Raw genomic sequence first — 72,089 nt, forward strand, 5'->3', positions numbered from 1 at the left:
TTTGGGCTCTGCAGCCAGACTGAGGCTTCTCTCTGAGAGGGAGGCCAGGATGCAGTTTGTTTTCCTCTAAAACAACAAAAACCATCAAAAGCGGTCAAGGTGAGAGAAAAAAAAAAGTGAACAAACATAAAAACCGCCAGAGAACAAAAGCCTGAAAAAAAACAGTTTCCTCAGAGCCCACCCCCTTGAGGGGGGCGGAGGGACTTAACTCAGGGAACATCATTGACTGAAAACCCACGTGGCAGGCCCCTCCCCCAGAAAACCAACCAAGAAAGAAGGAAAAAAAAAAGACTACAAGAGAACAACCACCACTACTTCATAGGAAAACATTTATTTTTTTACTCGTTCCCACTATTCTGGTACTTTATATATATATAGATAGATTTTTTTAATTTTTTATTTTTTATAAACATATAATATATTTTTATCCCCTGAGGTACAGGTATGTGAATCACCAGGTTTATATACTTCACAGCACTCACCATAGCACATACCCTCCCCAATGTCCATAACCCCATCCCCCTTCCCCCAACCCCTCTCCCCGCAGCAGCCCTCATTTTGTTTTGTGAGATTAGGAGTCACTTATGGTTTGTCTCCCTCCCAATCCCATCTTGTTTCATTTATTCTTCTCCTACCCTCTTAACCCCCCATGTTGCATCTCCACTTCCTCATATCAAGGAGATCATACGATAGTTGTCTTTCTCCGCTTGGCTTATTTCGCTAACCCTAACCCTAACCCTAACCCTAAGCATGATACCCTCTAGTTCCATCCACGTCATTGCTAATGGCAAGATTTCATTTCATGGCTGCATAGTATTCCATTGTGTATATATACCACATCTTCTTTATCCATTCATCTGTTGATGGACATCTAGGTTCTTTCCATAGTTTAGCTATTGTAGACATTGCTGCTATAAACATTCGGGTGTATGTGCCCCTTCGTATCACTACGTTTGTATATTTAGGGTAAATACCTAGTAGTGCTATTGCTGGGTCATAGGGTAGTTCTATTTTCAACATTTTGAGGAACCTCCATGTTGTTTTCCAGAGAGGTAGCACCAGCTTGCATTCCCATCAACAGTGTAGGAGGGTTTCCCTTTCTCTGAATCCTCGCCAGCATCTGTCTGTTAATTATAGCCATTCTGACTGGTGTGAGGTGATATCTCATTGTGGTTTTGATTTGTATTTCCCTGATGCCGAGTGATATGGAGCACTTTTTCATGTGTCTGTTGGCCATCTGGATGTCTTCTTTGCAGAAACGTCTGTTCATGTCTTCTGCCCATTTCTTTTTTTTTTAAGATTTTATGTATTTATTTGACAGAGAAAAATCACAAGTAGATGGAAAGGCAGGCAGAGAGAGAGGGAAGCAGGCTCCCCGCTGAGCAGAGAGCCCGATGCGGGACTCGATCCCAGAACCCTGAGATCATGACCCTAGCTGAAGGCAGCGGCCTAACCCACTGAGCCACCCAGGCACCCCTCTTCTGCCCATTTCTTGATTGGATTATTTGTTCTTTGGGTGTTGAGTTTGCTAAGTTCTTTATAGATTTTGGACACTAGCCCTTTATCTGATATGTCGTTTGCAAATATCTTCTCCCATTCTATCAGTTGTCTTTTGGTTTTGTTCACTGTTTCCTTTGCTGTGCAAAAGCCTTTGATTTTGATAAAATCCCAATAGTTCATTTTTGCCCTTGATTCCCTTGCCTTTGGCGATGTTCCTAGGAAGATGTTGCTGGTGCTGATGTCGAAGAGGTTGCTGCCTGTGTTCTCCCCAAGGATTTTGATGGATTCCTTTCTCACGTTGAGGTCCTTCATCCATTTTGAGTCTATTTTCGTGTGTGGTGTAAAGAAATGGTGAAATTTCATTTTTCTGCATGTGGCTGTCCAATTTTCCCAACCCCATTTATTGAAAAGGCTGTCTTTTTTCCACTGGAATTCTTTCCTGCTTTGTCGAAGATTAGTTGACCATAGAGTTGATGGTCTATTTCTGGGCTCTCTATTCTGTTCCATTGATCTATGTGTCTCTTTTTGTGCCAGTTATATATAGATAATTTTTTAACCTATTAACCATCACAGTGAGATGTCCAGAACATCAAATTCCATAAAAACCTTCTAACCTGAACTTTTTGATACATACACCAGTGTTTTTCTTTTGGATTTCTATTTTTTTGAATTTTTTTAATTTTAGTTTAGTTTAGTCTAGTTTATTCCTTTTTATTTTAATTTTCTAATATTGATATAGAGTTAAACTTCAAAGTAATCCCCTTTCCCCAACCAATACTACCCCTATAGGTAAATCAATTCTAAATCCCCCTTCATCCTAGGTAAGTTTAGTCATTTAACAAAGATATCAAGATACATCTAGGAGGAATCAAAACAACCTTCCTCACCCACACTGAGAACTTAAAACCACTCTCCCATCTTTTTCTTCCACCATTGTTTCTGTGTTTTTGTGTTGGTCCTGATACTATATAAATCTTACACTTGTGGATCTTTTTGATGGGGTTCTTCCTTTACTTGCATATATATTTTTTCCTATTGTCATATACTTTTATCAGTCTTTGTGTTTGTCTGTCTTTCTTTATATACTTCATAAATCTTACCTTGGGGTCCATTTGGGCTGAACCTTCTCTTTCATCTTCCCTTTCTATTCCCTCTCTCTCTCTCTCTCTCTCTCTTTCTTTTTTCTTTTTCTTTTCTTTTGTCTTTCATATGGGACGGGAATCCTGATTGCTCAGAAGTGTTCCAGGGTGCACCTTGACTGCACCACGGTCAATATATCCAACTACATCTGTTCAGTCATCTCTCACCAAAATGATTAGGAGGAGAAATGCCCAACAGAAAAAAATCACAGCGGATGGACCTTCTGCAAAAGAGCTAACAGCTATCAACATAGACAATATGTCGGAAAGAGAATTCAGGCTAACAATTATCCAGGCAATAGCTAGGTTGGAGAAAGCCATGGATGACCAAATGGAATTGATTAGGGCCAAACTGAAAGCGACCAGACAGGATGTTCACAATCTTAGGGCTGAACTGAAAGCTACCATGAATAGGTTGACAATGCTCTCAATGAGTTCCAATCTAATCTAAATTCTCTCAAAGCTAGGGTAATTGAGACAGAAGATAGAATTAGTGATCTGGAAGACAAACAGAGAGGAAGCATCAGGAGGAAGTCTGGAACAAACAGCTTAGAACCACGAAAACAGAATTGGGGTAATAAATGATGCATTGAAACGTTACGACTTCAGAATTATTGGAATCCCTGAAGGGGAGGAGAAAGAAAAAAGTCTAGAAGCTAGAGTGGAACAAGATCTTCATGAAAATTTTCCCAAACTCGCCACTGGAATCAGTGTTCATGTGCTAGAGGCTGAACTGTCTCCACCCAAGATTATACATTCCAAAAAAACATCACGACACCTGATAGTCAAATTGAGGAATTATAATAGTAGGTATAATCTCTTGAAAGCCGCTAGGATAAAGAGGCTCCTTATATACAGAGGAAAGCCCATCAGAATAACAGCAGACCTGTCCACAGAGGCCTGTCAAGATATATTCAGGGCACTAAATGAGAACATGCATCCACAAATACTTTATCCAGCAAGACTGATATTCAAAATGGATGGAGAAATAAAGAGTTTCCAAGACTGGCAAGGCTTAAAAGACTATGCAACCACCAAGACGACACTGCAGGAAATATTAAGGGTGGGTTCTATAAAAGAGGAAAAATCCAAAGAATAGCATTGAACAAAAATATAGAGACAATATACAGAAAGAAAGACTTCAAAGGTAACACGATGTCCATACAAATGTACCTATCAATAATCACTCTCAATGTGAATGGCCTAAATGCACCCATAAAATGGCACAGGGTTGCATACTGGATAAAATGACAGGACCCATCCATATTTTGTCTACAAGAGACCCATTTTGAATCTAAAGATACACCCAGACTGAAAGTGCAGGGATGGAGAAGCATCTTTCATACCAATGGGCCTCAAAAGAAGGCTGGGGTAGCAATTCCCATGTCAGATAAATTAGATTTTAAACTAAAGACCATAGTCAGAGATAAAGAAGGACACTACATCATTCTTAAAGGGACTATCCACCAAGATGATCTAACAATTGTAAATATCTCTGCACCCAATATGGGAGTAGCCAATTACATAATAAAACTGTTACTCAAGATAAAGAATTATATTGATATGAATACATTAATAGTAGGAGATCTTAACACGCCTCTCTCAGATATAGACAGATCATCAAAGCAGAAAATCAATAAAGAAACAACAGCATTGGGGCGCCTGGGTGGCTCAGTGGGTTAAGCCTCTGCCTTCAGCTCAGGACATGATCCCAGGGTCCTGGGATCGAGCCACGCATTAGGCTCTCTGCTAAGCAGGGAGCCTGCTTCCCCCTCTCTCTACCTGCTTCGTTGCCTGCTTGTGATCTCCCTCTCCCTCTGTCAAATAAATAAATAAAATCTTTAAAAAAAAGAAAGAAACAAGAGCATTGACACATCTGGTCCATGACATATTGGAACAGATGTACCTCATACACATAAACAGAACATTCCACCCTAAAACAACAGAATACTCATTCTTCTCAAGTGCACATGGAACCTTCTCAAGAATAGACCACATACTGGGTCACAAATCAGGACTCACCGATACCAAAAGACTCAGATGATTCTCTGCATATTCTCAGATCACAATGCGTTGAAACTGGAGCTCAATCACAAGGAAAAGTTCATAAGGAACTCAAACACATGGAGGCTAAAGACCACCTTGCTTAAGAATGCTTGGATCAGAGTGGGACAAGATGGCGGGGTACTAGGAAGAGGCGTCTTTTCAGCTAGTACCCCAAAGTGAGCTGATTACCTACCAAAGAACTCTGATCACCCATGAAATCAGCCTGAGATCAGAATTATACACGTCTGGATCTCTACAGGGGCAGAAGACGCCAGTGAGCAGGTAAAGCGGAATGGGAACAGCAGACTGATATCGGAAGATAAACAAAAGGGGGAGGGAGCCACCAGAGGCGACCGGTGCAAAAGTAATACCCCGATACGAGCGAGAGTGCCCTGCGTCTGGGGACCAGCATTAACTTGGAGACTGGTTGAAAGCACTCCAAAAGAGCAAAGGATCGCAGGGGCAAATTGTGGGAATCGGGGCGGCTAGGGACAGGGGCTTAAGTCCCCGGTCCCAGACGGCCTCCCCGGTGCGGAGGCAGAGAGAGTGCGGCGGAGAAACCGGCTCCTGGTCCCTAAGCCGCCAGCGCACCCCAGAGCGTGGGGGTTCCAGCTCCTGTGAGGGGATGGGAGCTGCGCCTGTCTGCAGAACGCACACTAGCCCTACCACAAAGCGTGAGATGCCCGCGCACGTCCCTCCAGCTCTCCTGGGTTTCTAAGGCCCAGGGGCACTTCTTGACCCGCGCCATTGTTTCAAAGTCTAAGCCGCGCGCGCGCGCCAAACTCTTCCCCGGACAGAGGCACGCAAAAGCCCAGCCTGCGGCTTACAGACCAGCATCCCGTTCTCAGTGCCCCAGACGCGCGCCCGAACCACATCCGCCTCTGAAAAGAGGTGCGCACAAGCCGGGCACTCCCAGCCCGGGCCGGCGGCAAAATCTCAGTGTGCGATCGCTGCTTGGAACCTCTCTGGTGGTCAAGAGCTCCCAGACAGCCGCCACTGCCTTGGCTTTGGGGACGAGCAAAAGATCCTGCGCCCCCAGGGTCTGCAACTTGGAACCTGCACTGCCAGCGGCCAAGGGGGAATTTATTCAGCTTCTGCACCCAGACTGAGGCTTCTCTCTGAGACGGAGATCAGGAAGTGTTCCAGGGTGCACCTTGACTGCACCAGAGTTGATACATCCAGCTACATCTGTTCAGTCTTCTCCCAACAAAATGACTAGGAGGAGGAATGCCCAACAGAAGAAAAATACAGAGGATGGACCTTCTGCAATAGAGCTAACGGCTATCAACATAGACAATATGTCAGAAAGAGAATTCAGGCTAACAATTATCCAGGCAATAGCTAGGTTGGAGAAAGCCATGGATGACCAAACAGAAATGATTAGGGCCGAACTGAAAGAGACCAGACAGGATGTTCACAATGTTAGGGCGGAGCTTAAAGCTACCAGGGAGGAGGTCCACAATGCTCTCAATGAGTTCCAATCCAATCTAAACTCTCCCGAAGCTAGGGTAACTGAGACAGAAGATAGAATTAGTGATCTGGAAGACAAACAGATAGAGAGAAAGGATCAGGAGGAAGCCTGGAACAAACAACTTAGATCCCACGAAAGCAGAATTAGGGAAATAACTGATGCCATGAAGCGTTCCAACGTCAGAATTATTGGAATTCCTGAAGGGGAGGAGAAAGAAAGAAGTCTAGAAGATATCGTGGAACAAGTCCTTCATGAAAACTTTCCGAATCTCGCGAATGAAACCAGCGTTCATGTACCAGAGGCTGAACGGTCTCCACCCAAGATTATACACGCCAAAAAAACATCACAACACCTGATAGTCAAATTGAGAAATTATAATTGTAGGTATAATCTCTTGAAAGCTGCCAGGGCAAAGAGGCTCCTTACTTACAGAGGGAAGCCCATCAGAATAACGTCAGACCTGTCCACAGAGACCTGGCAAGCGAGAAGAGGCTGGCAAGATATATTCAGGGCACTAAATGAGAAGAACATGCAGCCAAGAATACTTTATCCACCAAGACTGACATTCAAAATGGATGGAGAGATAGAGAGTTTCCAAGACCGGCAAGGCTTAAAAGACTATGCAACCACCAAGCCGATACTGCAGGAAATATTAAGGGGGGTGCTATAAAAGAGGAAAAATCCCAAGAATAGCATTGAACAGAAATATAGAGACAGTCTACAGAAAGAAAGACTTCAAAGGTAACTCGATGTCAATAAAAACGTATCTATCAATAATCACTCTCAATGTGAATGGCCTCAATGCACCCATAAAACGGCATAGGGTTGCAGATTGGATAAAACGACAGGACCCATCCATATGCTGTCTACAAGAGACCCATTTTGAACCTAAAGATACACGCAGACTGAAAGTGAAGGGGTGGAGAAGCATCTTTCATGCCAATGGGACTCAAAAGAAGGCTGGGGTAGCGATTCTCATATCAGATAAATTAGACTTCAAACTAAAGACTGTAGTCAGAGATACAGAAGGACACTACATAATCCTTAAAGGGACTATCCACCAAGATGATCTAACAATTGTAAATATCTATGCTCCCAATATGGGAGCAGCCAATTACTTAAGAAAACTGTTAATCAAGATAAAGAGTCATATTGATATGAATACACTAATCGTAGGTGATCTTAACACGCCTCTTTCAGAATTAGACAGATCATCGAAGCAGAAAATCAATAAAGAAACAAGAGCATTGAACGACACATTGGACCAGATGGACATCATAGATATATACAGAACATTCCACCCTAAAACAGCAGAATACTCATTCTTCTCAAGTGCACATGGAACCTTCTCCAGAATAGACCACATACTGGGTCACAAATCAGGACTCAGCCGATACCAAAAGACTGAGATTATTCCCTGCATATTCTCAGATCACAATGCTTTGAAACTGGAGCTCAATCACAAGGAAAAGTTCCGAAGGAACTCAAACACCTGGAAGCTAAAGACCACCTTGCTTAAGAATGCTTGGATCAACCAGGAGATCAAAGAAGAACTGAAACAATTCATGGAAACCAATGAGAATGAAGACACTTCGGTCCAAAACCTATGGGATACAGCAAAGGCGGTCCTAAGGGGAAAATATATAGCCATCCAAGCCTTGCTCAAAAAAATTGAAAAATCCAGAACACACCAGCTGTCTCTACACCTTAAAGAACTGGAGGATCAACAACAAATCAAACCAACTCCACACATAAGAAGGGAAATCATCAAGATTAGAGCTGAGATCAATGAGGGAGAAACCAGAGATACAGTAGAACGTATCAATGAAACTAGAAGCTGGTTTTTTGAAAGAATCAATAAGATCGATAAGCCACTGGCTACACTAATCCAAAAGAAAAGAGAGAAATCCCAAATTCATAAAATTATGAATGAAAGGGGAGAGATCACAACTAACACCAAGGAAGTAGAAACAATCATCAGAAGTTACTACGAACAGTTATATGCCAATAAGCTTAGCAACCTTGATGAAATGGATGCATTCCTGGAAAAATATAAACTACCAAAATTGAACCAGGAAGAAATCGACAACCTGAATAGACCGATATCTAATAACGAGATTGAAGCAGTGATCAAAAATCTCCCAAAAAACAAGAGCCCAGGACCTGACGGATTCCCTGGGGAATTCTACCAAACCTTTCAAGAAGAAATAACACCTATTCTCCTGAAGCTGTTTCAAAAAATTGAAGCAGAAGGAAAACTTCCAGACTCTTTCTATGAAGCCAGCATTACCCTGATCCCCAAACCAGGCAAGGACCATACCAAAAAGGAGAATTTCAGACCAATATCACTGATGAATATGGATGCTAAGATTCTCAACAAGATCCTAGCCAACAGGATCCAACAACACATTAAAAAGATTATCCACCATGATCAGGTGGGATTCATCCCTGGGCTACAAGGATGGTTCAACATTCGTAAATCAATCAATGTGATACAACAAATTAATATGAGAAGAGAGAAGAACCACATGGTCCTCTCAATTGATGCAGAAAAAGCATTTGACAAAATCCAACATCCATTCCTGATTAAAACGCTTCAAAGTATAGGGATAGAGGGAACATTCCTGAACCTCATCAAATCTATCTATGAAAGACCCACAGCAAATATCATCCTCAATGGGAAAAAGCTTGCAGCCTTCCCGTTGAGATCAGGAACAAGACAAGGATGCCCACTTTCACCACTCTTGTTCAACATAGTATTAGAAGTCCTAGCAACAGCAATCAGACAACAGAGAGAAATAAAAGGTATCCAAATTGGTAATGAAGAAGTCAAACTCTCTCTCTTCGCAGATGACATGATTCTTTATATGGAAAACCCAAAAGACTCCACCCCCAAACTACTAGAACTCATACAGCAATTCAGCAGCGTGGCAGGACACAAAGTCAATGTGCAGAAATCAGTGGCTTTCTTATACACTAACAATGAAAATACAGAAAGGGAAATTAGAGAATCGATTCCATTTACTATAGCACCAAGAACCATAAGATACCTGGGAATAAACCTAACTAAAGAGGTAAAGGATCTATACTTGAGGAACTATAGAACACTCATGAAAGAAATTGAAGAAGACACAAAAAGATGGAAGACCATTCCATGCTCTTGGATCGGAAGAATAAACATTGTTAAAATGTCTCTACTGCCTAGAGCAATCTATACTTTTAATGCCATTCCGATCAAAATTCCACCGGCATTCTTCAAAGAGCTGGAGCAAATAATCCTAAAATTTGTATGGAATCAGAAGAAACCCCGAATCGCTAAGGAAATGTTGAAAAACAAAAATAAAGCTGGCGGCATCACCTTACCTGATTTCAAGCTTTATTACAAAGCTGTGATCACCAAGACAGCATGGTACTGGCATAAAAACAGACACATAGACCAGTGGAACAGAGTAGAGAGCCCTGATATGGACCCTCAACTCTATGGTCAATTAATCTTCGACAAAACAGGAAAAAATATACAGTGGAAAAAAGATAGTCTCTTCAATAAATGGTGCTGGGAAAACTGGACAGCTATATGTAGAAGAATGAAACTCGACCATTCTCTTACACCGTACACAAAGATCAACTCAAAATGGATAAAAGACCTCAACGTGAGACAGGAATCTATCAGAATCTTAGAGGAGAACATAGGCAGTAATCTCTCCGATATCAGCCACAGCAACTTCTTTCAAGATACGTCTCCAAAGGCAAAGGAAACAAAAGCGAGAATAAACTTCTGGGACTTCATCAAAATCAAAAGCTTCTGCACAGCAAAGGAAACAGTCAAAAAAACAAAGAGGCAACCCACGGAATGGGAGAAGATATTTGCAAATGACAGTACAGACAAAAGGTTGATATCCAGGATCTATAATGAACTCCTCAAACCCAACCCACACGAAACAGACAAACACATCAAAAAATGGGCAGAAGATATGAACAGACACTTCTCCAATCAAGACATACAAATGGCTTTCAGACACATGAAAAAATGCTCATCATCATTAGCCCTCAGGGAGATTCAAATTAAAACCACATTGAGATATCACCTTACACCAGTTAGAATGGCCAAAATTAACAAAACAGGAAACAACATGTGTTGGAGAGGATGTGGAGAAAGGGGAACCCTCTTACACTGTTGGTGGGAATGCAAGTTGGTGCAGCCTCTTTGGAGAACAGTGTGGAGATTCCTCAAGAAATTAAAAATAGAGCTTCCCTACGACCCTGCAATTGCACTCCTGGGTATTTACCCCAAAGATACAGATGTCGTGAAAAGAAGGGCCATCTGTACCCCAATGTTTATAGCAGCAATGGCCACAGTCGCCAAACTATGGAAAGAACCAAGATGCCCTTCAACGGATGAATGGATAAGGAAGATGTGGTCCATATACACTGTTGAGTATTATGCCTCCATCAGAAAGGATGAATACCCAACTTTTGTAGCAATATGCACGGGACTGGAAGAGATTATGCTGAGTGAAATCAGTCAAGCAGAGAGAGTCAATTATCATATGGTTTCACTTATTTGTGGAGCATAACAAATAGCATGGAGGACAAGGGGCGTTAGAGAGGAGTAGGGAATTTGGGTAAATTGGAAGGGGAGGTGAACCATGAGAGACTATGGACTCTGAAAAACAATCTGAGGGGTTTGAAGTGGCGGGGGGGGTGGGAGGTTGGGGTGCCAGGTGGTGGGTATTATAGAGGGCACGGCTTGCATGGAGCACTGGGTGTGGTGAAAAAATAATGAATACTGTTTTTCTGAAAATAAATAAATTGAAAAAAAAAAAAAAGAAATAAGAGCATTGAATGACACATTGGACCAGATGGACATCATAGATATCTACAGAACATTCCACCCTAAAACAGCAGAATACTCATTCTTCTCAAGTGCACATGGAACCTTCTCCAGAATAGACCACATACTGGGTCACAAATCAGGACTCAACCGATACCAAAAGACTGAGATTATTCCCTGCATATTCTCAGATCACAATGTTTTAAAACTGGAGCTCAATCACAAGGACAAGATCCGAAGGAACTCAAACACCTGGAAGCTAAAGACCACCTTGCTTAAGAATGCTTGGATCAACCAGGAGATCAAAGAAGAACTGAAAAGATTCATGGAAACCAATGAGAATGAAGACACTTCGGTCCAAAACCTATGGGATACAGCAAAGGCGGTCCTAAGGGGAAAATATATAGCCATCCAAGCCTTGCTCAAAAAAATTGAAAAATCCAGAACACACCAGCTGTCTCTACACCTTAAAGAACTGGAGGATCAACAACAAATCAAACCAACTCCACACATAAGAAGGGAAATCATCAAGATTAGAGCTGAGATCAATGAGGGAGAAACCAGAGATACAGTAGAACGTATCAATGAAACTAGAAGCTGGTTTTTTGAAAGAATCAATAAGATCGATAAGCCATTGGTTACACTATTCCGAAAGAAAAGAGAGAAAGCCCAAATTCATAAAATTATGAATGAAAAGGGAGAGATCACAACTAACGCCAAGGAAGTAGAAACAATCATCAGAAGTTATTACGAACAGTTATATGCCAATAAGCTTAGCAACCTAGATGAAATGGATGCATTCCTGGAAAAATATAAACTACCAAAATTGAACCAGGAAGAAATCGACAAGCTGAATAGACCGATATCTAATAACGAGATTGAAGCAGTGATCAAAAATCTCCCAAAAAACAAGAGCCCAGGACCTGACGGATTCCCTGGGGAATTCTACCAAACCTTCCAAGAAGAAATAACACCTATTCTCCTGAAGCTGTTTCAAAAAATTGAAGCAGAAGGAAAACTTCCAGACTCTTTCTATGAAGCCAGCATTACCCTGATCCCCAAACCAGGCAAGGACCCTACCAAAAAGGAGAATTTCAGACCAATATCACTGATGAATATGGATGCTAAGATTCTCAACAAGATCCTAGCCAACAGGATCCAACAGCACATTAAAAAGATTATCCACCATGATCAGGTGGGATTCATCCCTGGGCTACAAGGATGGTTCAACATTCGCAAATCAATCAATGTGATACAACAAATTAATATGAGAAGAGAGAAGAACCACATGGTCCTCTCAATTGATGCAGAAAAAGCATTTGACAAAATCCAACATCCGTTCCTGATTAAAACGCTTCAAAGTATAGGGATAGAGGGAACATTCCTGAACCTCATCAAATCTATCTATGAAAGACCCACAGCAAATATCATCCTCAATGGGAATAAGCTTGCAGCCTTCCCATTGAGATCAGGAACAAGACAAGGATGCCCGCATTCTCCACTCTTGTTCAACATAGTATTAGAAGTCCTAGCAACAGCAATCAGACAACAGAGAGAAATAAAAGGTATCCAAATTGGTAATGAAGAAGTCAAACTCTCTCTCTTCGCAGATGACATGATTCTTTAGATGGAAAACCCAAAAGACTCCACCCCCAAACTACTAGAACTCATACAGCAATTCAGCAGCGTGGCAGGATACAAAGTCAATGTGCAGAAATCAGTGGCTTTCTTATACACTAACAATGAAAATACAGAAAGGGAAATTAAAGAATCGATTCCATTTACTATAGCACCAAGAACCATAAGATACCTGGGAATAAACCTAACTAAAGAGGTAAAGGATCTATACTTGAGGAACTATAGAACACTCATGAAAGAAATTGAAGAAGACACAAAAAGATGGAAGACCATTCCATGCTCTTGGATCGGAAGAATAAACATTGTTAAAATGTCTATACTGCCTAGAGCAATCTATACTTTTAACGCCATTCCGATCAAAATTCCACCGGCATTCTTCAAAGAGCTGGAGCAAATAATCCTAAAATTTGTATGGAATCAGAAGAGACCCCGAATCGCTAAGGAAATGTTGAAAAACAAAAATGAAGCTGGCGGCATCACCTTACCTGATTTCAATCTTTATTACAAAGCTGTGATCACCAAGACAGCATGGTACTGGCATAAAAACAGACACATAGACCAGTGGAAAAGAGTAGAGAGCCCTGATATGGACCCTCAACTCTATGGTCAATTAATCTTCGACAAAACAGGAAAAAATATACAGTGGAAAAAAGACAGTCTCTTCAATAAATGGTGCTGGGAAAACTGGACAGCTATATGTAGAAGAAGGAAACTCGACCATTCTCTTACACCGTACACAAAGATCAACTCAAAATGGATAAAAGACCTCAACGTGAGACAGGAATCCATCATAATCTTAGAGGAGAACATAGGCAGTAATCTCTTTGATATCAGCCACAGCAACTTCTTTCAAGATACGTCTCCAAAGGCAAAGGAAACAAAAGCGAAAATAAACTTCTGGGACTTCATCAAAATCAAAAGCTTCTGCACAGCAAAGGAAACAGTCAAAAAAACAAAGAGGCAACCCACGGAATGGGAGAAGATATTTGCAAATGACAGTACAGACAAAAGGTTGATATCCAGGATCTATAATGAGCTCCTGAAACTCAACCCACACGAAACAGACAAACACATCAAAAAATGGGCAGAAGATATGAACAGACACTTCTCCAATCAAGACATACAAATGGCTTTCAGACACATGAAAAAATGCTCATCATCATTAGCCCTCAGGGAGATTCAAATTAAAACCACATTGAGATATCACCTTACACCAGTTAGAATGGCCAAAATTAACAAAACAGGAAACAACATGTGTTGGAGAGGATGTGGAGAAAGGGGAACCCTCTTACACTGTTGGTGGGAATGCAAGTTGGTGCAGCCTCTTTGGAGAACAGTGTGGAGATTCCTCAAGAAATTAAAAATAGAGCTTCCCTACGACCCTGCAATTGCACTCCTGGGTATTTACCCCAAAGATACAGATGTCGTGAAAAGAAGGGCCATCTGTACCCCAATGTTTATAGCAGCAATGACCACGGTCGCCAAACTATGGAAAGAACCAAGATGCCCTTCAACGGATGAATGGATAAGGAAGATGTGGTCCATATACACTATGGAGTATGATGCCTCCATCAGAAAGGATGAATATCCAACTTTTGTAGCAACATGGACGGAACTGGAAGAGATTATGCTGAGTGAAATAAGTCAAGCAGAGAGAGTCAATTATCATATGGTTTCACTCATTTGTGGAGCATAACCAATAGCATGGAGGACAAGGGGCGTTAGAGAGGAGTAGGGAATTTGGGTAAATTGGAAGGGGAGGTGAACCATGAGAGACTATGGACTCTGAAAAACAGTCTGAGGGGTTTGAAGTGGCGGGGGGTGGGAGGTTGGGGTACCAGGTGGTGGGTATTATAGAGGGCACAGCTTGCATGGAGCACTGGGTGTGGTGAAAAAATAATGAATACTGTTTTTCTGAAAATAAATAAATTGGGAAAAAAAAAGTGAATGACTCAGTGACACAACACATTCACAACCCTGTGCAGCAACCACCTCTGTCTCCTGCCAAATGAAACCCCAACCTCTACACAGTTATCCTCCATTTCCCCTATCCTCACTGCCTGAACTCCACAAATCTGCTATCTGTCTTTCTGGATTTACCTCCTCTGCACATTTCATGGCAATGTTATCCTAGTATGTGAACCCCTATCTCCGGCCTTCCACACTGTCTTCCCTTTGCACCTCGGGAGTTTGTCCCCAATCAAGTCCCCACCCTGCCATTCAGGAATGTGGAAAATGTCCCCTGTAGTTCTCGCTACTTTGATAAAAGACTGTGGGCCATGCATGAGCTCATTCCCAGGAAAGAACCTTCTCCAGGTGAGCCCACCTTCCGGATTCATCTGTAAAACAGGCATCACCTATTTCCACTGTGGTTGGTGAATCCTGTGTCCCCTTCCAGATGTTACATCCCCAGTCCTCCATCCTGACTCAGAAGTAAATAGGAGTTGGGTTTTAGCCAAGGTCATTATCTGCTTAAAGCAATGCACAGGGAGATGAAAAAGTGGCAGGCATAATTCTGCATGTTTATATAGAAGAGGGAAACAGCATCAGCCCTTGTGTGGGCACTGACTTTGGGAAGGGAGGCACAAACTCCCTTCCATAACATTCTGCCAAATGAAATTAAACACCCCACCACCAAGAAGGCCATGCAGCTTTCCTTCTACCTCTGTTCTCACCAAAACTCTCCCAGAACATGTCTAGATTTGTGAGCCAAGAAGAGGGAAGAATGGGCAGGGTTTAGTCAAGTGTCTCACTCAGTGTTCCGAACCTGGCCAAAGGGAGCCCCCCAATGAGAACAGACTTCCATGGCCACAGAGATGAGGGGGAGGTTGCCTAAGTTCCCGCACAGGAGTCTCCAGTGGCAATGCCAGAAACTGGCCAACTTCAACCTGATCGAGAAACTTTACCAAAGAAAACAGCCCAGCCTGTTGAGGACTGGAGGTCTTTTGATAATGGAGCAATGTTATCTGAATCCTCCAGTTTCTGCCCTTGGCCCAGATCCTACCACTCGAGAGACATGTCTCCTCTTTGAGGCTCTTGGCTTTGGACTGACAACCATCCTTCCATGGACTGCCTTGTGTAGTCTCCTCTCCCCTTATCTCCTGAGACAGGGCCTTGTTACTCCCAGTTAGTGTGTTCAGTTCTGTTGACCACACCCTGTAGGAAGCACTTGGCCTATGTATTTTTTATTCCTGTTGCAACTGCTAAATAGGTTTGTTGCTATTTTGACAAAGAGAAATAGGAGAACTCTGCAGAAACTGGAAAATTCAGCTGCTCCTCTCTCCGAACACCACCAGAAGACTTTTTCTATGCCTCACTTGGAACTTACAGAGAATTAAATTGATTCCTGGGAAACCTAGAGCCAGACTTGGCCGGGTGAGTGTCTTCTATTTTAAGGGCTTTCATGTATATCTCTACTTTCTACACACTGTGCCTGCTTGTCAGTGACAGGGAGACTCCAGGGACTTTCACCAAAGAAAGACAAGCGTCCAACAGGATTAGAGTATCAACTAACACACCTCCTCATGCTTTATAAATGCCAAATCTTCAAAGCTCTGCTGGATGAAATCCCCCAGAACGGCAGATGAGTCTCAGATTATGGGTACTTGAAATTGAATTCACCATAAAAAAGTTTTGGTATGTCTTTGGCTCAGGCAATCACAGCCAAGGCACCCTGATGCTCATCTCCCCCACTTCATCTGCAGAGGTGTCTTTGGGAGCAACAGGGACAAGGGTCTTGAAGGGGTGGACATTTGTAGTTCTGACCATGGATTCACTGACTCAAAGGTGTGTTTCCTTCCCCAGCATGCCTCATGTTCATGTTTGAACAGAGAGAACTCAGGAAATACTCTTACACCAGTCAGTGGGGAGACGGAGCCCATTCACTGGAGGATGTGTCTGAGTCACTCTGTGGACAGATGAGGATAAGAGAAATTTTATCTGAGAATAGATTCTAAAAGGGCAGGTTGAGGCCGCTGTCTCTCCATCTGTAGGATGAATACCTTATGTGTGGGTGATAGGGGCCAAGAGAGTTAAAAGTGAGACCTTTCCCTCCCCCAGCCAAGTTTCTTTATCTCCCATTAGCCTGCTGGTGCTGCCTGTCCTCCCACCAAGACAAACAGACAAACAGAGAACTAGAAAGACAGATAGAGAGAGAGACTGGCAGAGACAGAAATTACCTCAGCCTCTGATGTGTAGGGCTCAGGCCTCTCTTTTCCCACAGGCATGGCAAACACACACGGTCGAGTCATCTTTCCACACAGCTGCTCCATCATCATCATCGTCCTGCAGCTCCTGTCCTGCAGCATCCCTGCAAACGGTAGGAGAGCTCCCCTCACCCCATGCTAGGAGGATGACCCCTTATGGAAAAGAATGCCAGAGGGAGCTGGCTGGCACCTACCCACAACACCTGTCAGCCAGGGATCCAAGCAGTCCTTCCCAGAGAACCCTAAGTCTGGGTGGGAGGGCCCTTGTCTCCTCAGACCCAGCCTAACTAGGGCTCTCTGATCTAATCTCATAAGGGAAAGCTGATTTCTCCATCATTGGACCTAAAATACCTGTTCTGGCAGTGCTGGGGGGAAATGTGGAGCTACCATGTCATCTGTCCCTCAATATCAGTGCTGAGGACATGGAGCTTCGGTGGTACAGGGATCAGCCATCCCAAGTCGTGCACCTGCACAAGAATGGGACAGACATGAAGGAAGAACAGATGAGAGAATACCAGGGAAGGACCACTTTCCTGAGTGCTGGGCTGGACCAGGGAAAAGCCACAGTGAAGATCCACAACGTGACAGTTTTTGATAATGGAACATTCCACTGCAACTTCAAAGATGGCAACATGTCTGCAGAGACCAGGCTGTGGCTGATGGTGGCAGGTAAGGGTGAGCTACTGGGGTTCATTGTCTCCCCGAGTCCCCTCCCCCAAACCTGATGCCCAATGCAGATCATCCCACTGTAGCCCAAGCCTGAACACTTCCCACAAAAGCACTAATATGTTTGCACCAGGGGCAGTGATTCCTGAGAAGTCCAGTTCAGGACACCCTTTTCTCTCCCTTTTCTAAGCCAATCCAGAAAGAGGGAAGCAGAGGTAGAGAGGGAAGGACAGAGGAAGAAGGAGGGATAGAGATACAGGGAGGAAAAAACACTAATTTTGCTGTATAGAAGGGTTTTTTACATTCTTGGTCCTTTTTTGTTTTATCCTGTGCATTCTGGGAACAAGGGTAACATACTGCATATAAATATTACACAGAGTAAGTAGTCTGTGAAAAAATCCCAATCTCTGCTGGAATTCTCAATATCTGTACTTTTCTGATGAAAGCACTGGTGGTTGTGTAGACTGCAACAGGCATCTCTTCCCACAGGTCTGGGCGGGATGCCCAGAATCCAAGTGCAGGCTGTCCAAGGTGAAATTGTCTGGGCACAGTGTACCTCAGAAGGCTGGTTCCCAGAGCCCCAGGCAGAATGGAGAAATTTCAGAGGACAGCCCCTACCTTCCATGACCCACCTCTCAGCCTCGCCAACAACAGGTCTCTTCATGGTGGTGTCCAATGTGACCATCCAGGATGGGGATGTTCAGAACTTCTCCTGCTGCATCTCCAGTCCCCTCCTCCAGAAGAAGATGGTCAGCTACCACTTGCTGCGTGAGTGTTCTGTTCTGTTCAGGCCTCAAAAGCTCTGAGCAGCCCAGACAATAAGTACTTAATATTGAAATCCTTGCACAGTAATGGGACGTTTTTCTTATGAGGAGAACGTTTATGATCTACTGTCTTACAGTTTCCAAGTATACAAAAATACAGTGCTCTTAACTATAGTTTCCATGCTGTTCATCAACTCCCCAGAACTCATTCATCTCATAACAAGGAGTTCATATCTTTTGCCCCTCTTCATCTATTACACCCAGTCCCATCTCCATCCTTTGGAAACCACCAATCTGCTCTCTGCATCTATGAGCTGGGCTTTCTGGTTTTCTGGGGATTGGTGGGTTTTTTTTCTTGTTTTGTTTCATTTTAGATTTCATATATACATGAGATCATACAGCATTTTTCCCTGATTACCTTCACTTACCAACATGTCCACAAGGTATCCATCCATCCATGTTTTTTGAAAATGGTCTGATGTCCTTCTTGTTTATAGAAAATACTATCCATTGTATAAATATATTTTTTTCTTTACCATTCATCCATCAATGGACACTTGAGCTGTTTCCATATCTTGGCTACTGTAAATAACAGTACATTGACCATAAGGGGACATGTTATTTTTTGGAGCTAATATTTTTATATCTTACTTTTTGTATAAGTACCCAGAAGCTGGGATTGATGCATTGTGTGGTAGTTCTACTTTTAATTTTCTGAAGAACATTCACCCTGCTCTTCACAGTGGCTGCACCAATAGCTCCTTTCTCATTAGTGCTAAACGGTATTACATTGTCTGGATGGATCACAGCCTACTTATGCCTTCATCTTCTGACAGACAGCTTGGAGGTTTTCAAGTTTCACTCTGCATATAATTTTCATTTCTAAACAACCTCAAGCTTACAGAAAATTTGTAAGAATGGCATGCAGAATTTTGTACAGACCACCCAGTGTTTAACATTCTGCCATTTGTCCATCATCTCTCTCCTGTTCATCTGTCCTGATTTGTCTGTATAAACACCCACGTATGTTTTCTGAGTCATTTCAGGTTAGTTCCAAGGATCATGTCCCCGACCTACAAACCCTTTCATGTGTGTGTCCTCAGAACACAGGTGCTCTCTTTCCCTGATATTCTTGCCTCTCTGTACTCTCTTTCAGCTCAATTGTCCAGAAGTTCCCTGTCAAATGTATGGAAGAAAGTGCTGCCTCTGATCTTCACTCTGGCAGGGCTTGTCACAGCTGGAGCCACCTGTCTCTACCAGAAATGCCAGAAAGACAGGAATGTGGGGCAACTGGAAGAAGAGAGACTGCATAGAGCAGAGGAGCAGCACTCCCAAGGTAAGCAGGTCCTGGTAGGACGGACATGTCTCTTTCCCCCAGGGCACAGGTGTGGAGCTCTGCATGAACTCTCCTGTGTGCACCCTCATGGTCAGGATAAATGGGAGATACAAGCCCAGGACACACCTCAGGGACTCCCCACTTACCAAATGCTCAGTGAAATTCTCTGTCTCTGAGAGGTGTTCAGCTGCTCATCACTGGAGGACTTCTGGAAGGCTGGAGGATTTCCAACACAAAGACAGATCTGAGCTTGAACCTGGGAGTGTCTGTCAGTTGGGGGTGATGAGAGCATTCTGAGAAGTGCTCAAGTGACAAATGCAGGAGGGTACCTGGCACCTGCCAGGGTCTCATTGTGGGTGCAGGGACTATCATCAATAAGCATTGTTGCACTCACCAATCCACTCCCCTCCCTTCCCCCTGTGTCCTTACCCATAGCCATCAGGCACGAGCCTGGGAGCAGAGCACAGATGTCCCCATGACAGACATGGGAAAGCAGGGCTATCAGGATCTGCTCCACCAAAGCCTCCCCTAGGAAGAAAATGACCCAGATTATGGTTTTATTAGGCACTGAAGAATCTGTATTTCTTCATGCTTTCTAAGATCACAGCTAGAACCCATTAAGTCCTCTTTTGACTTAGGTTCCCAGAAGCTGAGCTTTGGCCCCATTGAATCAGCACAGTCCCACAGTTTCACATATTTCTCTCTCATTGCAGATTGGACAGAGGACAAGGTGATCTATGGTGAGGGCCATGTCGGGGGCTGGAAACCTCTGCCCCCACATGTGTGTCTATGTGTGCATGTATGTGGGTGCTGTGTACACATGTACATTTACATACACATATGTGTGTTGATCTGTGCACATATGCATGCATGCAGAGGCACTGCTGTGTGTGTGTGTGTGTGTGTGTGTGTGTTCCTTTTCATTCCAGAGTGCAGATATGTGGAGCCCAATGCTGGTGAGTGGCAGCCACATGGCTCTAAACATCAATTTTCTGCTACCCTGAGAGACCTTAGCTCCTGTTTACTACCTGGGGAAGAGACAGACACGCAGAGCCTAGGCAGCAAGAAAGACAACTCTCCTGAGGCTTGGCCACTTGTTGGGGGATTGGGGGACACCAATCTGTTACCACAGAGATAGCAAAAACAGGGGTTTTCTACCTCAGGACACCATCTAGGTGGGAGGGATGGATGGAGAGGAGAGAATCTCGCCAAAGTCAGGGAACCCCAGGACTGGGAGGGGCATAAATGCAGACAATGAACCAGGAACCTGAGAGGTGTCAGAGTACCTGGGGACACAAGCCTTAGCACAGCCACTTGTTGAGGGTCTAGGAGGGGACAGATAGAAACTGATCATCCTTTCAGTCATTCAGTTACTCGTTCATGTAAAATAGTGACCAGGTACCTCCTGTGCCAGCATCCAACCATCTATCAGTGATTGAAATGACTTCCTCCTGTCCTCAGGGGGCATGAATCTATGTTGGGATGCAAGCCATCAGCCAGTGATGCTTCTTTAACCAAAACTGGAATAAAGCAGAGTAATATTATAGGAATGGACTAGAATACAATAATGAAGTTGGCCAGGAGAGCATTCATGTAGGATGTCCACGGCCCTGGGGATGGTGGGATGGTGGGATGGTAACATCTAAATGAAGGGCTGGGTGACAGTGAGACCACAGCCCTGAGAGAATGAGCTGTGGACCCACAAACATGGCAGGGAGAATGTCATCTGTGGTGTGAGAAAGATGAACATGTGGAAGAGAATCCAATGGGGCAAGATTTGTGGATGCCCAGACCTGCAGAGCCTGGAAGGCTGAAGTAGGGGTCTGGGTGCAACATGAGTGAGGGAGCTTAGACAGGGGAGAGGCATTGGTGGAGGAGAGGACAACCCTGAGATGTGCCCTGGGGCCACAAATAGCAGGGTCCAGCAGGGCAAGACAGAACAGGGAACCCAAGGTGACCTTTGGAGCCAATGTCCCTGGGCCCATGGTGGCTTCAACTAACAGAAAGCTTGGGGTCAAACAATACAGACTTGGGGTCAAACAATACTTTCACTTCAAAGAAGTGAAAATCATCTTGGACCCCTTAAGACTGAAACTTTATCAGACATCCAAATGGGGATGTCAGATAAATCTTTAGTTACACAAGTCTGGAACTTCCAGGAGAAATGTGGACTTGAGATAGGAATTTAAGGTCCTTGGCATATATCTGGCCTTGAAAACCAAGGAAGTGAACCAGAAAGTGCTCCATTTATCTGCACGCCCAAAATTATTCTTAAAAAGAAAGATTTTGAAAAGGAAAAAAGGATAAGAAAGGTACAGGGCAAAGAAGACAGATTCAAGTCTAGCCTTGGAGAACCTGGTACTTGAAGGTCTGTTTGAGCAGATGTCTGGGCAGAGTTGTGGGAAGTCCAGGGGAAGCTTTTTCACTGAAATCCATGGATACAGTGTGGTGAGTAAGCAGCTTGGGGCATACCATACAGTGAGATAAGATCGGGAACATGACCCAGAAACATTGTCTAGTGTGGTGTGCAAGGAGAGGTGTCCCCTATGGAGACAACTGGGACAAAAAATTCAAAATTATAGTCTGTGCAGCTAAGCTATAAATTGGTAAGTGGGGAATCAAGCAGAGTGTTTTATTTCGGTTTGTTTTGGTTTTACTTTAAGGTCCTTTAAGGCAGCAGAACATGCCTGCTGCCTAAAAAAAATGATCTGGTATGAAGACACATGAAGCCAGCAGGGGGAATGAAAATGAACTAGAGAAAAATTTTTCAGGGAATATAGTCTGCAGCAGTGGATAGGATGGAACACAGATCTGCACTGGCGGCCAGGTGGGGTGGGGTGGTGTGTCAGAGGTCATTATTGAGTAGTTTTGTATCAATGTTAATTTTCTGGCTTTGATACCTTTACTGTGGGTTTTCCAAGATGTTTTCATAGACATATTGTTTATGCTATTTTTTGGCTTCTTTGTTAGTCTGGAACTTTTATTTAATGTGATTAATTTTTATTTAATGATGAGGAAATTTGGAATACCAGGAGCCAGGCTTATTGTTCAGCTAGGGAGTCCATGTTTGATCATTATGTAGATGTAACATGGGTGATCTCCATCCCCACAGCCCAAACTCTACAGGGAAAGAATTTGGGTGGGACAGAAGGTGGAGAATTCAGAAAGCAGCAATGAGAATTCTGGGGGGAAACAGTCAGTCTTTGCTAGAAAGCGAAAGAGAACAGGATTCTATCCAGAAAGAGGTAGAGACCAGAGAGGAAGCTGGGGTTCAACTAGGAGGAAAGCATGGGTCCTGTCCAGCTGATAGGGATGGAAGGTCAAGAAACATGAGTGTCTGCGGCATCGAGGTATAGACCCAAGCAAACAACATAACTGGCTTTAGAATGGGCCAAGGTGGACACTGGCTAAGAGGTTTCTGTTATTGAGAAGATGCCTGCTGGGGCAGCCTGACGCCCAGCTGGTCCCCACACACCCTATCTGCCTCTAATATGGAGCTCAAGTGTAGGCAGACCCTCCCCCAGAGGAATGGTAGGGCAGGAGAGAAGGACTCTGTTTTGGAAGGTGTTCATCTTAGCTGTGGGGCTCTTAAGATGCCTCTTGGGCTTTTCCTTATGTGACTCCTCTGTTCTTGACCCCAGAGCTCTCCAGTGGCACTTGCATCAATGCACCTGTGGCACCTTCTCCTGTCCCTCTGTGTCCTCCATGTCCTCTTATGTCTCTATCTCTGTTTCTCTGTCTGTCTCTCCATCGTTCTCATTGTGTCTCTCTCTGTGTCTCTCTGTCTTTCTCTTTGTGTCTTTCGCTCTGTCTCTGTAGCTTTCTGTATCTCTCTACCTGTGTCTACCTGGGTTATTCTGTCTCTCTTTGTTCTCCTTGTCTCTCTATCTCTTTCTGTCTCCCTGTTTCTCTGTGTCTCTTCTATGTCTCTCTCTTCCTTTCTCTACCTGTCTCTGTTTTTCCCTATATTTCTGGGATACTGTCTCTATCTCTATCTCTCCCTTATGTCTCTCCGGCCTTTTCTCTGTCTCTCCTTGCTTCTCTCTCTCTCTCTCTCTTCCTGTCTACCTCTCTCTCTCTCTTTCTCACACACACACATACACACAGAAACACACATACACATGTGTTGAGGGACTGTGAACAGGGGGACAAGCAGACCTCACAGGGTGCCAGTCATGTCCCCTCATCGATAGCAATCTACCCCCTGGCTCCCACCTGGAGCTGCATCAGCTGTGCTGGGGTAACCTGTTGCTCAGGGTCCTGGACAGAAGATGGGGGGAGCTAAGGGACTCTCAGGGAGGCTGTGTTTTTGCCTCACCCAGAGGCCCTGTGGTGCCCTTCTTACAGGAGGGCAGGTTGGGGACACAAACCCCCAAGCCTAAACCTCTCCTCTTCCCACAGTGAGCCCATCCCTGGACCCTGACACCGCAAGCCCAAAACTCGCTCTGTCTGAGGATGGGAAGAGTGTGAGGCGGCTGTTCTTTGACCAGGAGCTGCCAGATGTCCCCAGCAGATTTGACCAGGACCCCTGTGTATTGGCACGGGAACAGTTCTCTGCTGGGAGGTATTATTGGGAGGTCCAGGTAGGACAGAGGAAGGCCTGGAATGTGGGCGTCTGTCTGGAGAGCTTGAATCGGAAGGGAAGGATCCCAAAGGCTCCCCAACATGGACTCTGGGCCCTGGAGCTCTACAAGAAGACATTCTGGGCCCTAGCTTTCCCAAGGGTCCGCCTGCACCCTTCAGAGCCCCTACATCAGGTGGGTATTCTCCTGGACTATGATGCTGGCAGAGTCTCCTTCTACAACGTTGGCAATGGATCCCTCATCTACTCATTCTCTGGACTCTCCTTCTCAGAGCCACTGAGGCCATTCTTCTGCCTCTGGACACACGACCCTATCCCTCTTATCATCTGCTCAGAATTCCAGCCTCCTGAAGCCACGGGCCCTCCTCAGAGCCAGGGACAGGAGAGGGTGAGGACCCTCCTTCAACAAGACCCATGATCTCTTTGCTCTAGCTTGTCATAGACTTGGGGGAGACATGTCTATTCTACATGCCAGCTAGACCTATACAAAGGTACATCTTTCTGAGTTATATCGTCTTATCTTCATTTTCCTTCTCTGTGGAATACTGACAATATATTATGGGCTGAATCGTACACTCGCAAATGTACATTCTGAAGCCCCAACCCCCCCCCAATCTCCAGATGGAGCCGTATTTGGAGATGGAGTCTTTACAGAAGTGGCTAAGGTAAAAACTGGTCACTAGGGTGGGCCCTGATCCTGCATGACTGGAATCCTTATCAGAAGAGGGAGTCAGAGGTGCTTGGGTGGCTCAGCCAGTTAAGCATCTGCCTTCACCTCAGATCATGATCCCAAAGAAGTCCCACATCAAGCTCCTTGCTAGGCAGGAATGCCCCTTCTCTCTATGCCCTTGTCCCTGCTTTCTTTGTGTCTCTGTCAAATAAATAAACAAAAATCTTTTAAAAAAAAAAAAGAAGAAGAAGAAGAAGAAGAGGATATCAAGGCACAGGCACACACATGTGGACAACTGCATGAAGACGCAGTGGCGAGATTGCATGTACATGTCAGGGAGAGACATATCAGGAGGAACCAGCCCCAACCACACCTGGATCTGGGACCTCCAATCCCCAGGAATGGGACACAATAAAAGTGTGTTGTTTAAACTACCACCTGTTATTTATTACAGAGCCCAAGCTGACCAGGACACTATATCATTATACACAGTGGGGTGCTTTTCTGAAATGTAGTTGGGGCCAGTTATAAAGCATTGAGCCCAGTACCAGGCACAAAATATTTGCTCAGTAAATGCCGGCCTTTATTATCCTCTCCTCCCCTCTCTTTCCCTTCCTTCTGCCCTTCCCTTTCTTCCCCTTTCCCTCACCATTGCTCCTTCTCCTCCTCCAATCCCTCCTTACTCTCCTCCTTCTTTCCCCATCCTCTCTGTCTCTCCCTCCTTCTCTCTCAACCTTGGCCTCTTCCCCTTTACCCTCCCCCATGCACTTTCCCCTCCTCCAACCCTTCCTTACCCTCCTACTTCTCTCCCCCATTCTCTCCTTACTCACGTCCCCTCCACCTACCTTCCCTTCCTACTCCCTTTATCCTCTCCCCTCTCCTGCCTTCCCACTCCTACCTACTCACTCCTCCTTCTCCCTCCCCGTCCCCCTTGCAACAGCCTGGAAATCTGGTCTACCTTGGTACCCCTCTCCATCTCCCCCCTCCCCGACCATGGCAAGTCAGTGCAGAGCTACATGGAAACCAATCCAAAGATTCCAGGGTTTCCCTGGTCAGTCATGGAAGCAAATTAAAGTAAAAACATGACCTCATTCCAAAACCTCTGGAATGAGAGACATAAGAAAAGTCCTAGAAGCAGCTCAAAACAAGAAGTCCTTAACCTACAAGGGCTGAAACATTAAACTGGCAGCAGACCAATCCAGGGAAAACTGGCAGGCCAGAAATGGTATGATGTATTCAGGGCAATAAATGAAAAAAAATGCAGCAAATATACTTTATCCAAGAAGGCTGTCATTCAGAATGGAAGGAGAGATAAAGAGCTTCTAGGACAAACAAAAACTAAAAGTATTTGTGATCACTAAATCAGCCCTGCAATAATATTAAAGGGGATCCTGTAAGCAGAGAGCCCAAAAGTAACTCAGACCAGAAAGAAACAATCTACAGAAACAGGGATTTTACAGGTAATACTAAGGCACTAAACTCATCTTTCTTTTTTTTCCAATTTATTTATTTTCAGAAAAACAGTATTCATTATTTTTTCACCACACCCAGTGCTCCATGCAAGCCGTGCCCTCTATAATACCCAAACCCCTCAGATTGTTTTTCAGAGTCCATAGTCTCTCATGGTTCACCTCCCCTTCCAATTTACCCAAATTCCCTTCTCCTCTCTAATGCCCCTTGTCCTCCATGCTATTTGTTATGCTCCACAAATAAGTGAAACCATATGATAATTGACTCTCTCTGCTTGACTTATTTCACTCAGCATAATCTCTTCCAGTCCTGTCCATGTTGCTAGTTGGGTAGCAACATATTGGGTATTCATCCTTTCTGATGGAGGCATAATACTCCATAGTTAAACTCATCTTTCAATAGTTTCTCTGAATGTAAATGGGCTAAATGCTCCTGTGAAAAGATGCAGGGTTTCAGATTGGAATTAAAAAAGAAAAAAAAAAAAGCAAGAACCATCAACATGCTGTCTGAGACTCATTTTAGACCCAAAAACACCTTCAGATTTAAAGTGAGGGGGTGGGGGCGCCTGGGTGGCTCAGTGGGTTAAAACCTCTGCCTTTGGCTCAGGTCATGATCCCAGGGTCCTGGGATAGAGCCTCACATCAGGCTCTCTGCTCAGCAGGGAGCCTGCTTCCTCCTCTCTCTGCCTGCCTCTCTGCCTACTTGTGATCTCCATCTATCAAATAAATAAATAAAAATTTTTTTATTAAGTGAGGGGATGAACAATTTATCATGCTAATGAACATCGAAGAAAGCTGAGGTAGCAGTCCTTATATGAGAAAAATTAGATTTTAAGCCAAAGACTGTAGTAAGAGATGAAGAGGGACACTATATCATACATAAAGAGTCTATCCTAGGGACGCCTGGGTGGCTCAGCAGCTTAAGCCACTGCCTTCGGCTCAGGTCATGATCTCAGGGTCCTGGGATCGAGTCCCACATTGGACTCTTTGCTCAGCAGGGAGCCTGCTTCCCTCTCTCTCTCTCTGCCAGCCTCTCTGACTACTTGTAATCTCTCTCTGTCAAATAAATAAATAAAATCTTTAGAAAAAAAAAAGAGTCTATCCTGTAGAAGATCTAACAATTGTAAATATTTATGCCCCTAACTTGGGACCAACCAATTATATAAACTAATTAATAACAGAAATAAAGAAACACATTCATAATAATACAATAATAGTAGGGGACTTTAACACCCACTCACAGCAATAGACAGATAATCGAAGCAGATCAACAAGGAAACAAGGGCTTTGAATGGCACACTGGACCAGATGAACTTCACAGGTATATGCAGAATACCCCATCCTAAAGCAATGGAATATAGATTCTTCTGGAGTACATATGGAATATTCTTCAGAATAGATCACATATTGGGTCACAAATCAGATCTCAACCAGTACAAAAACAGATTGGAATTATTGCCTGCATATTTTCAGACTATAATGCTTTGAAACTTGAACTCAATCACAGAAGGAAATTTAGAAGGGACTCAAATACTTGGTTAAAGAGCATCCTGCTAAAGAATGAATGGATCAACCAAGAAATTAAAGATGAATTGAAAAAATTCATGGAAACAATGAAAATGAAAACACAGCTCTTCAAAACCTTTGAGATGCAGCAAAAGCGGTCCTAAGAGGAAAAACATGGCAATACAAAACTTCAAGAAATTAGAAAGGTCTTAAATACACAGGGTAACCTTACACCTAAAGGATCTGGAGAAAGAACAGTAAATAAATCCTAAACCAAGGAGGAGAAGAGAAATAATAAAGATTAGAGCAGAAATCAATGAAAGAGAAACTGGAAGAACAGTAGAATAGATCAGTGAAACTAGGAGATGGTTTTTTAAAAGAATTAATAACATTGATAAACCAGTAACCAGACTTAATCAAAAAGAAAAGAGAAAGGATCCAAATTAATAAAAACATGAATGAAAGAGGAGAGATCATGACCAACACCAAGGAAATGTAAGTAATTTTAAGAACATATATTGAGCAAGATATGCCAAGAAATTAGGCAATCTGGAAGAAATGGATGCCTTCCTGGAAACTTAAAAACTTCCAAGACTGAAACCAGAAGAAATGGAACCTGGACAGACCAAAACCAGCAAGGAAATTGAAACAGTAATCCAAAACCTCCCAAAAACAAGAGTCCAGGGCCAGATGGAAGAAGAAAGAAGAAATGGAAGGGAAACTTCCAAACTCATTGTATGAGACCAGCATTACCTTGATCCCAAAACTAAAGACCCCACCAAAAAGGAGAATGACAGATCAATATCCCTGATGAACATGGATGCCTAGTTACTTACCAAGATCTTAGCCAATAGGATCCAACAGTACTTTAAAATAATTATTCACCATGACCAACTGGGATTTATTCCTGGGATACAAGAGTGGTTCAACACCCACAAATCAATCAATGTAGTAGATCACATTAATAAAAGGAAGGACAAGAACCATATGATCCTCTCGATTGATGCATAAAAAGCATTTGACAAAATACAGCATCCTTTCTCAATTAAAATTCTCCACCATGTAGGGATAGAGGGGACATACCTCAATATCATAAAGGCCATCTACAAAAAGCCCACAGCAAACATCCTTCTCAATGAGGAAAAAACTGGGAGCTTTTTTTTTCCTTTTTTAAAGATTTTATTTATTTATTTGACAGAGAGAGAGATCACAAGTAGGCAGAGAGGCAGAAAGAGAGAGGAGGAAGCAGGCTCCCCACTGAGCAGAGAGCCCGATGCGGGACTCAATCCCAGGACCCTGAGATCATGACCCAAGCCGAAAGCAGCGGCCTAACCCACAGAGCCACCCAGGTGCCCTGGGAGCTTTTTCATTAAGGTCAGGACCATGACAGGGATGCCCTCTCTTGCCACTATTATTCAACATAGTATTAAAAGTCCTAGCCTCATTAAACAGAAAACAAAAAAGAAATAAAAGGCATTTGAGAGGGGGGACAAGATGGCGGGGTACTAGGAAGAGGCGTCTTTTCAGCTGGTACCCCAAAGTGAGCTGATTACCTACCAAAGAACTCTGATCACCCATGAAATCAGCCTGAGATCAGAATTATACACGTCTGGATCTCTACAGGGGCAGAAGACGCCAGTGAGCAGGTAAAGCGGAATGGGAACAGCGGACTGATATCGGAAGATAAACAAAAGGGGGAGGGAGCCACCAGAGGTGACCGGTGGGAAAGTAATACCCCGATACGAGCGAGAGCGCCCTGCGTCTGGGGACCAGCATTAACTCAGAGACTGGTTGAAAGCACTCCAAAAGAGCAAAGGATCGCAGGGGCGGCTAGGGACAGGGGCTTGAGTCCCCGGTCCCAGACGGCCTCCCCGGCGCGGAGACAGAGAGAGTGCGGCGGAGAAACCGGCTCCTGGTCCCTAAGCCGCCAGCGTGCCCCAGAGCGCGGGGTTCCGGCTCCTGTGAGGGGATGGGAGCCGGTCTGCAGAACGCGCGCTAGCCCTACCACAAAGCTTGAGATGCGCGTGCACGTCGCTCCAGCTCTCCTGGGTTTCTAAGGCCCTGGGGCGCTTCTTGACCCAGGCCATTGTTTCAAAGTCTAAGCCGCGCGCCCGCGAAACTCTTCCCCGGACAGAGGCGCGCAAAAGCCCAGCCTGCGGCTTACGGACCAGCGCCCCGTTCTCAGTGCCCCAGACGCGCGCCCGACCCACAGCCGCCTCTGAAAAGAGGTGCGCGCAAGCCGGGCACTCCCAGCCCCGGCCAGCGGCAAAATCTCAGTGTGCGATCGCTGCTTGGAACCTCTCTGGCGGTCAGGAGCTCCCAGACAGCCGCCACTGCCTTGGCTTTGGGGACGAGCAAAAGATCCTGCGCCCCCAGGGTCTTTAACTTGGAACCTGCACTGCCAGCGTCCAAGGGGGAATTTATTCAGCTTCTGCACCCAGACTGAGGCTTCTGAGACGAGGATCAGGAAGTGCTCCAGGGTGCACCTTGACTGCACCAGAGTTGATACATCCAGCTACATCTGTTCAGTCTTCTCCCACCAAAATGACTAGGAGGAGGAATGCCCAACAGAAGAAAAATACAGAGGATGGACCTTCTGCAACAGAGCTAACGGCTATCAACATAGACAATATGTCGGAAAGAGAATTCAGGCTAACAATTATCCAGGCAATAGCTAGGTTGGAGAAAGCCATGGATGACCAAACAGAATTGATTAGAGCCGAACTGAAAGCGACCAGACAGGATGTTCACAATGTTAGGGCGGAGCTTAAAGCTACCAGGGAGGAGGTCCACAATGCTCTCAATGAGTTCCAATCCAATCTAAACTCTCTCAAAGCTAGGGTAACTGAGACAGAAGATAGAATTAGTGATCTGGAAGACAAACAGATAGAGAGAAAGGATCAGGAGGAAGCCTGGAACAAACAGCTTAGATCCCACGAAAGCAGAATTAGGGAAATAAGTGATGCCATGAAGCGTTCCAACATCAGAATTATTGGAATTCCCGAAGGGGAGGAGAAAGAAAGAAGTCTAGAAGATGTCGTGGAACAAGTCCTTCATGAAAACTTTCCGAATCTCGCGAATGAAACCAGCGTTCATGTACTAGAGGCTGAACGGTCTCCACCCAAGATTATACACTCCAAAAAAACATCACGACACCTGATAGTCAAATTGAGAAATTATAATTGTAGGTATAATCTCTTGAAAGCTGCCAGGGCAAAGAGGCTCCTTACTTACAGAGGGAAGCCCATCAGAATAACGTCAGACCTGTCCACAGAGACCTGGCAAGCCAGAAGAGGCTGGCAAGATATATTCAGGGCACTAAATGAGAAGAACATGCAGCCAAGAATACTTTATCCAGCAAGACTGACATTCAAAATGGATGGAGAGATAAAGAGTTTCCAAGACCGGCAAGACTTAAAAGACTATGCAACCACCAAGCCGATACTGCAGGAAATATTAAGGGGGGTTCTATAAAAGAGGAAAAATCCCAAGAATAGCATTGAACAGAAATATAGAGACAGTCTACAGGAAGAAAGACTTCAAAGGTAACTCGATGTCAATAAAAACGTATCTATCAATAATCACTCTCAATGTGAATGGCCTAAATGCACCCATAAAACGGCACAGGGTTGCAGATTGGATAAAACGACAGGACCCATCCATATGCTGTCTACAAGAGACCCATTTTGAACCTAAAGATACACGCAGACTGAAAGTGAAGGGGTGGAGAAGCATCTTTCATGCCAATGGGACTCAAAAGAAGGCTGGGGTAGCGATTCTCATATCAGATAAATTAGACTTCAAACTAAAGACTGTAGTCAGAGATACAGAAGGACACTACATAATCCTTAAAGGGACTATCCACCAAGATGATCTAACAATTGTAAATATCTATGCTCCCAATATGGGAGCAGCCAATTACTTAAGAAAACTGTTAATCAAGATAAAGAGTCATATTGATATGAATACACTAATCGTAGGTGATCTTAACACGCCTCTTTCAGAATTAGACAGATCATCGAAGCAGAAAATCAATAAAGAAACAAGAGCATTGAATGACACATTGGACCAGATGGACCTCATAGATATATACAGAACATTCCACCCTAAAACAGCAGAATACTCATTCTTCTCAAGTGCACACGGAACCTTCTCCAGAGTAGACCACATACTGGGTCACAAATCAGGACTCAGCCGATACCAAAAGACTGAGATTATTCCCTGCATATTCTCAGATCACAATGCTTTGAAACTGGAGCTCAATCACAAGGAAAAGTTCCGAAGGAACTCAAACACCTGGAAGCTAAAGACCACCTTGCTTAAGAATGCTTGGATCAACCAGGAGATCAAAGAAGAACTGAAACAATTCATGGAAACCAATGAGAATGAAGACACTTCGGTCCAAAACCTATGGGATACAGCAAAGGCGGTCCTAAGGGGAAAATATATAGCCATCCAAGCCTTGCTCAAAAAAATTGAAAAATCCAGAACACACCAGCTGTCTTTACACCTTAAAGAACTGGAGGATCAACAACAAATCAAACCAACTCCACACATAAGAAGGGAAATCATCAAGATTAGAGCTGAGATCAATGAGGGAGAAACCAGAGATACAGTAGAACGTATCAATGAAACTAGAAGCTGGTTTTTTGAAAGAATCAATAAGATCGATAAGACACTGGCTACACTAATCCAAAAGAAAAGAGAGAAATCCCAAATTCATAAAATTATGAATGAAAGGGGAGAGATCACAACTAACACCAAGGAAGTAGAAACAATCATCAGAAGTTACTACGAACAGTTATATGCCAATAAGCTTAGCAACCTAGATGAAATGGATGCATTCCTGGAAAAATATAAACTACCAAAATTGAACCAGGAAGAAATCGACAACCTGAATAGACCGATATCTAATAACGAGATTGAAGCAGTGATCAAAAATCTCCCAAAAAACAAGAGCCCAGGACCTGACGGATTCCCTGGGGAATTCTACCAAACCTTCCAAGAAGAAATAACACCTATTCTCCTGAAGCTGTTTCAAAAAATTGAAGCAGAAGGAAAACTTCCAGACTCTTTCTATGAAGCCAGCATTACCCTGATCCCCAAACCAGGCAAGGACCATACCAAAAAGGAGAATTTCAGACCAATATCACTGATGAATATGGATGCTAAGATTCTCAACAAGATCCTAGCCAACAGGATCCAACAACACATTAAAAAGATTATCCACCATGATCAGGTGGGATTCATCCCTGGGCTACAAGGATGGTTCAACATTCGTAAATCAATCAATGTGATACAACAAATTAATATGAGAAGAGAGAAGAACCACATGGTCCTCTCAATTGATGCAGAAAAAGCATTTTGACAAAATCCAACATCCGTTCCTGATTAAAACGCTTCAAAGTATAGGGATAGAGGGAACATTCCTGAACCTCATCAAATCTATCTATGAAAGACCCACAGCAAATATCATCCTCAATGGGAAAAAGCTTGCAGCCTTCCCGTTGAGATCAGGAACAAGACAAGGATGCCCACTTTCACCACTCTTGTTCAACATAGTATTAGAAGTCCTAGCAACAGCAATCAGACAACAGAGAGAAATAAAAGGTATCCAAATTGGTAATGAAGAAGTCAAACTCTCTCTCTTCGCAGATGACATGATTCTTTATATGGAAAACCCAAAAGACTCCACCCCCAAACTACTAGAACTCATACAGCAATTCAGCAACGTGGCAGGATACAAAGTCAATGTGCAGAAATCAGTGGCTTTCTTATACACTAACAAGGAAAATACAGAAAGGGAAATTAGAGAATCGATTCCATTTACTATAGCACCAAGAACCATAAGATACCTGGGAATAAACCTAACTAAAGAGGTAAAGGATCTATACTTGAGGAACTATAGAACACTCATGAAAGAAATTGAAGAAGACACAAAAAGATGGAAGACCATTCCATGCTCTTGGATCGGAAGAATAAACATCGTTAAAATGTCTATACTGCCTAGAGCAATCTATGCTTTTAATGCCATTCCGATCAAAATTCCACCGGCATTCTTCAAAGAGCTGGAGCAAATAATCCAAAAATTTGTATGGAATCAGAAGAGACCCCGAATCGCTAAGGAAACGTTGAAAAACAAAAATAAAGCTGGCGGCATCACCTTACCTGATTTCAAGCTTTATTACAAAGCTGTGATCACCAAGACAGCATGGTACTGGCATAAAAACAGACACATAGACCAGTGGAACAGAGTAGAGAGCCCTGATATGGACCCTCAACTCTATGGTCAATTAATCTTCGACAAAACAGGAAAAAATATACAGTGGAAAAAAGACAGTCTCTTCAATAAATGGTGCTGGGAAAGCTGGACAGCTATATGTAGAAGAATGAAACTCGACCATTCTCTTACACCGTACACAAAGATCAACTCAAAATGGATAAAAGACCTCAACGTGAGACAGGAATCTATCAGAATCTTAGAGGAGAACATAGGCAGTAATCTCTTCGATATCAGCCACAGCAACTTCTTTCAAGATACGTCTCCAAAGGCAAAGGAAACAAAAGCGAAAATAGACTTCTGGGACTTCATCAAAATCAAAAGCTTCTGCACAGCAAAGGAAACAGTCAAAAAAACCCACGGAATGGGAGAAGATATTTGCAAATGACAGTACAGACAAAAGGTTGATATCCAGGATCTATAATGAACTCCTCAAACTCAACCCACACGAAACAGACAAACACATCAAAAAATGGGCAGAAGATATGAACAGACACTTCTCCAATCAAGAAATACAAATGGCTATCAGACACATGAAAAAATGCTCATCATCATTAGCCCTCAGGGAGATTCAAATTAAAACCACATTGAGATATCACCTTACACCAGTTAGAATGGCCAAAATTAACAAAACAGGAAACAACATGTGTTGGAGAGGATGTGGAGAAAGGGGAACCCTCTTCCACTGTTGGTGGGAATGCAAGTTGGTGCAGCCTCTTTGGAGAACAGTGTGGAGATTCCTCAAGAAATTAAAAATAGAGCTTCCCTACGACCCTGCAATTGCACTCCTGGGTATTTACCCCAAAGATACAGATGTCGTGAAAAGAAGGGCCATCTGTACCCCAATGTTTATAGCAGCAATGACCACGGTCGCCAAACTATGGAAAGAACCAAGATGCCCTTCAACGGATGAATGGATAAGGAAGATGTGGTCCATATACACTATGGAGTATTATGCCTCCATCAGAAAGGATGAATACCCAACTTTTGTAGCAACATGGACGGGACTGGAAGAGATTATGCTGAGTGAAATCAGTCAAGCAGAGAGAGTCAATTATCATATGGTTTCACTCATTTGTGGAGCATAACCAATAGCATGGAGGACAAGGGGCGTTAGAGAGTAGTAGGGAATTTGGGTAAATTGGAAGGGGAGGTGAACCATGAGAGACTATGGACTCTGAAAAACAGTCTGAGGGGTTTGAAGTGGCGGGGGGGTGGGAGGTTGGGGTACCAGGTGGTGGGTATTATAGAGGGCACAGCTTGCATGGAGCACTGGGTGTGGTGAAAAAATAATGAATACTGTTTTTCTGAAAATAAATAAATTGGGGAAAAAAAAATTAAAAAAAAAAAAAAAGACTGAGATTATTCCCTGCATATTCTCAGATCACAATGCTTTGAAACTGGAGCTCAATCACAAGGAAAAGTTCCGAAGGAACTCAAACACCTGGAAGCTAAAGACCACCTTGCTTAAGAATGCTTGGATCAACCAGGAGATCAAAGAAGAACTGAAACGATTCATGGAAACCAATGAGAATGAAGACACTTCGGTCCAAAACCTATGGGATACAGCAAAGGCGGTCCTAAGGGGAAAATATATAGCCATCCAAGCCTTGCTCAAAAAAATTGAAAAATCCAGAACACACCAGCTGTCTTTACACCTTAAAGAACTGGAGGATCAACAACAAATCAAACCAACTCCACACATAAGAAGGGAAATCATCAAGATTAGAGCTGAGATCAATGAGGGAGAAACCAGAGATACAGTAGAACGTATCAATGAAACTAGAAGCTGGTTTTTTGAAAGAATCAATAAGATCGATAAGACACTGGCTACACTAATCCAAAAGAAAAGAGAGAAATCCCAAATTCATAAAATTATGAATGAAAGGGGAGAGATCACAACTAACACCAAGGAAGTAGAAACAATCATCAGAAGTTACTACGAACAGTTATATGCCAATAAGCTTAGCAACCTAGATGAAATGGATGCATTCCTGGAAAAATATAAACTACCAAAATTGAACCAGGAAGAAATCGACAACCTGAATAGACCGATATCTAATAACGAGATTGAAGCAGTGATCAAAAATCTCCCAAAAAACAAGAGCCCAGGACCTGACGGATTCCCTGGGGAATTCTACCAAACCTTCCAAGAAGAAATAACACCTATTCTCCTGAAGCTGTTTCAAAAAATTGAAGCAGAAGGAAAACTTCCAGACTCTTTCTATGAAGCCAGCATTACCCTGATCCCCAAACCAGGCAAGGACCATACCAAAAAGGAGAATTTCAGACCAATATCACTGATGAATATGGATGCTAAGATTCTCAACAAGATCCTAGCCAACAGGATCCAACAACACATTAAAAAGATTATCCACCATGATCAGGTGGGATTCATCCCTGGGCTACAAGGATGGTTCAACATTCGTAAATCAATCAATGTGATACAACAAATTAATATGAGAAGAGAGAAGAACCACATGGTCCTCTCAATTGATGCAGAAAAAGCATTTGACAAAATCCAACATCCATTCCTGATTAAAACGCTTCAAAGTATAGGGATAGAGGGAACATTCCTGAACCTCATCAAATCTATCTATGAAAGACCCACAGCAAATATCATCCTCAATGGGAAAAAGCTTGCAGCCTTCCCGTTGAGATCAGGAACAAGACAAGGATGCCCACTTTCACCACTCTTGTTCAACATAGTATTAGAAGTCCTAGCAACAGCAATCAGACAACAGAGAGAAATAAAAGGTATCCAAATTGGTAATGAAGAAGTCAAACTCTCTCTCTTCGCAGATGACATGATTCTTTAGATGGAAAACCCAAAAGACTCCAGCCCCAAACTACTAGAACTCATACAGCAATTCAGCAACGTGGCAGGATACAAAGTCAATGTGCAGAAATCAGTGGCTTTCTTATACACTAACAAGGAAAATACAGAAAGGGAAATTAGAGAATCGATTCCATTTACTATAGCACCAAGAACCATAAGATACCTGGGAATAAACCTAACTAAAGAGGTAAAGGATCTATACTTGAGGAACTATAGAACACTCATGAAAGAAATTGAAGAAGACACAAAAAGATGGAAGACCATTCCATGCTCTTGGATCGGAAGAATAAACATCGTTAAAATGTCTATACTGCCTAGAGCAATCTATACTTTTAATGCCATTCCGATCAAAATTCCACCGGCATTCTTCAAAGAGCTGGAGCAAATAATCCAAAAATTTGTATGGAATCAGAAGAGACCCCGAATCGCTAAGGAAACGTTGAAAAACAAAAATAAAGCTGGCGGCATCACCTTACCTGATTTCAAGCTTTATTACAAAGCTGTGATCACCAAGACAGCATGGTACTGGCATAAAAACAGACACATAGACCAGTGGAACAGAGTAGAGAGCCCTGATATGGACCCTCAACTCTATGGTCAATTAATCTTCGACAAAACAGGAAAAAATATACAGTGGAAAAAAGACAGTCTCTTCAATAAATGGTGCTGGGAAAGCTGGACAGCTATATGTAGAAGAATGAAACTCGACCATTCTCTTACACCGTACACAAAGATCAACTCAAAATGGATAAAAGACCTCAACGTGAGACAGGAATCTATCAGAATCTTAGAGGAGAACATAGGCAGTAATCTCTTCGATATCAGCCACAGCAACTTCTTTCAAGATACGTCTCCAAAGGCAAAGGAAACAAAAGCGAAAATAGACTTCTGGGACTTCATCAAAATCAAAAGCTTCTGCACAGCAAAGGAAACAGTCAAAAAAACAAAGAGGCAACCCACGGAATGGGAGAAGATATTTGCAAATGACAGTACAGACAAAAGGTTGATATCCAGGATCTATAATGAACTCCTCAAACTCAACCCACACGAAACAGACAAACACATCAAAAAATGGGCAGAAGATATGAACAGACACTTCTCCAATCAAGAAATACAAATGGCTATCAGACACATGAAAAAATGCTCATCATCATTAGCCCTCAGGGAGATTCAAATTAAAACCACATTGAGATATCACCTTACACCAGTTAGAATGGCCAAAATTAACAAAACAGGAAACAACATGTGTTGGAGAGGATGTGGAGAAAGGGGAACCCTCTTCCACTGTTGGTGGGAATGCAAGTTGGTGCAGCCTCTTTGGAGAACAGTGTGGAGATTCCTCAAGAAATTAAAAATAGAGCTTCCCTACGACCCTGCAATTGCACTCCTGGGTATTTACCCCAAAGATACAGATGTCGTGAAAAGAAGGGCCATCTGTACCCCAATGTTTATAGCAGCAATGGCCACAGTCGCCAAACTATGGAAAGAACCAAGATGCCCTTCAACGGATGAATGGATAAGGAAGATGTGGTCCATATACACTATGGAGTATGATGCCTCCATCAGAAAGGACGAATATCCAACTTTTGTAGCAACATGGACGGGACTGGAAGAGATTATGCTGAGTGAAATCAGTCAAGCAGAGAGAGTCAATTATCATATGGTTTCACTCATTTGTGGAGCATAACCAATAGCATGGAGGACAAGGGGCGTTAGAGAGTAGTAGGGAATTTGGGTAAATTGGAAGGGGAGGTGAACCATGAGAGACTATGGACTCTGAAAAACAGTCTGAGGGGTTTGAAGTGGCGGGGGGGTGGGAGGTTGGGGTACCAGGTGGTGGGTATTATAGAGGGCACAGCTTGCATGGAGCACTGGGTGTGGTGAAAAAATAATGAATACTGTTTTTCTGAAAATAAATAAATTGGGGGAAAAAAAAAAGGCATTTGAATTGGCAATGAAGAAGTAAAACTCTCTCTCCACAGATTACATGATGCTTTATGTGGAAAACCCAAACGACTCCACACAAAATTGCTAGAACTCATGCAGGAAATCAGCAATATGGCAGGATACAAGATCAACAAACAGATATCAGTTGCTTTTCTATACACTAACAATGTAACTGAAGAAAGAGAAATTATGGAAACAAACCCATTTACAATTGCACCAAAAACCATAAGATACCTAGGAAAATAAACCTGATCAATGATGTAAAAGATCTGTACTGTATAAACTACAGAACACTTATAAGAGAAATTGTGGAAGACACAAAGAGATGGAAAAATATTCCATGATCAATGATTGGAAGAAGAAATATTGTCTATGCTACTCAAAGCAATCTACACGTTCAATTAAATCCCTATAAAAATACCACTGACATTTTCACAGAGCTGGAACAAATAATCATAAAATATGTATGGAACAAGGAAGACCCCAAATTTCCCAGGCAATGTTGAAAAAGAAAACCAAAGAGGATGGCATCACAATTCCAGACTTCAAGCTCTATTATTAAGGTGTAATCACCAAGACAACATGGTCCTGGCACAAAAACAAGCACACAGATGGAACAGAATAAAGACCCCAGAAATGGACCCTCAACTCTATGCTCAACTAATCTTCAACAAAGCAGAGAAGCATATCCAATTCTATATTTAAAAAAAAGATAGTCTCTTCAATAAATAGTGTCAGGGAAATTGGATAGTCAGAAGCAAAGGATGCAACAGGACCATTCCCTTAAACCATACACAAAGATAAACTCAAAATGGATGAAAGACTTCAATGTGAGACAGGAATCTACCAAAATCCTAGAGTGGAGGGTTGCCTGGGTGGCTCAGTTGTTAAGCGTCTGCCTTCAACTCAGGCCATGATCCCGGTGTCCTGTGATCAAGACCCGCATCAGGATCCCTGCTCAGCAGGAAGCCTGTTTCTCTCTTCCCCACTCCTCCTTCTTGTGTTCCCACTCTCGCGGTCTCTCTCTTTCAAATAAATAAAGAAAATCTTTTTAAGAAAATCCTAGAGTGGAACACAGGAAATAACCTCTTTGACCTTGGCCACAGCAACTTCTTGCTAGACATGTCTCCAAAGGCAAGGGAAACAAAGCAAAAACATGAACTATTGGGACTTCTTCAAGATAAAAAGCTTCTGCACAGCAGTCAGCTAAACTAAAAGGCAGCCCACGAAATGGAAGAAGATATTTGAAAATGACATTTCAGATAAAGGGCTGATATCCAAGATCTATAAAGAACTTCTCAAACCAGCACCCAGAAAACAAATAATCCAGTCAAGAAATGGGCAGAAGACATGAACAGACATTTCTCCAAAGAAGACATCCAAATGACCAACAGACACATGAAAAACTGCTCCAGATCCCTTGTCATCAGGGAAATACAAATCAAAACCACATTGAGATACCAGCATACACAGATTAGAATGGCCAACATCAACAAGACAGGAAACAACAAGTGTTGGAGAGGCTGTGAAGAAAAGGGAACCCTCTTACACTGTTGGTGGGAATGCAAGTGGGTGCAGCCACTCTGGAAGACAGTAAAGAGGTTCCTCAAGTTAACAATAGAGCTACCCAGTGACCCAGAAATTTCACTAATGGGTATCTACCCCAAAAATACATATATAGTGAAAAGAAGGGCCATATGCACCCCAGTGTTCATAGTGGCAATGGCCACAATCACCAAACAGTGGAAGGAGCCAAGATGCCCTTCAATAGATGAATGGATAAAGAAGATGTGGTCCATATATACAACAGAGTATTATTCAGCCATCAGAAAAGATTAATACCCAACTTTTGTATCAACATGGATGGGACTGGATGAGATTATGCTGAGTGAAATAAGTCAAGCAGAGTTAGTTATCGTATGGTTTCACTCATGTGTGGAATGAGAGGACCACAGGGGAAGGGAGGGAAAACTGAATGGGAAGAAATCCGAGAGGAAGACAAACCATAAGAGACTCTGGACTCAGGAAACAAACTGAGGTTTTTAGAAGGGAGGGGTGGGGTATGGAGTAGCCAGGTGATGGGTCTTAAGGAGGGCATGTGTTGTGATGAGCTCTGGGTGTGATATGCAACTGATGAATTGTTGAACTCTGTGTCAAAATCTAATGATGTACTGTATGGTGACTAACATAACATAATAAAAAGAAAGTTCTACTTTTTAAAAAAAGAATTTAATTCCAAAAGAGATAAAAAGGAATATTGTATAAAAAGGTCTGCAGTTACTGGTTATATTACAAGTTCAATTTTAAAAAGAAATAGTTTTTTTTATGACTACACTACTAATTTTTAGAAGCTATCATTATCCCTGTGCTTTAACTCTCTAAGCCAAAAAAAAAAAATAAATTCTGTTGGCCAAAAAAAAGGGAAAAAAAATAGTGATTTCATTTCCTTGGGACATATACTCAGAAATAGCATTGCTGAATCATATTTTTACCCTTCTGAGGACAATCCATACTGTTTTCCACAGTGGCCACACCAAGTTGCATTCCCACTGACAGTGTAGGAGGGTTCCCCTTTCTGCACAGCTCACCAACACTTGTTTCTCATGTTGTTAATTTTAGTCATTTTGGCAGATGTGAAGTGGTATCTCATCATGGTTTTGACTTGCATGTCCCCACTGACGAGTGACGTTGAGCATCTACTCAGGTGTCTATTGGCCACATGGATGTCTTCTTTGGAGAAATGCCACGTCATGGCTTCTGCCCATTTTTTAAAAATTGTCTCCTTAGTTTTTTGCTATTGATTTGTTATGCATCCTTTAAAAAGAAGGAAAATTCTAACATTTGTGGTAACAAGGATGGTCCTGGAGGACGTTAGGCTAAGTGACGTAAGGCAGACACAGAAGGGCAAAGAGTGCATGATTCTTTTTAAATGAGGCCTCTGACACAGTGGAACATGCAGAGGCACACAACAGAATAGTAGTTACTGGAGGGTGAGAGGAAAGTGAGGAATCGTTGTTTGAGGGCCATAAAGTTTTAGCTACTCCAGATGAGCCCCAGCTTCCCAAGGACTGGGGTCCAATGGCCACAGCTAATGATATAATTAACACAGTTGATTGTTCACTTAAAAATATGTTAGGGGCACCTGGGTGGCTCAGTCAGTTAAGACTCTGCTCTCGATTTTGGCTCAGGTCATGATCTCAGGGTCGTGGGACCAAGTCCCACAGCAGGCTCTGCATTAAGCGTGGAACCTGATTGAGATTCTCTCTCTCCCTCTCCCTCTGCCCCTACCCATCCATCCCTCTCTCTCTCTTTTTCACACTATGGGGGGGAAAGTGCTCTTAATTAAGGTACATATCCTTTTTTAAACATAATGCAGTAGGTTTTTTGAAAGAATCAATAAGATCGATAAACCACTGGTGACACTAATCCGAAAGAAAAGAAAGAAAGCTCAAATACATAAAATTATGAATGAAAATGGAGAGATCACAACTAACAACAAGAAAGTAGAAAAAATTATCAGAAGTTATTATCAACAGTTATGCCAAAAAGCTAAGCAACCTAGATAAAATGAGTGCATTACTGGAAAACTAAAAACTCCCAAAATTGAACCAGGAAGAAATCGACAACCTGAATAGACCAATATCTAATAACGAGATTGAAGCAGTGATCAAAAATCTCCCAAAAAACAAGAGCCCAGGACCTGACGGATTCCCTGGGGAATTCTACCAAACCTTCCAAGAAGAAATAACACCTATTCTCCTGAAGCTGTTTCAAAAAATTGAAGCAGAAGGAAAACTTCCAGACTCTTTCTATGAAGCCAGCATTACCCTGATCCCCAAACCAGGCAAGGACCATACCAAAAAGGAGAATTTCAGACCAATATCACTGATGAATATGGATGCTAAATTCTCAAGAAGATTCTAGCCAACAGGATCCAACAGCACATTAAAAAGATTATCCACCATGATCAGGTGGGATTCATCCCTGGGCTACAAGGATGGTTCAACATTCGCAAATCAATCAATGTGATACAACAAATTAATATGAGAAGAGAGAAGAACCACGTGGTCCTCTCAATTGATGCAGAAAAAGCATTTGACAAAATCCAACATCCGTTCCTGATTAAAACGCTTCAAAGTATAGGGATAGAGGGAACATTCCTGAACCTCATCAAATCTATCTATGAAAGACCCACAGCAAATATCATCCTCAATGGGAAAAAGCTTGCAGCCTTCCCGTTGAGGTCAGGAACATGACAAGGATGCCCACTTTCACCACTCTTGTTCAACATAGTATTAGAAGTCCTAGCAACAGCAATCAGACAACAGAGAGATAAAAGGTATCCAAATTGGTAATGAAGAAGTCAAACTCTCTCTCTTCGCAGATGACATGATTCTTTAGATGGAACACCCAAAAGACTCCAGCCCCAAACTACTAGAACTCATACAGCAATTCAGCAACGTGGCAGGATACAAAGTCAATGTGCAGAAATCAGTGGCTTTCTTATACACTAACAATGAAAATACAGAAAGGGAAATTAGAGAATTGATTCCATTTACTATAGCACCAAGAACCATAAGATACCCGGGAATAAACCTAACTAAAGAGGTAAAGGATCTGTACTTGAGGAACTACAGAACACTCATGAAAGAAATTGAAGAAGACACAAAAAGATGGAAGACCATTCCATGCTCTTGGATCGGAAGAATAAATATTGTTAAAATGTCTATACTGCCTAGAGCAATCTATACTTTTAACGCCATTCCGATCAAAATTCCACCGGCATTCTTCAAAGAGGTGGAGCAAATAATCTTAAAATTTGTATGGAATCAGAAGAGACCCCGAATCGCTAAGGAAATGTTGAAAAACAAAAATAAAGCTGGCGGCATCACCTTACCTGATTTCAAGCTTTATTACAAAGCTGTGATCACCAAGACAGCATGGTACTGGCATAAAAACAGACACAGAGACCAGTGGAACAGAGTAGAGAGCCCTGATATGGACCCTCAACTCTATGGTCAATTAATCTTCGACAAAACAGGAAAAAATATACAGTGGAAAAAAGACAGTCTCTTTAATAAATGGTGCTGGGAAAACTGGACAGCTATATGTAGAAGAATGAAACTCGACCATTCTCTTAAACCGTACACAAAGATCAACTCAAAATGGATAAAAGACCTCAACGTGAGACAGGAATCCATCAGAATCTTAGAGGAGAACATAGGCAGTAATCTCTTTGATATCAGCCACAGCAACTTCTTTCAAGATACGTCTCCAAAGGCAAAGGAAACAAAAGCGAAAATAAACTTCTGGGACTTCATCAAAATCAAAAGCTTCTGCACAGCAAAGGAAATAGTCAAAAAAACAAAGAGGCAACCCACGGAATGGGAGAAGATATTTGCAAATGACAGTACAGACAAAAGGTTGATATCCAGGATCTATAATGAACTCCTCAAACCCAACCCACACGAAACAGACAAACACATCAAAAAATGGGCAGAAGATATGAACAGACACTTCTCCAATCAAGAAATACAAATGGCTATCAGACACATGAAAAAATGCTCATCATCATTAGCCCTCAGGGAGATTCAAATTAAAACCACATTGAGATATCACCTTACACCAGTTAGAATGGCCAAAATTAACAAAACAGGAAACAACATGTGTTGGAGAGGATGTGGAGAAAGGGGAACCCTCTTACACTGTTGGTGGGAATGCAAGTTGGTGCAGCCTCTTTGGAGAACAGTGTGGAGATTCCTCAAGAAATTAAAAATAGAGCTTCCCTACGACCCTGCAATTGCACTCCTGGGTATTTACCCCAAAGATACAGATGTCGTGAAAAGAAGGGCCATCTGTACCCCAATGTTTATAGCAGCAATGGCCACAGTCGCCAAACTATGGAAAGAACCAAGATGCCCTTCAACGGATGAATGGATAAGGAAGATGTGGTCCATATACACTATGGAGTATGATGCCTCCATCAGAAAGGATGAATACCCAACTTTTGTAGCAACATGGACGGGACTGGAAGAGATTATGCTGAGTGAAATCAGTCAAGCAGAGAGAGTCAATTATCATATGGTTTCACTCATTTGTGGAGCATAACCAATAGCATGGAGGACAAGGGGCGTTAGAGAGTAGTAGGGAATTTGGGTAAATTGGAAGGGGAGGTGAACCATGAGAGACTATGGACTCTGAAAAACAGTCTGAGGGGTTTGAAGTGGCGGGGGGTGGTGGGAGGTAGGGGTACCAGGTGGTGGGTATTATAGAGGGCACGGCTTGCATGGAGCACTGGGTGTGGTGAAAAAATAATGAATACTGTTTTTCTGAAAATAAATAAATTGGAAAAAAAACTACGTTGAGATATCACCTTACACCAGTTAAAATGGCCAAAATTAGCAAGACAGGAAACAACATGTGTTGGAGAGGATGTGAAGAAAGGGGAACCCTCTTACACTGTTGGTTGGAATGCAAATTAGTGCAGCCTCTTTGGAGAACAGTGTGGAGATTCCTCAAGAAATTAAAAATAGAACTTCCCTATGACCCTGCCTTTGCACTCCTGGGTATTTACCCCAAAGACACAGATGTCGTGAAAAGAAGGGCCATCGAGAAAGGGGTCTCTGTCTACTAGAGAGTGTTCCTGGACCCTTATCCCTACCTCTACTCCCATGACATCCTGTCTCAGCCCTGCAGCTGCATGGAAAACAAAGTCTTCAACCTTGCCTTTAACATAGGAGACCAGACCCCCCTGTGTGTCCACCTTTTTTGTCCTAAGTGATATAGACAAGCTATTTTCATGAAAGTCACAGACTGACCACTGAAATTTACTAAACTTCCAAAGAGAAGTAAGCATGGTGCTACCAGGGGTGACCTCAAAAAGATTTAAGGTCCCTGGTCAGCTTCCTCTAAAAGACCAACCATGGCAACCCATTCAGGATCCCTCTTACTCCAGAGAGCTTTTGATCCCTTTGCTTTCTGTTCTTGCCTTCCCTTTATAAACGTTCACTTCACTCCACCCTTTTGTGTCTGTGAGATTCGTTCTTCCACTCTGTGAGACAAGAACCCTGCACCTGACCTCTCTTTTTCTCTGCATCTCTGACGCCCAGACCCAGGCTGTCATATCACAGGTGTTGGGTGTTTGATGGGAGGCAGAGAAAGGGTGCAGCCTCCTGCAGCATACAGTGCCAAGCACTCGGGAGGTTCCTGGACATGCATGAGTCACTAACCATAGTGAAAGAAACTGCAAGTCACTTTAGGGGATTGTCTTAGCCTATCCATGCTGCTACAATGGGATATAATGAAAATACAGACTGCTTACTTATAAACAACAGAAGCTTATTTCCTGCCGTTCTGGAGGCTGGGAATGCAAGGTCAGCTCCCTGCACGGTCAGGCTCTGGTGAAGCCCTCTTGCATGGAGCAGATGGCCGTCTGCCTGTTGTGTCTGCACACGGTGGAAGGGACAAAGGATCTGTCTGGTTCTCTAATAAAAGAATGCCAATGCCATTCATGAGGCCTTCACTTTCATGTCCTGGTCTGCTCTCAAAGACCCCTCCACCTAATACCATTGCCCTGGGGGTTAGGATTTCAACTTATGAACTTGGGGGACCCAGACATTCAGACCACAGCAAAAATGATTAGAAAGGTGTCACCCAGGCACAAAATGCAGTGTGTGAATCAGGACAAGAGGACATGAGAGGGAGGCACATGCATCCCAGTTGTGGCCAGAGATTCAAGCCACAGCATCAGAAGCAAGTTGTACAGAGAGGGCTCTCCACCAAAGGGATTGTCTTCATTCTCTAAGAAAACCCCTTCCCTGCTGTGTGAATTAATTGGATGGAGCTAAACCAAGGACGGGAAAGTTGGAAGGATGTCACCATGATGCCCTGGGCCCGAGGTCCCCAAGGGAAATGATGCCAGAGGGATGGCAAGCCAAGAGGGAGCAAAGAGGAGGTCACTGCATGGAAAGCAGCTGTGCTCTAGGACACGTGTGTGGCAGCTGACTGCTGTCACTTAGTCTGGGCCACGGTGCCAGACATTTGGTCAAATATGGCTGTGCCTGCTTCAGTGTGTGTGTTTATTTTTTTTTATTATGTTCAATTAGCCAGCATATCGCCCGTCATTAGTGTAGTGTTCCACGATTCACTAGTTGTGTATAACACCCATGAGTGTGTTTTTAAACGAGATTACCCTTTAAATCATTGGACACCACTCCTCCTCCACATTTTGACCAAGTGCAGGCGCACTGGCTCCGCCTCTTGCTGTGCTTTGCAGACCCTGCGTTCTGTACAAGCAAGGCCTGCAGCAACCCTGCGTAGAGCAAGTCTCTCGGGCCATTTTTCCAACCGCATTTGCTCACTTCAGGTATCGGTGTCACATTTTGGTCATTCTCGCCCATATTTCAAACCTTTCCATGATCAGTAGATCTGTTAGGATCAGCTATAATGTCTGATTACCCGTCCCTGAAAGCTCAGGTGATACTTCTTAGCATTTTTAACAATCAAGTGTTTTTTTGTGCTTTTTATTTTATTTTTCAGTGTTCCGAAATTCATTGTTTATGCACCAGACCCAGAGCTCCGTGCAACACGTGTACCCTTGGTGTGATTTTTAAGCGGGGTAGGCGCCCTGCTGCGCCCCCCCCCCACCAGCCCGCAGGCTGGTGCACACCTACCAGGACAGCGACGCCTGCATCCCACTAGGGGACCGCGGCGTCGGGTCCGTGCTAAGCGGCCTGGAGAGGACCCCCGGGCACTTCAGGGGCTGCCCCACGGGGCGCCCCCCGGAAGACGTTTCCGGGGCGTCTCCTGCGCGCGGGAGTCGGGGGTGGCCAGACCTGCATCTGCAGCGTGCACCCTCCACCTGCGTGGGGCCGCGCCAACCCTGCAGCCTGGACCGACCCCCGCGCAAAGGGCCGCACGGGCTCCCAGGGACGCTCAGAGCAAGGTGGGAGGTGTCCGTAAGTGACCTCATCCCCCAAACGCGGCTGAGCCCTAGCAGTGGGTTCGGTAAGAAGAGATGCCCCACGGCGGGAAAAAAAAAAAAAAAACAGAAAACCCACTATTTTATGTTTTTATTTAAAATGCAGCTCTGAGGTCGGAGCACAACCCGACGTGTCTCGCAGCCTCTCGCTGCCCTAGGGAGCTCTGGGGACCAGCCCCGCGAGCAAGCTGCCAACGCCGGGCTGCAGGACCGCAGTCCTCCGCAAGGGGTGCTGGACTCGACTGCAGCCGCCGGCCGGGCGCGGACCTGGGGGCGGGGTTTTCAATCTGGTCCGACGGCTGCCTAAAACCGGAAGAGGGCGCACGCGCGCGGGTTTGGCGGTTCCGCGCGGGTCTTTCTCTGTGGGCGGGGCTGCGATGCGAGGAGGGGAGACCGCCGGTCCGGGTCGCTAGACCGCCGCGGCAGAGCCTGTTACGGCGCGGCTGCTCAGACTGGCGGGACATGGAGCTGAGCTGTCCACGGTCGCTTTCCCACCTCCTCAAGCGTCGTCCCCGGGGGCGGCTGGTCAGAGAAGCGAAGAGGTCCCCAGTCGTGCTGCCGCCTCAGGGACTGTCCCCGGGTCGGCTGCTCCGAGGTGAGAGGCCACCGACCGCGGCCGCTCCCCGTCAGGGACCGTCCCCCGCCGCGGTCACCGCATTCCGCCAGGGGTCCTCGCGGGGCTCGGCGGCCAGGCGGTGCTAGAAACCCCGAGCGGTCCCCGCCGGAGGCCGCGGTCCCCGGGGGCATCCGTCCCCGCGGGACTGGCCGGGTCCCCGGCCCGCGCGCCCCCGGAGAAGGCCGCGCTGCGAGGCCCGCGGCTCCGGGGACGTTGGCGGGAGGCGCTCCCTGGTGCGAAGAGGGCGCGGATACCCATCCCGAGCACGTCGGAGCTCCGGCCGGTGGCTTTCGGCCGACCCGTCCCCCGGCGGGTGTGGAGCGGACCCCGGGGTCGCCCTGCGGACCTGGCGAGGGGCCGAGCGGTCTGGGGAAGCGCAGACGGGTCCACACCCGGGCTTGTGCGCCCACGCTGGGGCCTGAACGCACGAAGCCTACCGACAGGCCCGCGCTGCGGCGGGTCGGGGGGCCTGGTGGCCGCGGGGTCCAGGCCAGGGCCCTGCTCGGTGCCCGAAACCCACGAGAAGCACAGCTGGACTGCTGTGTCTTTGGGGGCGACTTTAACGTTCTTATGTAAGTGAGTGACGTAACAGAGTGTATGACCCTTTCCAAGACACTGCTGTGTCAGTTGCCTGCGACACCCAGCGCTCGTCGCATCGCTGCCCCCGGTGCCCATCCCCCCCAACCCCCCCCCGCCCCCTCTTGCACGCCTGGTGTTCTCCTGGAGTTGAGTCCCGCATGAGGTGTCCCGCTCTTGGATATCGTCGGTATTCTTCCCGCTCCGGCGATGTTCATGTTTCATTTCCCGAGGGTCCCAGAGGGTCCGCTCTTTCCCGGACCTTCCCGCGACAGATCCCCCTCTCCCCCGCCCCCACGCCTTGCACGAGGCAAGGCTTCAAAGGGTTTTCTTAGCGCCAGCGTCCTCTTCACATAGGACCCGAAGGCGGAGAGCTGCGCAGGTCGCCTTGCACACCGGGAGCGGGCCTTTCTGCGGAAGGTACAGCCAGCCCCCCGCAAGGCGGTGAGGCCACGGACCCGCCACGCGCCTGTGAGCGAGGAGGTGGAGCCGACCGAGAAGCAACAAGTCACCGACGAGCCAGTGCGTGGGCTCGGGAGCCACACGGTGACCGCGTTCCCGGCAGCAAGTCCGGAAAGTCAACCCACCTGGCTGGCAAACAAAAGTCACAATGACTCAGGACCTGTCGCAGACTTTGGAGTACAGAACTCAAAGGAATTCTGGGTGGGAAGTAACGACGCCTGGGCCACCCGGAGTCCCCTGCACACAGGCTTCCTTCTTGAGGTTACATTGGGTCCTACAAACAGGTAGCAAGGTCCAGCGGGGCCAGGCGTGGGACTGGTCCATCCAAGCCAAGCTGCAGTTTGTCCAACTGCCAGCAAGCTGGAGGGGAGGTCTGGGGCCGGTTCTGACTGCATCCATCCTGAACCAGGTGCGGAGAGAGAAGGGAGTCGGGGCGACCACTCTCTCTGCCAGGACATCTGTGCCATCTCTGCGGTTTCGAGGGGTCTGTCTTAGACTAGGATAGCTGGCTCACAGGGTCAAGGGGTGGTGGGGCATGGCTGTGTGTACTAACCAGCGCACGCATGCTTGAGGACAGCTGCGCTCCAGGTGAGGACCTGTGAGTTCCAATGACCCGCAGCAGTGGGTTTGGCAGACATTCCTTGGTAACCAGGAATGGGGATGATGGGAGGGCTTGCATCACCAGAGGGAGAGTCGCAGCTGATGCAGGGTTCCCCTGGTGCCTGGATGGTGGGACCCCAGTGTGTTGCTGTTTATGAAGCAAATACTTGGACACATGCCCATGCTGTTCTTTTTTGCTGGAACACCCTTCCCTTTCCCTTCTGTCAACAAGTAGCTATTTTTATTCTACACCAAAACCCTTCTGGTTATTTCTGTACCAGCAGCCTCTTCTGGACACAGGTGCACGCTCCATTGGAGGCCATGTGGTGGAGGGTCACTCTGCTTGTCCAGTGCCTGCTGCTGGCTGACTTCACACACCCCGCTCTCTCAGCCCCCCCTGCCTGGGAGATGAGCAGGAGGCAGATTATGATTTATGCCTCTGTACTTCCCACCCCAAAGATCTTCAGGGAAAGCCCAGGCAAGGATGGCTGAGGGAACTTAGACCTTTCCTGGCTTGAGAACTTCCACTCCATTTCACTGCCCTGTGCACGATCCCATCCAACAGCCCCCAGGGTCTTTTCAGGAATAAAAACCCCCTCCCTGGGCACTCAGTGTAGGGTTTTCCTGTTCAGTTAGTTATGAGACCTGATTTGCATGATTCCCTTCTCTAGGCAGGAAATGAAAAGCTGCCTTCTGGTTTCCAGTTATTTAGAACAGAGCCCTGAAACTAATATCTACATTGATATGGTATTATTTCTAGCTTCCTACCACGTCCTGATTCCTCAAACACCTACTATGTACATTTGTCCCGCTTTAATGTCACTGTTAGCATCATCATAATGTAAATTGTACAGCCATGGTAATAATGTTCATGTCATGTTTGATCATATTGCATTTCCTACGAGCGCATGGCTAGTATTAAAAACAAAACTGTTTAGACAAATCAACCTTGGGTCCCAGAGAAGGGAGCACCATGCTGAGTGTGTGTGTGTGTGTGTGTGTGTGTGTGTGTTTATCATTGGGTGGCTTCTGAGGCAGTCAACCTGCCCTCTGCTGGTTTTCAGCCGGATGAGCCTGGGAGAATTTACTCAGGCAGGAGCGGCTGAGCAGACAGGTACCGGCCTGGGTTCCAAAAAGTGGCTGACCAACGCACAAAAGATGGTTTGTCCAGTTCATCCTTTAGGAATAATTTTGTTCTCCCTGACAGAAAGTTAGCTCATCTATTCCAATACACGTCTATTATCTATGGGTAGCCTGTCTTTTTATCCTTAGCCAGAAAGGCGAGCAATGGCATAGTTTTCCTTCTCCAGCCCTTCGTATGAATGTGAGATGCAGGGTTTCCAATCCAGATGGTTCCAGCCTATGAATGTTATGATGCCCCCTGCCCAGGGAACCTGGCCCAAAGCCACACCCTGTGAACATCATCCCAGAGTCCTCACAAAGCAGCTTCGAGTACAACTCAGAAAAGATGCTGGCATTGTCCCCACTTTTCCAAGACCTGGAAGGGTGGTGGACGGGGGCTGGGCTTGGGATTGGCTCTGGGCAGAGATAACCCAATATTGAAGGCCTGTGTCCACACCCTGTGTGTGGCCAAAGGGATGAAGCTGGGTCTTTTCCTGCAGAGGGTCCATTAATCGTGAGTCCTGAGCTGACCTTGAGAATGTGACTTCAGGAAAACCCCTTGGTCTTTCTGGGTCTTCATCTGTAAACTAGGTGGATGTGACCAATATCACCTAAGGCTCTGACGTCTTACTCATTCATGCATTAAGCCTCTTCAAGGCAGCACGCTGCTCTTCAAGGACAGAGCAGCAAACAAAACAGGACAAGATATTTTAAGCCCTACCCTTAGTCTGTAAGTGGGAATTTCAATAACTGAGTTAAATTTGTTATTTGTCATGTTAAATGCTACAAAAATGCAGAGTGGACGCGGGAGTAGGTGATTTTCAGGGGTGAGGTCAGGGAAGGCCTTGCTGCTGGCACCTGGGCACACAGGGTCCTGAAGGAGAGGACCCCAAAGTCAGCCAGGAGGGGGTAGAGCCTAAGAGAGCTTTGCAAGAGCTTAGGTGGGCCAGTAGGAGCTCTGACGAAAGCTGTCTTGTTGCCACTGCTTAGGCAAGTCATCAGCTATAAATAACCCTTCCTGAATCTTGCAGCCTCCCCTGACCATGTCCATGCTCCTGGCAAATCAGACAGGCTCTATGCAAGAAGGAACTAAATGCCCCACCCTCATCCTAATTGACCATAAGCCTGAGGGCTCCTCTGCGCAGGTGGGTGTGTGAGGTGGACCCAGACCCCAGAGAAGCCTGAGCACCTGTATCCCATCCTCTGAGTCTTCCTATCCTCCCTGTCCCTCCCTGGGAAGTTCGAGGGCAGATGGCCAGGCACACCAGGACTGGGATGGCCCCAGTCTGGCTCTCAGAGGCCCTCACCTGGGACAGTAGTGAGGATGAGGCCAGGGAAGGGAGTAGCCACTTGTTGGGGGCCAGGTCCTCAGTGGCTGGTCTGCGGAGTGGCATGGGGGAGGGGTGTTGGGTGCAGGTGGGTCTCCAGGAGACCACCAGGGTGGGGCAGGGTGGAGCTCAGGACGGCAGGATGGGGTTTGGGGGCTGGGACAGAAAACCTTGCATTCCACTAAGCTCTGCATACACACACACACACACACACACACACACACGGTGGAGAATGACCCCGTGGGGGCTACCAGAGAAGGGGAAGGAAGGGCAGTGCCCCCTCCAGGACAAAGCTCCTCCAGACAAATGGCAGACCTGGGCTCCTGCCAGGAACACCTGCCCCCCATTTGCCATACCAGGTTGGGTCTGGCCCTCCCTCCCAGTGAGCACAGCAGGGTGTGGTGGGCCTGGGCACGTGGGAGGGGGTCCTGGAAGTGACTTGGGCACCTCTGTCCTTGGAGCAGCAACAGCCCCTGCAGGGACACGTCAGAGACCTCTGCTTCATTTCTGAGCTCCTGGTCCATCCAGACCGAGGCCTGTTGAGGCTCATCTCTCCAATTCTAGGTCTTTCCTTCTGCATTTTTTTTTAATTTACTTGTTTTGCTTTGTTTTAATGGAGAAACAATGGAAGCCTGGGCAGAGACCTTGGTTGAGGCCCCTTCTGTCCTCTTTCCAACCTTCTGACAACTGAGGTCATTTAACCTCCCTGACCCCTTGTGATGGTTAATCTTATGTGTCAGCTTGGCCAAGACATGGTGTCTGGATATTTAGCCCAATACCAGTCTAGATATTGCTGCTGAATTCATTTATATATATATTTTTTTAGACTAACAACAAAATCAGTAGATTCTGAGTCGAGCAGATTACCCTCCATAATGTGGGTGGGCCTCACCCAATCGGTTGAAGGTCATGGGAACAAAAACTTGGGTTTCCTGAGAAAGAGGGAACTCTGCCTCCAGGTGGCCTTTGGATTGAAGTCATAACATCAGCTCCTCCGTGGGGCTCGAGCCAATGAGTCTGCACTGAAGACTTCAGCCAGCCCGCCCCCAACTGCATTGCCAATCCTTCAAATAAAATAAATCTGTCTATTTATATATACATTTCTTATATATTATATACATTTATAGTATATATATTTAAGTATATATAAACATAATGTTTCTATATTTATATTTATATTTATGATACACACACACACACACACACACACACACACATCCTATGGGCTCTGTTTCTTAGAACCCTGACCAATACAGTCTTCTAGCCAAAAGGCATGTCCCACACCAGACTAAGCATTAATGTGTTACAGTCTCTGGGGCCCTTGGGCAATGGCCCCCTCTGCCTGTGTGGTCCCACGGGACCTGGGGCAGCACAGACCTGCCTGGGACAGGCTGAGACTGGTGTGCCCAGGGCTCTATTTCCAAGCCCCAATGAGGCCTGGGGAACCCTTGGCACAGTGACCACAAGTAATAGAAAAATAAAATCACACACTAGCCATGAAGGAGCTACATGGGTCTGCTGCACGGGGGAGTCGGGGCACCGAGCTCCTACATGCCCAGGAATTTCCTGGTCATGGCAGCGACCCTCGTTTTAAGCCAGTGACTCTGGGCAGGCTCCTGGGTTGAGTGCTGGTCACTGGAAGATGGATCCCGGACCAGAAGCCGGGAATTTGCCATCCTGCCCCCATCCCCTGGGGCCCCCATAGGAACTCCAGTAGTGGGGGGTTCGAGCAGTTCCCCGTGTGGGGAGGGAGTGCCCCCTGAGGCCGCAGACCATGCTCCCAGACCCAGTCCATGGGCCTATCGACCTGGCTGTTCTTGCGTGTCCTGTCACACATTTTCTGATCTAAGAAATTGGTAACTGTTCACAAGTGTCCTCCTGGAATCTGGGGAGCCACTCCAGCAAAGGATGGAGGCCCAGACAGGGGTCTGGGCACCTCTGGTTTGCAGCCAAGTCAGACAAGACTTGTGGTCCCCTGAAGACCTGCTCCCTGAGACAGGTGTCCAGAGTGGGGCTGTGCCCCAGAGCAGGGAGGGGGCTGACGCCAAGTTTGGATCATGCAGAATGGAGGTGACCTGTGGGACACCGAGCCCGTGTCAGAGCGCTGACTGTGGCAGCCATGGGGTGGTGAGGCACAGACCCACAGGGTCTCCTGCCCCTTCACCCCTCATTCCTGGGGGCTCCCTGTCTGGAGCTCTGAATCAGTCCTGGGTACCAGGGTGTCGGGGGATGGCTCACCCTTCGGCCATCTCTGTCACAGGAAATTTTCAGTGTCCTCGTGCCCCGTCCCCTGTGCCATGCTCCTGGCCACCTCCTTGGACTCCATGAGTAGCACTTAGTGGCGTCCATCTGACCACTTAGAAATACATACAAACATACAGATATGGGTATATGAACATACAAGTATGCATATATATCACAGTTTCTGTCTCCCAAAACCCACATGTGGAATCCTAACCCCCCTTGGATGGTGTTGGCCAGTGAGGGCTGCAGGAGGCAACTGGGTCACAAGGGCCGAGCCCCATGCAAGGACCCCAGAGAGCTCCCTCCACGTTCCCGCCATGTGAGACCCGGTGAGAAGATGCCAGGAAGCAGGTTCTCCGCAGACCCCGAGTCTGCCCGCACCTTCATGTTGGACTTCCAGCGTCCACAACCATGAGGAAGAGATGTCAGTCTGCTGTGGACAAGCCCACATGACAAAATCACACACATTCCTAAACTGACAGACTCATGGACTCAATATTCTAGTTCTCCCACATGCTTGCGTGTCATGTGGGCATCCACACCCCTGCTTTGTTCACGGTTATGCCCAATGGGCTGACAGACTTGAAAGCAAACACATGAGGGGCCTCCTGCTGCTGTCCCTGCAGATGGGCTGGCTTGTCCCACAAAAGGCGGGATACTGGAGTCTGGCCCCTAGTGAGGGCTTCGAAGGATTTCTCCAGACAGGGGGTAAAAGGAGCTGTGTCCCACACCGAGGCTGACCTCCCTCCCTCAGGCCAGGAGACAGCCAATTCCCTTCCCACAAATTCCAGGCAAACTTCCGGCATCACACGGGCCAGGAGCAATCTAGGGACCCCACAGTGACCCAGTCAGCAGGTCTCATGTCTCTGACCCCTTAATCTCAGGGAAAACGTTAGCACGAGACCCTCAGTTAAGAGGTTGAGCCCAAGTCCAAGCCAGGATCTCACCCGAGTAGGACAACACCAGAAGGGGGACAACACGACCCCCAGTAGACCACACACTGAGCCCCAAGTCCTTGGCCATTGTTGTTGTACCCAACCTTGCAAGTGGGCATCAGGGTACTGCTGGGGCCCAATGGCACTGACGGCTCAGCCATGGGCCAGAAAGCCATCCCATCCTGAAGGAGAACACAGCTGAGCGGGATGGAAATCATGGTTGGAGACCCCCCGGGATCCAATGGGACCCCTGGGTTTTCTGTGTACTACTCTGCCTTCCCTGGCAGCTCAGGCTCCTAGGAAGGTCTCCGGGAAGGGGACTGCCCCCAAGGCCCAGCCTCTCCACATGTCTTGGTCTTATAACTCAGAAGCAGCTGCTGGAGGAGACAGCATTCCACCTGGGGTTTCCTCTGCAGGACACTGGGATGTAGATTTCAAGGACCCAGACTTCCAAGCAGCCATGGGGGCCTGATGGACGGTTTCATGTGGGGAGGCTCACAGACGGTACCAAGCATGCAGTCCTCAGAGGGATTCTACATAGCAGAGCAGAGCCGGAACCAGACCATCAGCTTCTTGGAGTTTAAAATGTGTGGGCCTCCTGATAAGGCTCCAGGCGGCTGAGCCAAGATGCTGTGAGGGGCAGCCATCCCCAGGACCCCTGCATGGCCGGTCTGCAGCCTCCTTCCTGGGCCCAGAATATGAGGCCACGTGGTGCTGCTTCCATCACCAGAATTCTTTATAACAACATGCAAGGACATGGAAAACCAGGGAGGTTCACAAGGAAGGTCTGCAAGGTTGTTTCAAAACCTCCTGGCCAGAAAGGTCCGTGGGTTCCGGTGTCCACCCATCCCATAAGTGTTTACTTTTCTTCTTTTGTGACACCTCATTATTTTAATATTTCCTCCAGTCTTGCTGAAAGATCCATCCCTGTGCAGGTTGAAGACTCATGGCACGGTGGCTTGATTTCAGTACCTAGAGCCACACACACCTTCTCCTACAGATCCAGTCAAAATAGTCATAATAAAGGGAAAATGTTCCTCCTGGTGAGCAGCCCTAGGAGCCACTAACTTGCCTCTATATTCCCACACTGGTGTTAGCTACACTTATCACATGGCACGTCCCATCCCTAGTGCTGATTTGTGTCCTAACTCTAAGTCTGTCCCTTTTGACTGCCTTCCCCTCCCCCCAACCCCCCTACTCCTTGCCGCCAACCCCTGGGAACCACAAGTCCATCTCTTTCTCTCTGAGCTGGGGTCTTTGCTTTCCTGTTGTTCCATCCCGCATACAAGTGAGATCATACAGTCTTTATCTTTGTCTGACTTCTCACTCTCACTTAGCACGATGCCCCCGAGGTCCACCCCTACTGGGGATGGTGGGACTTCCAAGGGTTTTATGGTGAAACACTATTCCACCGTGTATGTGTACAGATACACACTGTCTTTATCTATTCATCTGTCCATGGATACTTGGCTGCTTCCATGTCTCAGCTATTCTCAGTAACACTACTATGAACAGGGGGTGCTGATATCCTTTCCAGTTTGTTTTCCTTGCCTTTGGATCTATTCCCAGAAGTGTAATTCCTGGGTCATAGGGTAGCTCAATTTTCAACGTCTTGAGGAACTTCCATAGTGTTTTCCAAAGTGGCTGCACCAGCTTGCATTCCCGCCAACAGAGTAAGATGTTTCCCCTTTCTTGCATCCTCGCCAATACCTGTCATTTCCTGCCTTGTTAATTTTAGCCATTCTGACTGGTGCGAGGTGGTATCTCGTGTTGGGTTTGTATTTCCCTGATGCCAAGTGATGTGGAGAACTTTTCAAGTGTCTGTTGGCCATTTGGATGTCTTCTGTTGAAAAACATAGATTTGGGTTCTCTGTCCATTTTTTAATTGGGTTATTAGGGGGGTTTGTTTACTGGTTTCTGTTTCCACCGCTGAGTTTTATGTTTTTTGTATGTTTTGGATATTTAACTCCTTATCAGTATGGTTTGCAAATATCTTTCCCATTCCATAGGTTGTCTTTAAATTCTTCAAAAGTGACATGACTAACTTTGTGTCATATGAATTCTTCAAAAGTGACATGATTAACTTTGGTCATATGAATTTCACCCCAACTAAAGCGCGCGCGCGCACACACACACACACACACACACACACAATAGCAATCCCTTACTCCAGAGTTTAACTCAGGGAGGTTTACCAGATGGTCAGCTGGCCATAAATTTTCCTTCTGTCCAGGTAGATGCCTTCAGGCTCTGAGCTCACACATGTTCTGCTTTTCCACATGCTATGACTGGGTATCTGCATCCCCCATGTGGCACATTTCTGCGTGTTGCACTAGCAGGAGCTGTGTCTCAGCACTCTCCTGGCCTGTGTCTGCCTGCCCTGGGCCTTTCCAACCCACCTGACCTCTTAGAGCCTTGCCACCAAGTAGAGGGACTTGGAACGCATCACAGGTCTGACTGCCTCTGTGACTCCAAACTGATGAGAGCCTGAAGCGTCAGAAGCCGTGGTCCTCTGGAATTCTGTGCATGTGGGTGAGTACCGGGGACTCCTGATGTCTCACATCCAGACCAGATTCCTTCCCAAAGAGCCTCCCACGAAGATTCGAGTCCATTTCCGATAAACGAGAGTCCCTGGTCCCAAGACCCTAGCGTGGAAGGCAGCTGGAGGACCCAGTGGGATCACCGCTGGTGAGGAGCACACGGCCCTGCCCAGAAGTCTCGGCGCTGCACCCACCATGCAGACAGGTTCCGTTTATGTGTGGTGCCACTACCACCGCTTTCACGTGTCCCCCGGACAGCCTCGTCTACCACACGTGGAAGAGTCACCCCAGAGTGCCTCGGCAAAGCATAAACATTCACACAAGTGTTCTGGCGGCAACGAACTACAGTTCATTACACCGCCACGAGGCACAAAGGCAAAATCCAGCACAAGCCGAACCAGTGGCAGCTGGGGAACAAACGCCAAGAATGGAGCCACTGCTGCAAGAAAACAGTCAAGTAGCGAAACCCTCCCTGCTCAGGGCCGTCTGGCCAGGGGCTGGGACACACACTGGTCTGCAGAAACGCTTCAGGAAGTCTTGGGTCCAGGATCTGCCTGCAGAGTGCAGAAGGGTCCAGAGAAGCCGGAGCGAAAGGGACTCAGGAGACCGCAGGAGGAGGCAGGTGCAAGGCCCCACAACTATTTGGGTTTTGTTTGTTTTTTAAACCGCTTTTTTGCAGGCTGGCAGGTGACCTGTTGCTGAGATTTCTCGGCGAACTCCGCTAACAGGCACCTATGGACTTCTCAGACTTTGTTCTAGCCCAGAACTGGTCAGTACCAGGCCCACGTGACTGGGAGATTCTGGAAGAGCTCAGACCTGTGCGACTGGGGCTGGAGGTCAGCAGTCCAGAGGCAGGTCGCCCGCAGTTTCTGTGTCCTGCTAAGAACAGTTGTGGCCCCTGTGCACCAGGAACCATCCTGGAAACCCACACATTTTCCGGCCTTACCTTTCCCGGCGCTCATGCGCGCATCTTCTCCCAGCCAGGCACACGGCGGACCCCACCCGCGGTACTGGGCCGCGCTCCCGAGACTGAAGTAAGTGCCCGTTCCGGAATCACTTGTGCCAAGCCTTTCCCGGCCACAGGCACCTGGAAGGACCAAGATGCCACCCGCTGAGGGCTCCTGGCTGTTAAGCCTCCAACGCAAAGTGGGAACAAAGGGAATGAGCGAGGGGGGAGATGTTTTCCTTGGCCTTCTTGGCCACCCCTGGTTCGGGAACTTCAGGTGGACAAAGACAAGGAAGGACAAGGACGGACGAGAGCCGAGAGACCCACCCGCAGCAGGGCCTGGACATCGGCCGGGCAGGACGCCCCCACACGGCAGCCGGCCAGCTGCAGGCGCTGCAGGACGACGCACGCCATCTTCCCGGCTTGCACCTTCCCTCCCCGCTCTCCAATACCGCATGATCGAGAGCCCGGGCGGGCTGGAGGCCTTATATAGTGGGAGCTTGCCGCCGCATGCAGCGCTCACCAATGAGGTGCGGGCACCGTGCCGTCCGGGAGCCCCATTGGCCGCTCCGCGACGACGGGCCCGCAGCTTGTCCAGCCAGACGAGACCTGGGAAGTAGGTTCATTTGCATACAGCCCGAGAACCTCTCCTCCGGGCGCTCCCGGCGCGCGTGCGCAGGAGAAGTGTGCGTCTCTGGGAGTCAAGTGCCTCCGGCTTCCTCAGTTGCAGGGGGAGCGTGCGGCGACCTCGCGGGCGGGTGGTGGGGAGGAGCCCCGGGCCGGCTAGCCTTGTGGGCGCGCACGGATTGGTCGCCCTCGGTTCCGCGAAGCCTTGGTGTGTGGGGGGGGCCTCCGCTGAGGACGCGTGGGCGTGCACCGGGCAGGGCTGCGGATGCCCCGGGAGCTGTGTCTGGATTCCTGCCGTTCCTGAGAGGCGCAGGGGGCCCGGGCCCAGGGCTTCCGGAACCGGCGGCCAGGCCTTGGGTCTGAAAGGCGGTTCGGAGCGGGAGCGCACAGCCGCCTAGGCAGCGTCAAAGTGGGGAGTTCAGAGGGGGCCCCCGTAATCGGAACGAGGTGGTGGCTGCACGACGTGGTGCCGCGAAGGCTGCAGGCCTGAGCCGGCGCCCTCGCACGGGGGCATCAGTGTTCTGTGCTCGTGTATGGAAGACCCCAGCCTTCTCTAGGGTCATACCGCCTTCTAGAGGCTCCCTGCGCGTGCACGCACACGCACATGCACACACGTGCACAGGTGTACACAAGCGGATAAGGCGGTACGTGCATAGGTGCACACACACACGGATAGGGCGCTCCTTGCAGCGATAGTCACTGGGTACAGAAATCCCAAATTGACCTTAAGTGACCTGAACTATCCTGAACGACCCCTTCTTTCTGAGCTGGGGACGTGCCTTTTCCCCTTCCACATACCATCCCTACTCTGTCACCTTCCTTCCTTTCCCTTTATAAAAAAAAAAAAAAGAGAGCACAAGCAGGGGGAGCAGCAGCCAGGGAGGGAGAAGCAGGGAGCCTAACGCGGCCTCAATCCCAGGACCCCGGGACCATGACCTGAGCCAAAGGCAGGGTCTTCACCAGCGAAGCCACCCAGGGTCCCCACCTTGGCTCCTTTTCTACTCTTCTGGGATCCCGCCTTCCCCTCCGCACAGGCACCACGTGCCACCGATGAGTTCTGAGTGTCTTTGCAACCTTGAATTGTTCTGTGTGCATGCATTTGAAACTTAGGTAAATCACATTTTGTCTTATACTCCACTTGTTTTTTCTTCATGACTCAGCACGGTGCCCGAAGCCACTGCAGGTCACCCCGTGTCCAGCTCCCATGTGTCCCCAGGGCTGCGGAACTCCCACCTGCCCAGTAAGGGGCAATGGAGTCTGCCCTGCATGCTCCCCCCCCCACCAACAAGGACAGTGCACCCAATGTCTGCGTGTGCCTACCCCTGAGGGCCTGGAGAGGACATCTGTGGAACGTAGCATCTGCAAGTGGGGTCACTAGGCCCTTGGTCATCCTGCCCTAAATCTCACGATATGTGGCAGCTAGTGGTTGAGAAGCCAGCAGCAGTGCCGGGGCCACAGCAGGGACACCATGGGCAGACTGGCCTCTCCCTGGACATCTCCGGGGGTCTTAGGCGTCCACATTGGGTCGGGACACCCTGCGTGAGTGTCTCAGCAGAACGAGCTACACTGCTCAGTCCCCATGCTGGCACCCAGCCCTGCCTGACTTTCAGCTGCCTCAGTCACCCGGACAGAGTCCCATCCAGCCTCTCAACCTCGCACACAGAATTCGATCATTCAAAACCATGCCTGCCCCAGGGCTGAGGTGGTGTCACAGGGTAGCACATGGCCCACTGTGTAGTCGCTGCTTGGAGGGGACCTCTAAACTGGACCCCTGGGGTGCCCTGCCGGAACCAGGGGCCACCCCAGGTGGTCTGCCCAAGTCACGTGGGGTGGGGGCTTTCTTTGGTCCTCAGCTTGATCTCCTGGGGTCAGTGTGGTGTCAGCATGCCCTCTCCAAGGCCCCAGTCAGGAATCTCCCAGTGGGCCACGGTCCACAGGGGTGGTCACACACTGTCCTGATGCCCTGGCATGTCCGTGTTTGGCACCTGTCCTGAACTCTGTCCTGGCTCTTCATTTGGTTCAGGGTAACCCATCTCCTCTCCCTGATATGCCGTCCGGGTGAGCACGATGGCCTTCAGTGAGCTCTGGGAGTGCTCTGGCACATTCCTGAGCCACAGGGGCCGGGTCTTGGGCTGAGTCCCCCTGACCTCCCAGCTGGCCTGACACTCCTATGTCCTGACACTCAGGCCCAGCTCCCAAACGGCGGCTCCAGCCCACCACCCCTCACCACATTCTGACTCCTGTCCTCTGGGGTTCTCACTTCCAGGCCTGGTGCTGGGGCCTCACCTCACGGCCCTTCCCCAGGGATGTCCTGGAGCACCACAAGATGCAGGGATCCCTCCCTATGCTGCTGCACTCCACCTCATGTCCTCCACACAGTGCGTCTCCCTGCTCCCCTGGACTCAGGATCCTGAGCAAACACCCTAGACATCCCCACTGCACCTGGATGGGTAACGGAAGTGGAGGGAAACGCCCCGGGGCTCGGAATGAAGGAACCATAGGCGCCCCCACCCCATTGGTGCAGCAAACTTCTGCTGCTCCCAGTCCACGCAGAGCCCAACCCAGCTTCCCTCCCTTTGTGCCCCTGTGTCCTGGGACCAGCATCCTGGGACCAGCGAGGAGCAGGGACTGCGGAGCGCTCACCAGGCCCCTGCACAGCTGTGTCCCTGGGCAGGAGCACGTAAAGACAATCCACTGTCTGTAACTCATCCTTTTGCTCAGGTTGACAGACATCCGGAGGAGCAACACTATTCCACAGGGACCAGGGTCTCACGCCGGAGTCGTCCAGGGCAGCCAGCGGGGAGCGTTCACCCAGGCGTGTGAAGGGGGCAGCGCTTCACCCCTGCTGGAATCAACAGCAGGCCGCACTGGGATGTTCCTGGCCTGCTGGACACAGACAGGTGGTTTCCTCCAGTGCCTGCCCCTCCCAGTCCCCATACTCCTCTAGGACAGGGACACCCCTAGCACTGCCCAGGATCACAAGTGTCCCCAATGCCACTCAGTGGAGGCATGGGTCCCATCAGGACAAGTCCCATCTACAGTAGCCCCCTTTATTCTGCAGGGTGGACACAGGGTCTCTCTGGAGATTGGCCAGGCAGCGGAGCAGACAGGAGGGACGCCAGGCAAAGCGGCTGAAGCAAGACGTCTTGGGGGAGGGGTGAAGGGGCTCCGGGAGGGCAGGCCATGTGCCAGGCACACCATCCCCACACCCACAGAACCAGGGTTGGGAGACTTCCTCTGGAAATGCACCTGTTGATTTTGAACCACACAGTGTGCTCCAACTCTCAGCCTCAAGCATCCTTAACGGCCCCATGTGTTCACACTGTGGGACCCAAATCCCCATGGCCTTCCTTGCCATCATTTGCACAAACTGACAATGGGACCACAAGTCATGGTCTTGGAACGCTTGTCTAGTGGAGGAAATGTGAAGCAAAGGGAGCCAGGAGCAGAGCAAGAGAAAACACTGTGTTCCAGCCTGGGAGTGACCCACACCCACACGGTTCCTCTGCTTCCCCAGGAAAAACACTCAGGTCAGCAGCCATTGGTGCACATGCAGAAGGGGTGGACGGAGGCCGACGCTAAGGCAGGTCCCTGGGAAAAACCACAGCACCGGAGGGGCAGATGGTGCAGACAGAAAGCAGCACAGCTGAGCAAAGACACCGGGAAACAAACAGGGGCACAGAGCTTCAAGGGCATGGACCCCTGAACACAGACCCCACAAAGACCCTGAAGACAGAGCTGGTGCTGGATGTGCAGGCTGTGGGGGGGCTACTGCCCACAACTAGTCTGACCTACCTGCCCGCCTCCCCCCACCCAGATGCTGTGAGCATCCCTTTGTCTCCATGTACACCGCAAATGTACCCTTAGTGGGCATGCCCGATGCACACACGGAGGTCTGCACGACCCCTGGAGCAGTCCCTTTGTGGGTGGCATTTCCAGGGGGTGAGTACCAGATCTGGAAGATCCAGGCTGCCCAGGGACAACCATGGGCCCCAGAGACACCAGGCCAATCAGACTCAGTGGCAGCAACAAGAGCTTTATGCAGAATCGTGACACACTGGGGCTGAGCACACCCCTGTTACAGGTCTCTATGGTAAAACGTTTACAGCCTGGGGGACACGGACTCCGAGAGAAGGGGACAGGGACACTGCTGAAGGACATGGTCTAGAACCCGAGGCGGGCACTGGTGGTCCGTGTCCCACGTGGGCACCTAGGTGCAGACCCTCATGGATGGAGCACACTGCGTGTCCAGAAGGCGGCGATGGAGGAGCTGCTGGGGGCCAGGCCAGGGTGGACGCAGCTTCTAGGGCCTGGAGCCGGCATGGGGAGGAGGACATCACTGCAGGGGGAAGGGTGGAGGTGGGAGAGAGAGGCAGCTGCTGTGCCAGGACCCAGGCCATGAGGGGGTACCCAGCCCCTGCCAGGCCCCCCAGCCCCACACATCTCCCCACAGCCAGAGCCTTATCATGGCCATTACACCCCCTTAGCCTTTGAAGAATCAGAATGGCACCTGGGGGACCAGAGGAGGGAGGGACAGGCGCTGCCAGACCTGCCCTCAGGTGAGAGGGTGTGTGGAGGCCAGGGTCTCCCAGGTCCATCATACCTACAGTGTAGCCCCTAGCAGGAGCCAGGCAGCTGGGGTGAGACCATCCCCCTTCCGGGCTGCCCACCTGCAGCAGCATGCTGAGACCCAGGCTGCGGTGCCTCCTCTCCAGCTCGGACACCACCTGTAGCAGCGACCCGAAGCGGTCTGCAGGGTCAACGTCCTCGTCCTCCAGGGACCCCTCCTCTTTCTCCGCCTCCTGCAGAAAGCGCTCCTCCTCCTCAGCAAAAAAGGCCCGCAGCTTCCTGTAGTCAGTCAGGGCCTTCTTCCTGCGGTCCATCACGTGTCCCTGCAGGCCAGGAAGGGAGCTCACCTGTGTCCCCGCCAGACACCTGGGGCCTCCCGCCCCCACTGCTGCCCACCTCGGGGAGAAGCTGCATCCCTGCCTGGCGGGGTCAGGGGCCCCTCCTTGGGCAGACCGCAGGCAGGCCTTCTGCCACTTGCCTTCCACACAGCCGCGGCAGACTCCGCCTGGCCGTGCAGGTCCCGCGCGTCCTTCAGGTCCTTTCTCATGATCTCCACAGACCCCTTGTTCTCCTGGAAAGACACGCTGGTTACTGGGGGTGTGGTCAGAGGCCCCGGGGGTCCCACGAGCAGTATCCAGGAGCAGACCGGTCAAGGTCTGCACAAGGGGACTCAGCAGCCCTGCGAAGCTCTCTCCAGAAGAAACTCGGGTGGGGAAGCACCTGCTAAGACTGCAACCAGGCAACTGGACGAGGACCACGTTCTGGGGTCCCCAGTGTTACAGTCACCAAGGGAGCAATGCTAAGTGGCCTCTCAAGGGGGCACGGACCTCAGGCCTAGGGTCCCCCAACAGCAGAGCCCAGCTCCAGCCCACCTGTCCACCGGCTGCAGCCCCAGGGCAGCCTCAGCCCAGCACCCGCCAGGGCCACCCCCAGTGCTCACAGGGACCCCAGGACCCACCACCTGTCCTCTCCGGGGTGGGCGGGACCACACACACTGTCTCTGTGCGGAAGGACATTCCGGCTGTCTTTACTCTAAAATAATGTTGTGACCCACCTCCATGGGGGTTGTCCAGGGCCCCAGCTACAACCCCCTCTCCAACAGCCGGTTTCTCCCCAGGGTCGACAGCACAGCAAAGGTTTCCAGACTTGGGGGCGGGAGGGGGGGGTCGCTGAGAGCAAGGGAGAACGCGGTCTGAGTGAGGGGAGGTGTGTGCCCTGGACCCCAGCAGCTGACAGCCAGGCTCACTGCCTGGTCCACCAGACAGAATCTCAAGGGGCACAGGCAGAGGAGTAGAGGGGTGGGAACCCTGCGGCAGAGTGACGTCACACCCGGAGGCAGGGCAAGGAGGTGCTGGGGGGCGAGGTATGGGGGCAGGGCGGGCAGAGAGACGCTTTCTTCCGATGGGGGAAGGGGTACAACAATCCGAAGATGGTACATGAGGATGGCTGTGGGTGGCTGACAGGACACCAGCTCAGAGTAGGGGAGGGGGAAACCGTCACCGTCTGGAGGGAGGGGGTGACAGGGCACCGTCCGGGGATGGGACAGCCCCTGAGAGCGGGGGAAGGGGTACAGAGCACGGTCTGGGGGCGGGGACTCGGGTTGGGGAAGGGAGACAAGACCCCAGCTTGGCGGGGGGTGGAGGGGGAGAGAGCAGGACAGCGTCTGGGAGCGGGGAGGGGAGGGAGAGGGAGAGGGCACCATCCTGGGGCCGGGAAGGGGGATAGGGCACCGCCCGGGGGTAGGGGACCCGAGTTGGAGGTGGGGGACCGGACACCAGCGGAGGGTGGGGAAGGGGCACAGGGCCGCGTCCGGGACGGGGACCCGCGCTGGGGATGGGGATGGGGACGCGGACGCGCCGCGCACAGGTCGCCCGCCGCGCGCACCTTGCCGCGCAGCGCCTTCCTCCAGCGCGGCTCCCACTCGGGCGGCTCGGGGCCTGCGGCCATGCGGCAGGCGGCGCACAGCGGACCCCCGTCGGCGCGGCACAGCAGCTGCAGTGCCGCCTCGGACGCCGGGCCGTCGCGCGCGGGCGCCGCGGCCGCCTCCTCGAGCGCCAGCAGCCGGCGGCTGAGCGGCGGGCGGCCTGGCTCCACGGCGCGCTGCCAGCAGTCGTCCGCGCACTCGGGGCACGGGAAGGGCCCGTCGTCCTCGGCCCAGAAGCGCACCACGCACGCCCGGCAGAAGCGGTGGCCGCAGTCGGCGCGCACCGGCTCTCGGGGCGCGCGCTGGCACAGGGCGCAGGAGGCCTCGGCGGGGCCTGCGGGGAGCGCCAGGGCTGCGGCGGCGGGGGCCCTCGGGGAGGGCGCGGCCGGAGGGCGGGCGAGGCCGGGGACGCGGCGGACTGCAGGGACCAGGATGGAGACCGCGGCTGGAAAGCCGAGGGCCGCGACCAGGATGGCGACGGGGCCGCGCGGGGCGGGGACGGCGGGGACGGCTGGGCGCCGCGCGCCGGGTCCTGGCAGTGGTGTACTCGGCGCTCGGGTCTCCCGGCCGCGGCGCTCCCGGCCCCAGGTCCTGGCAGGGGTACGCGCCGCCTATCCCGGGTCCTGGCAGGGAAGCGCTTCTCGTATGGTCCTGGCGGCGGAGCACTCCACACCCCGTCCGCGGCCGGCCCACAGATTCGCGTCCTGAAACCTTACCAGGATCTCCACTTACCCCGTCCGTGACTCGCGGACGAAAGGGAAACTGGCTTACTAGTGTATGAAGGCCCCGTTGAAAGAGTCTTTTGTAAGCTGCTAGGACCTGAGCTGAGGAGCACCCCCCCACACGCGGGGTTGGGGCGGAGCTGAAAACCGGGATGGGGGGCTCCTCCCGTGCAACCGCTGTGCACGCGCCGCCACGCGTGGGTCCTTTCCCCGTGCACGTGCGTCCTCGCGTGGGCCCTTTCCCCGTACACCCGCCGTGCACACGCCTCCTCGCGGGAACCAGCCCGCTCGGCCCACCGCCCTGTCCCCGGGGCAACGGGCCTCCCGTCCAGCGCCTCGCGCAGGTTCTGGTGGAAGAGTCTAGAGGCGGGGACTGAAGAGGTCCAGTGAGACCCGGAGCAACGGGCCCGGGACTTTTATTAGCATTTCTTTAGAGAGAAAGAAAAAATAAATAAAAAATGGAGCTCTGTTTCGCTTTTATTTCGAAAACAACAAAGCACACAGTTAAAATTAAAAAGTCGCTGTGATTTAGCACTACATAATTTTTAAATTTTAAAAAGATTCACTCGTTACTCCATATGAATGCAAAATCTGAGTTTCATTGCTTCCAGTTTAATATGTTCTTAAAATTTTGACACAGAACTAAGAAGGCAGCCAATGAGAAGTGTAATTAGTAAACTAAGGTTGGTTCTGTGCAGTAATGGTCAGAAGAGGGTTTCAAGCCCAGAATACCCGATCTGCTCGGTAAATTAAGAACGTATGGGAGAGAAAAGCTAAGAGGGCTTTTCATAAAATTGAAATTGGGTACAGAAAAATATAATGGAGAAACAGCACACACCCACCCTTTCCACCATCCCCCTAGGATCTGTCAGTTCACAGAAAAAAGCAGTTGCTGGGTAGATTGTTCTGTGTAGCTAGATGTTTCTGGGATGTGTCCCACCACAGGTGGTGGGAGGTGAGCCAGCCACAGGGATGTGCACACACAGTCACGCTAAGGAATGTTGCTTGGGAGACTGTGTGAATAACCTTAGGAGCCTGGTTATTTACATACATCATCCTGGCTGCCCTAAAGGAAAAACAAATAGTTACAGAGCTCACAATCCTACAAGACCTAAGTCTCCCTCAGCTTACAAATGTCTTAGCAATCTACAAGAACAAAGCATTTCAATCAATAACCTAGCTTCCAGAAGAGAATATAGACACAATTAAATGTCTTTATAGTGTAGCCCATGGACAGATACTTGAAGCGGATGGACAAAATGTAGTGTCCCTCCAGAAGCTCCCAACGGTCTTACTGTTCATGCCTTGCTAGAGTGGAAAACGACCTTAACCTGACAATAGCAAGGCCTCTGGTATCCTGTGAGTCTTCTTTAATATACAAAAATCCTCATGAAGCCTCCCTTTTCCTTACCTCCCCCAACTCCCACGCATATAGTCAGCCACTCCTCAAGACCCCTGGACAGCAGCTCTTTCTGCCCATGGGTCCTGTCCCATGCTTTTGTAAACTACCATTTTGCCCCAAAGACATCTCAAGAATTCTTTCTTGGGTCATCAGCTCCAGATCTCACCCCACCGAACCTCATTTATGTTCTAAAACCCCATCAGAAACATGAACACATGGAAATGCAGCTCACTCCTCCTAGGTGAACAGATGTTTGACTTCAGACCCAGTCATTTGCCCTATAAATTGGGCCCTTATGGGGATGGTCAGCTGGAAGTCTCACCTGAGAGGAGAACTCTGGGCCCAGCCCTCTCAGTTGAGACACCAGCCTGTCTGTCTCCATAGGGCACCCCCAGCTGATGAGGTTGGATGTTGGAAATGTCTCATTTTGCCTAATTCTCATTTGTTGCCTACTATTACATCAATGTGTAGGTTCTTTTCTTCTATTACATTTCTATTACAACAGAGTTTTCTTTCCTTTTTGAAGTCAAAACACAGCTGTTTAGAATCTTCTGTTCAGAACACAGATGTGAGGGGGAAGAAAACACTCTGACTAGTTACTAAGAACTAGAAACATAAAAGAAGACTTTTCTTCACTGTTAATTTAGCAGACTCCCAAAACCTGGATTTTGCAAGTATTGTTTCTGGGAGACCATTAGGCAATGTAAGGACCTTCAGATTTCTCAAAACCTTTGGAAATCCTTTTTTAAAAATATGTTCTATTAAAATAAGTCAAAATGGAAATAAAGCTTTTCCTGATTTGTCTTGGTTTGGTTTGGAGAAATTTTGTCACATCACTATTTTGGGGGTGACCTCCAAATTTCCACTCATAGAGAATGAGCAAGTTGTAGCCATCCATTTGAAAATGTGTGCATGAGTTGAACCCCAAAGTTTATAGCAGCAATGTCCACAGTAGCCAAACTATGGGAAGAGTCCAGATGTCCATCAACAGATGAATGGATAGAGATGTGGCCCATATATATAATGGAATATTACTCAACAATCAGAAAGGATGAAGTCTTGCTATTTACAACGACATGGATGGAACCAGAGGGTATTATGCTAAGCCAAATAAGTCAGTCAGAGAAAGATAATAGTCATACGGTTTCACTTACATGTGGAATTTAAGAAACAAAACAGATGAGCATAGGGGAAGGGATAGAAAAAAATAAGATGAAAGCAGAGAGGGAGTTCAACATCAAAAGAGACTCTTAACTGTAGGAAACAACTTGAGGGTTGTTGAAGGGGAGTGGCTTGGAGGGATGGGGTAGCTAGGGGATAGGCATGAAGGCAGGCATGTGATGGAATGAGTACTGGGTGTTAAATGCAACTGATGCATGACTAAATCCTACCCCTGAAACTAGTAAAATTTTTTAAATGATTTTATTTATTTGACAGACAGAGATGACAAGCAGGCAGAGAGACAGGCAGAGAGAAGAGGGAGGAAGCAGGCTCCCTGCTGAGCAGAGAGCCTGCTTCCTCCCTCTTAGGATGTTTACTTTACTTTGTTGGGCTCATTCTGGGGTCCCAGCCAATGATCCTCAGAAGGGTAGAGGAAACAGGCTCTTCCTGCCCCACGCTGTTCACGCCGGGAAGAGTTCTCCCGCCTTCCCCGCGCGTTTGACGTGTTATATGGCCTTTGGGGTCGCCCTCCTTTAAGTTCTGTTCTCGCCAACCAGGCCGCGCAGAGGGAGGGCACAGGCCCTGCCAGCTCTGCTGCAGAGGACACTAGGGAGTTTATGGACTGCTGGCTGAGGACGCAGGGCTCTTGATCTTGGGGGCGTCAGTTCGACCCCACGTCTACGGGAGACGTCACTTCAGAAAAAAAAATCGGACTCGGTGCAAAGGTCCCATTTGGCCCACGGAAAATGAATCAGAATAGTTAACTTTCATTGCCACGACTGGAGCGGGACGCAGAGGGCCACCAGCCAGGTGGGCGCCACAAGCCAGACCGCCTGCCCCCCAGGCCGCGCACGCGCTCTCCCGGTCACCGCCGAGGCGCCCTCATTAACATACATTTGCATGGCGGTTCCCGGTGCTGGATGGGAAGGTCCGACCTGGCTGCAGGCGGGTCAAGACCCCGCGGGAGCAGGACCCGCGGAGAGGCAGGACAGGAGCTGGGCGGAAAAGTGGAAGCACAGAGGCAGAAGTGCGGGTGTAGGGGCTCGCCCTCTGTCTTAAGTAGCCCGCTCTACCCTTGAGCCCTGTGAGCGTGCTTCCGGCCGGTCGTTAAACGTCTGCGTTTGCGAGAGGTTGGTTTTTAGAGTTCTTCTCAATGGGAGAGGCATGCGTTTGCTTGCGTTCGCGTTGGGTCAGCGAGGTCGCGAGTCCGGGCTTTGTGTTTTGTCTGCATGCCGCTCCAGAACTCCTCTCACTTCCGCTCTTACCTTTATCTCCAACATTCCCCTATATTCATTATTTTTTCACCACACCCAGTGCTCCTTGCAGTCCGTGCTCTCTATAATACCCACCACCTGGTACCCCAACCTCCCACCCTCCCGCCACTTCAAACCCCTCAGACTGTTTTTCAGAGTCCATAGTCTCTCGTGGTTCACCTCCCCTTCCAATTTACCCAAATTCCCTTCTCCTCTCTAACACCCCTTGTCCTCCATGCTATTTGTTATGCTCCACAAATAAGTGAAACCTTATGATAATTGACTCTCTCTGCTTGACTTATTTCTTTATAATGGACCTGGACTTTGGGGTGCAGTACCGGAGAAGGCACATGATTTAAAAAGAGTCCTTGGGGCACCCGGTGTGTCAGTGGGTTAAAGCCTCTGCCTTCCGCTCAGCTCAAGATTCCAGGCTCCTAGGATCCAGCCCCACATCGGGTTTTCTGCTCAGCAGGAAGCCTGCTTCCCTTCCTCTCTCTCTCTCTGCCTCTCTGCCTACCTGTGATCTCTTTCTGTCAAATAAATAAATAAAATCTTAAAAAATTGAAAAAAAAAAAAAGACCTTCCACCCGTCCTTAATTTTCTAAGCTCTCCAGAGATAGGCATCTGTTGCCTGTATCTATCCGCCCTCCTGCCCCCTGCCCCACTTCTCCTGTACCTCCTATGCTTTCTTCCCAAGCCATCTGCAAGGAGACCCCATAATTTTCAAATACCCTCCACTCCTCCTCTCACCACTGAGACATGGGAGAGGGATGGCCCCTTTGTCCCTTTGATATCCCATCTTTGATGGGATCATTGGCTTAGTGGGAAAGACTGGGAAGGAGAAAGAAATAGCAAACATTGATTTTCCAGACTCCGTATGATCTTAGAACAGGAAAGACAGTTCCCCATCTTGCGAGACAACACACATCCATGAAGGGGGACGGTGGTTGGAGGTCCCTCTTGGGGAGGCTCACCAGGCCGAAGAGGTTCATGGGTCAGGGATGCTTTTCTGCAGCGGAACAGCAGTGGGGAGTTTCATAGGACATATCTGGGTCCCAGGCTATCCAGGGTGATTTGGGGTTCGGCAGGGACGCCTATAACTCCATAGGATTGTCAGTCTGTCTTTCCTCTAGATGGGCAAAAGATCACAATTCCATCTCACTATTGGAAGGCTTGAAACAGAGTAGAGCTCA

General features: G+C 47.8%; 1 protein-coding gene across 1 annotated transcript; it reads left to right on the top strand.

Moving 5' to 3' along the window:
- The first annotated feature begins 16,849 nt into the window (after positions 1-16,849).
- BTNL10 (butyrophilin like 10) lies at positions 16,850-24,596 on the top strand. Its single transcript, XM_044239387.1, has 6 exons — positions 16,850-16,943; positions 17,146-17,499; positions 17,986-18,264; positions 19,417-19,596; positions 20,310-20,336; positions 23,998-24,596. Exons 1-6 carry the CDS (start codon positions 16,850-16,852, stop codon positions 24,594-24,596), a joined length of 1,533 nt encoding a protein of 510 aa, XP_044095322.1.
- The last annotated feature ends 47,493 nt before the right edge of the window (positions 24,597-72,089 follow it).

Source organism: Neovison vison, chromosome 1 (genome assembly GCF_020171115.1).
Source record: "Neovison vison isolate M4711 chromosome 1, ASM_NN_V1, whole genome shotgun sequence".
Taxonomy (NCBI): Eukaryota; Metazoa; Chordata; class Mammalia; order Carnivora; family Mustelidae; genus Neogale; species Neogale vison.

Coding starts and splice junctions, on each gene's coding strand:
- BTNL10 (XM_044239387.1), top strand. CDS start 16,850: ATGGCAAACACACACGGTCGAGTCATCTTTCCACACAGCTGCTCCATC. Junction 16,944..17,145: donor CTGCAGCATCCCTGCAAACG/GTAGGAGAGCTC, acceptor TAATCTCATAAG/GGAAAGCTGATTTCTCCATC. Junction 18,265..19,416: donor GGTCAGCTACCACTTGCTGC/GTGAGTGTTCTG, acceptor ACTCTCTTTCAG/CTCAATTGTCCAGAAGTTCC.